Source organism: Paroedura picta, chromosome 5 (genome assembly GCF_049243985.1).
Source record: "Paroedura picta isolate Pp20150507F chromosome 5, Ppicta_v3.0, whole genome shotgun sequence".
Classification (NCBI taxonomy): domain Eukaryota; kingdom Metazoa; phylum Chordata; class Lepidosauria; order Squamata; family Gekkonidae; genus Paroedura; species Paroedura picta.
Genome location: NC_135373.1, coordinates 17444668 through 17515123, shown reverse-complemented (window position 1 = coordinate 17515123; position 70456 = coordinate 17444668). Strand labels below are relative to the sequence as shown.

General features: G+C 50.4%; 2 protein-coding genes across 3 annotated transcripts in view; one reads left to right on the top strand and one right to left on the bottom strand.

Annotated features, from left to right (window-relative positions):
- Positions 1 to 16540: 16540 nt before the first annotated feature.
- ATP1A3 (ATPase Na+/K+ transporting subunit alpha 3) lies at positions 16541 to 65039 on the top strand. The gene is made up of 23 exons (XM_077336708.1): positions 16541 to 16810; positions 23706 to 23831; positions 25130 to 25189; positions 26862 to 27065; positions 27190 to 27303; positions 29439 to 29573; positions 31001 to 31118; positions 33525 to 33793; positions 34938 to 35136; positions 35328 to 35437; positions 37243 to 37377; positions 46446 to 46638; positions 49235 to 49410; positions 50561 to 50697; positions 51745 to 51895; positions 52068 to 52236; positions 53951 to 54105; positions 56247 to 56370; positions 57610 to 57755; positions 60426 to 60556; positions 61012 to 61113; positions 61845 to 61936; positions 63570 to 65039. Exons 1-23 carry the CDS (start codon positions 16805 to 16807, stop codon positions 63596 to 63598), a joined length of 3081 nt encoding a protein of 1026 aa, XP_077192823.1. The 5' UTR covers positions 16541 to 16804; the 3' UTR covers positions 63599 to 65039.
- A 4931-nt stretch (positions 65040 to 69970) lies between these two features.
- RABAC1 (Rab acceptor 1) overlaps positions 69971 to 70456 on the bottom strand; it is a 10476-nt gene continuing 9990 nt past the window's right edge. For both annotated transcript variants that reach the window (XM_077336740.1, XM_077336741.1), the window contains exon 6: positions 69971 to 70456. This exon is cut by the window's right edge and continues 190 nt beyond it. The gene's annotated coding sequence lies outside the window, so the exon portion shown is untranslated.

Here is a 70456-nt window from a genome sequence, read left to right as displayed (position 1 = left end):
TTTTTCTCTCCTTCACAACAACCCCACAAGGTAGGACAGCCCGGGGGTGTATCTCTGGCTCAAGGTCACCCAGCAAGCTCCTGTGGCGGCCCCATTTGGCCCCACCCACTTTCTGAAAGCATTTGGAGGGTGCCAGGTTGGGGACCCCTGCTCTGAACATTACCCAGCTTATAAACAGTCTCTGAAAGGGGGGGGGGGTATTTTGGAGGTTGCTGCCCAAGCCCTCCCCTGTCCTGTCCTGAAATGTCCCCGTGTTTTCCCTAACGTCATCTCTGATTTCAGAGCCATGGAGGTCAGACTCAGTTTAACCCTCTCTTTCCCCAAGCCTCTTAACGAGGGCTTAATTTGCGATGACTCACACCCAGTCTGTCTCTTTTGAACTACTGGCCCAGTGCCCAGAATGGGGGGGGGGAATCCAAAACGCAAACCTTGACTGTAATAATAATAAAGGCGCTCTTGAGCACGTGCGAAGTCCCCCCCCCTTATACTTAAAAGCCCACATCCCCCAAATCGTGGATAAGGAGGGCGGGATTCCGGGTCAAATGAGCCTCAGTGTGGCTTTCAATCTGCGTCTCTCAGGTCAGTAATCGGCCACTTCAGGTCCTGAGTTGCTGCTGCCAGCCACTAAGAGCTAGGCTCACTCGCTATTTTTAATTATTTTCCCTCGGGGCATTAGCCAAGCCCAAAGCCTCTTGTCTTGTCAGCTAGGGAAAGGCAGGTCTTTCCCACACCACATGTCTTACTGAACTGGGCTGGTTAACAGTTGGGAAGCTGGTGGGGACATAACAGGAGATACAGGCCCGGAATCCCCCCCCCGGGGGGTGGGGAAACACAACCACTCACTGTAGAGGGGAAGTCAAACTGCGGCCCTCCAGATGTCCATGGACTACAATTCCCATGAGCCCCTGCCAGCGTTCGCTGGCAGGGGCTCATGGGAATTGTAGTCCATGGACATCTGGAGGGCCGCAGTTTGACTACCCCTGCTAGACCCAGGAAAATCCTGATCTGTGTAAATTCTGAGTTTGTTCAGAATTTGAAGACCTGGCTTCTTCTTCAAGCCCCTCCCTGACCCAAATGCTGCAGATCTGACTGCCCCCCCCTCCACTCGGGAGGAATGGGCATGGCCACCCACTCATTTTCTCTCTGGGCTCCCGGCAGCCCTTTCTTCATCCTGAGGCAAAAGGAGACCTTGAGGGAAGGGGGGGGCGGGGGGAGGCAGGGTGCTAGGAGGACGTCCGGGGTGGCTGTATGCCTCTCGCTTTCTGTGCCTCCCTCTGGGCAGGGATTCCTGCTGGCCACCTGGTCTGTTTCTTGGCTTTGCAGCCGCAGGAAAAGGAAGGACAAATCAAGGGGAACGCCCAGGCTGAGATAGAAGAATCAAAATCGTTGCCAGGCCCTGAGGGTAGAGGAGCGTGGTCCCGGCTGCTGCGATGGGGTGGCATGGTGGGGGGTGCCCCATGCATAGTAACCCCTCCCCGTAGATCTGGTATCTGACGAAGTGTGCACCCCCATGATAGCTTCTACCTTGAATAAAATTTTGTCGGTCTTAAAGGTGCTGCTGGACTCTTAACCCAGTTCTCCCATCGGTTGTTAACTCTTTTATTCTCTACAAGCTGGTTTGCTGCCCTCCACAGGCCTTTCCGACGACGTTGATCCAATCTTGGCTGTACTTATTGCCTGCTTACTTATGCATCTTGACTCTGACTAGCCCTTCCTGGCAACTCACCCCCTCCGCCCTCTCTCTGCCGACCTGCAAAACTTCAGCAAGTCCTTTCCGGTGTATCTGAAGAAGCATACATGCACAGGAAAGCTTATGCCCGGAGTTAAACTGTTTCGATCAGCGTAGTGCCATGGTGAAGAGCAGTGGCTTCTAATCTGGCAAGCCGGGTTTGATTCCCTGCTCCTCCACCTCATGCAACGGTGTCCAGAAATGCAAAATCCTGCAGCTGCTGAGTCAGCCAATGTTGCCGTTTCAGCAGAAGGGTAATGCGCAGAAAGGCTAAAACCAGGCCGAGGGGCAGGGTGAGGTGGACAGGTGGTTGTTTGCATGCCACTTCTTCCAGAAACCTTTCTTATTAGAATTGGTTCCATTCATGGTGCACAGTGCATCTCACATCTGGGGTCATTCACACCTGTCAGTCTGGACTGTGCTAAAGCCTTCGTTGAATGCAGAAGGATTTTACATGTTCAGGCTGTGATGGATGTTTCATGCCAGTGTGGCCTCGCTTGAAAGATGAGCGTGGGTGAACGCCCAGAGGAGTGGCCCCATGCCTGATACCTGTGGTGTGGGAGAAGGCGAGGGGCTGCCAGAGAAGGCACCAGCATATTTGTTGGGTACTGAGCAGTCGCTGACTTAAACCAAGAGATGAGCAGAGGTGGCTGCCCTTGCCTTCCTCCATGGTCTCCTATCCAAGTCTGAACCAGGGGCAGCTCTGATTGGTTTCCAAGATTCCAGCTCTGATTGGTTTCCCCTGCTGGCAGCAGGGGCCCATGGTCATTGTAGTCCATGGACATCTGGAGAGCCATGGTTTGGCTGCCCCTGCTCTAGACCAACTTGGCTCCCCTCTGCAGCTGTCTTCTAGAGCAGGGGTAGTCAACCTGTGGTCCTCCAGATGTTCATGGACTACAATTCCCATGAACCACTTCCAGAAAACGCTGTCAGGGGCTCATGGGAATTGTAGTCCATGAACATCTGGAGGACCACAAGTTGACTACCCCTGTTCTAGAGACCTCGCTGGGGGAAGAAGCTGGCTTAGGGGACGATTCAGCCATCTCTTTTGCTCGGGGAACTGTCCGTTTCAGCACCGCCAAGAAGGCTGAGGCGCCAGCCACTCCTGGGTTGGGAGCCCTTTAGGCGCAGGGAGAGAAGGAAGTTACTGGCAAAGAGTCTCTTTAAGGCAGTGGTTCTCAGCCTTCCTAATGCCACGACCCTTTAATACAGTTCCTCATGTTATGGCGACCTCCAACCATAAAATTATGCAAGGGATCTTTCGCAGAAATTATTCCAAAACTGACCAGGGGCATGAAGATCATGATAGTATATAAATCCCCCCCCCCCCCGGGTTTCTCAGTTCAGTTCTGCCTCTTGTCCCCACCATGCCGAACTTTCTCTTTTCTGCTTCTCCAGACAGATGAACGCTCTATCTCGGTCTTCCCAACAAGGTTGTTGTGTGGCGCCTGCAGGAGGAACGGCAGCAGTGGCGGCGCCCCCCCCCAGCCAAGCTGCTCGCCCTGCTGCAACCCCTGTGAAAGGGTCATTCAACCCCCAAAGGGGTCCTGACCCCCAGGTTGAGGACTGCTGCTTTAAGGGATGGACTGGGAGAAGGGGGGACATGCATGTGAGGGGTTGGGGGGGTTGGGGGAGGTTTGAGAAGCATGGAGTGGGTGAGCCAAAGGGTTGGGGCCTGTGGGGGGAACTGAGAACCTAGAGCTCTGAAAAGAGGTTTCATTGGGAAGAAGGGGTTCTTGGCCTGATGAGAAGATGGGAGGCTGACAGATGTCCAGGTCTCCTCTGGAACCAGCTCGGGTGACAAATCGGCGGGAGGCACTTGTGCTCAGAAGATCCCAAGACTAGAGGCAGGGACGACACACTTAAGAACGTATGGGCTCATGTCATGTTGTAGGTAGGAGTGGCAAACCCTAAACTGGAGACGTGGCTTTGATTCCCTACTCCTTTTCCACCAGCTGGGTGACCTTGCGGACAGTCACAGTTCTCTCAGAGCTCTCTCAGCCTTCCCTCCCTAACAGGGTGTCTGTTGTGGGGAGAGGAAGGCAAAGGGGTTTGTAACTCACCCTGAGACTCTTTAAGTAGATAAAATCAGGGTATAAAAACCTCCTTTTCTTCTACTTAAATTTAACTTTCTCCCCCAAAGCTATGTATGTCATTCTCCTCTCCTCCTGTTGACCCTCACAACGATCCTGTGAGGTAGATTAGGCCAAGAGTGTGTGGGTGACTCCTGAGGTCTCACTCCGCAAAACTTCCAGAGATGGTTCCATTTTGGAGGAGACAATACCAGAGGGCTGCAGTCACAAATACAGATATGACTGTCTTTTGGACAGCCCACACCAATCAATTTTATCTTCATAAAATTCATAAAAATATTCTCTCTGTACCGGGAAGACCCATCATGTCTGCCTGTGGGTCCATTTTGGAGCCACTGGCTATGTATTTAGATCATTTTTTGAGTCCATTTCTATCCCTGAGTACGTCTTTTCTGAAAGACAGTATGGATTTCCTTAAGTGTGTGGGCTGGGTGCCACTGGAGACAGAGGGGGTTTGTTTTGCCACATGAGATGTGCTTTTGTTGTATACAAATGTGCACTTAGAGATCTGGGAATGTATTCTTCATACAGGCAAGGCTATTCTTTTTTCACCTACATCATTGTTAGGCAGGGTGGCATAAATGGCCTGAAAATAATTTTTCTTCGATAGCTAGATTGGGGATTTGAATCCCGTCTCCAAGATCTTAGTTAGCTAAACCACACTGTCTCTCTGTATATGGGGTAAACTAGCCCTAGCTGAGCTAAGTTCTAAGGTTTCCATAGCAGGATTGAGCACTCGATTAAATGTCTCTCACTACAACCTGTAGGATTCTGAAGTGCTGAATTTTGATAGGATCCTGAACACAGGCCCATTCCACACAAGAATCAATGTGGCCAATTGTTTACAGTAAGCAATTCCGAAATTTAAAATAGTGGAATTTTGCATTATGCATACCTGCCTCTGTAGTGGAATCCAGTAGCGTTGCAATCGTTTCCCACAGGTTTCCGGTCTCGCCAAAAATCGCTAGCCAGGAAGCAATTTTTCCTGTGCTTTGTCCCGCCCCTGGCTGTCACTCAAATGAACAGCCAATGGGCGGCCGTTATCATGCTCCCAAAAAGCCCCTTTCCCTTTAAGACAGGTTTAAAAAAAAACACACACACATACGTTGCAACGAATCTGCGTTGATTCGTTGCAACGGAGAGACCCATCTAGCTGGCAGGTGGTGTATGAGCTGGCGATTCATCATTGCCATGCTCCCCCGAATGGAAAAAAAATCCCCCCCATGCACGGGCGCGATTTTCGGCCGGAAATAAAGGGAACTTGCAAACGGGGCTTTATTGTGCTTGGTGACTAGAGGCAAGCTTTAAAGTAGCTCTGTGGAGGGACTTCAGCTGGAGAAGCCTCACTGGGTGAATGAAGGCTCGCCAGTTCGTTGCTCTCCGCTCGCTCTGAGAAAAAAAAATGGCAATCGCTTCGCCAGAAGATCAGAGGAGAGAGCCAGGAGGAGGGACTTCGCTGAAACTGCAACAATGGTAACGCACAGAACTTTTTCGCTAGTATTGCAGATTGGTTGCAAGAGTGTAGCGCTTTCCAGAGGGTGAATCCACTTTTTGGGATTTCCCTGGAAGCGCTACAACGAAGCGCTTTTTGCTGATCGGTTTCAGGAGTGTGGCAGATTGTGTACGATGTTGTGCATAACTCCATTTTAGTAGCGATTACAATTTGCCACACTCCTGCTACAATAAACCTGTGCGGAATGGGCCTCAGTATTTGCATCTAGAGTTTTGTGACCACCAGACCACTGTGCTCCAAGTAGTCTATCCTTCCCATAAGGAGCATATATGCGCCCCAAAAAGCACTCCACTCATCAAATTCTAGCTTGCTGGTGGTCCCCAGCCTTTGAGAACTGTGCTAAGCCCTGGCTCTAGCATCATGGAATGAGCTGCCAGTAGAGACCTGGACCCTTACAGAACTTCTAGAGTTCTGAAGGCCCTGAAAATTGGTGCTCTTCCACCAAGCATTTGGTTGAGGCCCAAGGCTGCTCTCTTATCAGCTGAACGTGCCTCCCACCCACTCCCCCACTCCTGGTCATCTGAGCCTGATTGAAACTGGAATTCCATCTATATGAGCATGTTGGAGGAGGCATAATGATAGAATATGCTTTTGTTTAAAAAATTGATTGCTTAATTTTAGTATTTTAATGAGATTATATTTTTGGTATGGGGTTCTAATCGTGAAAATGTTGTAAGCCCCCCCCCTCCCAGACCATTTTGGAGAAGGGTGGCCTAGAAGCCCAATAAATAAATGAATGAATAAAAATCTCCAACTTCAGACAGTTTTAAGCTATGCCAGAAGAATCCTTTAAACTGGAAGAAGGGGACTTAGATTGTAGGAACACCTTGAACTTGTTCCCAAAGAAAAGCTAGAGATTTTCAGAAAGGCTTTGCTCTGTGGAGAGGTGGGACAGGATAGGATTATTATTATTGTTGTTGTTGTTGTTGTTGTTGTTATATTATTATCATTATTATTATATTATTATGTTGTTAACCTGGGTGGCAGGTTAACATGGATAGAGAGGTTGTCGAGAGGCATTTAGCTGCACTGGATGAGTTCAAATCCCCTGGTCCAGATGAAATGCACCCAAGAGTACTCAAAGAACTTTCCAGAGAACTTGCACAGCCCTTGTCCATCATCTTCGGAACCTCTTTAAGGACTGGAGATGTCCCGGAGGACTGGAAGAGAGCAAATGTTATTCCGATCTTCAAAAAAGGGAGGAAGGATGACCCGGGAAACTACAGACCAGTGAGTCTGACCTCTGTTGTGGGGAAGATAATGGAGCAGATATTAAAGGGAGCGATCTGCAAACATCTGGAGGACAATTTGGTGATCCAAGGAAGTCAGCATGGATTTGTCTCCAACAGGTCCTGCCAGACCAACCTGGTTTCCTTTTTTGACCAAGTAACAGGTTTGCTGGATCGGGGAAATTCGGTTGATGTCATTTACTTGGATTTTAGTAAAGCTTTTGACAAGGTTCCCCATGATGTTCTGATGGATAAGTTGAAGGACTGCAATCTGGATTTTCAGATAGTTAGGTGGATAGGGAATTGGTTAGAGAACCGCACTCAAAGAGTTGTTGTCAATGGTGTTTCATCAGACTGGAGAGAGGTGAGTAGCAGGGTACCTCAGGGCTCGGTGCTCGGCCCGGTACTTTTAAACATATTTATTAATGATCTAGATGAGGGGATGGAGGGACTACTCATCAAGTTTGCAGATGACGCCAAATTGGGAGGACTGGCAAATACTCCGGAAGATAGAGACAGAGTTCAACGAGATCTGAACACAATGGAAAAATGGGCAAATGAGAACAAGATGCAATTTAATAAAGATAAGTGTAAAGTTCTGCATCTGGATCAGAAAAATGAAAAGCATGCCTACTGGATGGGGGATACGCTTCTAGGTAGCACTGTGTGTGAATGAGACCTTGGGGTACTTGTGGACTGTAAACTAAACATGAGCAGGCAGTGTGATGCAGCGGTAAAAAAGGCAAATGCCATTTTGGGCTGTATCAACAGGGGCATCACATCAAAATCACAAGATGTCATAGTCCCATTGTATACGGCACTGGTCAAACCACACCTGGAGTACTGTGTGCAGTTCTGGAGGCCTCACTTCAAGAAGGACATTGATAAAATTGAAAGGGTACAGAGGAGAGCGACGAAGATGATCTGGGGCCAAGGGACCAAGCCCTATGAAGATAGGTTGAGGGACTTGGGAATGTTCAGCCTGGAGAAAAGGAGGTTGAGAGGGGACATGATAGCCCTCTTTAAGTATTTGAAAGGTTGTCACTTGGAGGAGGGCAGGATGCTGTTTCTGCTGGCTGCAGAGGAGAGGACACGCAGTAATGGGTTTAAACTTCAAGTACAACGATATAGGCTAGATATCAGGAAAAAGTTTCTCACAGTCAGAGTAGTTCAGCAGTGGAATAGGCTGCCTAAGGAGGTGGTGAGCTTCCCCTCACTGGAAGTCTTCAAGCAAAGGTTGGATACACACTTTTCTTGGATGCTTTAGGATGCTTAGGGCTAGTCCTGCATTGAGCAGGGGGTTGGACTAGATGGCCTGTGTGGCCCCTTCCAACTCTATGATTCTATGATTCTATGATTCTATGATTCTATGATTATTATTATTATTCTAAATATAAATATAATAATAATAATAATAAAGGATAGGATAACTCCATTATCCATATATTGATGATTGGAGGAGGAGGCCACAGCTGAGAGGTGGGATCCTGCTATAGGCGGTTGGAATATGCAAGATCTATAGGGTGAGTGATTCAACAGCATAAGAAGAATATACTGCAGGGGGCATCAGAGGAGATGTGTAGTTAGCATATTCCAATTAGGAACTTTGGGGTATTTTCAGATAATCTCCTCCTGTGTCCTGATTAACTCAGTTGACGTCATCCTGCTCCTTTGAGCACACTTTCTGTTTTCTCCAGAATAATTAGTCAGTTAGACTGTTAGGTCTCTCTCTCTTCCTTAACAATTTTTTTTCTCGTTTCAAAACTATTTTATTCTTTGAGCAGCTGTCACTCCTCCTTTGCATATTTAAACTCTTCCATCAAAGGCTGGTCTGGATATGGTTGCCGAGTGCCCCCCTGTCCCATCACTGCTGTCCTATTCTCTTCAAGGAGATTCTGCTCCTAGATGGGAACGGGAAGCGGGTGTTTCCTTTCCGTCCCTTTCCCTCCATGGCAATTCCCTTCCCTGGAGCAGCAAATGTCATTTATTCACCTTTATTTTTTATTTAGCAAAATGTATATCCCATCTTTCTGCCCTCACCATGGCCACCAAAGCAGCTCCCAGCAAGTTGTCCTACAAGGAGCAGAGAACAGCGACTGCGATTTAGATACACCTCCATTAGCATCAGGGGTAGTCAAACATTTGCTGGCAGGGGCTCCTGGGAATTGTAGTCCACGGACATCTGGAGGGCCGCAGTTTGACTACCCCTGGTTTACAGTGTTATGGAAAGTCTCTGCCCTGAGTAACTTGCATGATGGACTATGACCAAGAGAGGTTCTGTGAGGATGTTGGCTGGAGGTCTCTTGGGATTACAACTTATCTCCTGGTGATAGACAGCAGTTCAGCTGAAGAAAGTGGCTACTTGGGACAGTGTTGGACCCCGACTGAAGTCATATCCCTTCCCAAAACCCACCCTCCTCAGGTTCTGCCTCCAAAATCTGCACGTAATTCCCAACTCAGGGGGGAAAAGATAGACGTTTATTTATTTTTAAAAAATTTATATTTGCTGTTATTGACCGCCACTCCCGGACCTTGCTGGCTTGTGGCAGTTTACAGTGAAAATGTAAAAAACATGAACACAAGGTGGCTAAGTTCACTGGGATTCAGACAAGGCCTTGGCCTCGATGCTCTCCACTTGTCCCTTCAGTGGACCTGGTTGGCCATTGTGTGAGATGAGATGCTGGACTGGATGGGTTTAGGCCTCTCTGCCCTGTTGTTGGCCCTCCAGAGGGACTGGCTGGCCCCTTTGTGAGACAGGATACTGGATAGGCCGCTGGTCTGACCCAGCAGGGCTCTTCTGAGGTTTTTATGAAGGCCTCGGCCTCTCTGCCCTGTTGTTGGCCCTCCAGAGGGACTGGCTGGCCCCTGTGTGAGACGAGGTTCTTATGAAGGCCTTTGGCCCTCTTGTCAGCCCTCTTATGTTCTTATGGCTGACGTCAGGAATGGATTCCCTTTTCCAAAGTATTTCTTTCTTGGTGCCCCTAATAAATTTTTTGCCAATTTACTGTATTGATAGATAAGAGCAGCCTCAATTCTCAAAGGAGTTGAGGAGAAACAAAGGATTTTAAAAGCCCCCCCAAATGGCTCCTCTGTTATTTCACAAATGAGGGGGGAGGGTAGATCCTAAGGATCCCCCGCCCATTGCTACCTCCCTCCCACACACACCGGGAGGCAGGGCTGATCATCTCTTTCCTTGCCCAGTGATCCTCCGTCCCTTGCTGCCGTGGAAACCCCTTCCATCGGTTGCCACAGTGACTCTGGGTCACATGGCCTGCCCCCCTTGCCCAGTTGCCATGGTGACTGGATGAAGGATGGGAGAGGCTAGAACATGATGCTGAGGCCCACCTGGCCCCAATCCTGGCCCGTCTTGGAGAGATCAGGAGCGTGGAGCCGGCAATAAGCCGAGCAAAGCCCACTGGAAATAATTAACACAGGGCTGCGGAACGGCTAACGTTGTGATTTCTGCCGGGGTCCGCTATGGGAGGGTGTTCCCACTGGAAGCGATTGAGTGGAGAGGGGATTGTGGTCTGGCTTGTAGACTTCAGAATAAAAGATAGTTTAAAACTCTCCAGCCTTGTTGGCAACGCCTCCCTCCCACACTCTGTCAGCATCCGAGGGTGCCAAATGCTATAGCTAAGCAATTATAGGGAGGGGCTTAGATCTGAGACAAAGACCTACATGGCTTGGGACCAAGGCATCTGAAGGACTGTCTCCTCCCCACATCTCCAGGAATTTTCCAACCTGGATATGGCAGCTCTGCCCCCCAACTCCTGCTGGTGGCCCAGGAGGTGGGGCCGTTTCCTAGCAGCCCCACTTGGAGTTCCGTAAGGAAGAAAGAGGGCTAATAAATGTGTTTTGCAAAGAGCCAAAATGATCTAAGGATGGAAAAGTCACATATTTATTCTGAAACTTATATCCTGCATGTTAACCCATTTTTTAAAAAAAAACACACACATGCACACACACAGGAAAGCAATTAAATTGGAGGTGCGGACAGCCTCTTTTGAAAAAGAAAAACCAGGAAAATTAAACCAGGTAAGAACAAACCACATGCTGGGAGAAATTCTTACAAGCCTCCAGATATCTCCGAGGCAGTGATTCACCAAACCTGCCTTCCTGGCTGCTTACAAAGGCCGAAGAGAAGAGGGAGAGAGAGAACACTCCTTCAGATTTAGAAGGATCATCAATTAAAAATGTGAATCATAAATAAAGGAACAGTATGATGCAGCCATTAAGTCAAAGGGATGAGCTAGAGGCGATCTGTCAGCTTTGTGCTGAACAGACTCCGGTGTTGCTGTGTAGGCCTCTCGCATTCTGGGGCACGTTTTGTTTTGTTTGGTGTGCTTCATTGAGATGTCCACCTTTTTTTTTTTTTTTGGTCTTCTTCTACTGTTTTATCCTCCCAACACCCCTGTGAGGTAGGTCAGGTGGGGAGTGTGTGACTGGCAGAGTGGGGATTGGGACTCATGTCTCCCAGAACCTTGTTTGACACTTTGTGTGTGGGAGTGTTGTGAGGTTCCCCAGAGCACAATCTTAAACTGAGCTGTAGTTGCCAGCTCTGGGCTTGAAAATATCTGGAGATTCGAGGGGGGAGGGCGTAATGTGCAGAGGGGAGGGTGTAAAGCTTATCCTCCAGAGCAGCCATTTTTTCCAGAGGAGCTAATATCTCTCATCCAACAGTAATATGAGGCGATCCCCAGCATCCACCTGGAGGTTGGCAACATTAGGCATACCCTTCTAGCTGCATTGACCCCAATGGCTCTGGAAGGGAGTAACTCAGCTTCAAATGACCCTGGTGAAGAGGCCAGTGTGGTGTCGAGGTTAAGTGTGGCGGCCTCTAATCTGGAGAATGGGGCTCAATTTCCCACTCCTCCGTATGCAGCCGGTTGGGTGACCTTGGGCCAATCACAGTTCTCCTAAAGTTGTTCTCACAGAACAGCTCTCTTTGAGGTCTCTCAGCCCCACCTACCTCACAGGGTGTTCGCACTGAGCGCGATGTTGCAGAAATTTAACATTTAACATGCTGGGGGGGGTGGTGGTGGTGGTGGTTTCTTCTTAAAACTGGGGGGCTCTGAGTGATCAAGAGCTCCTTTGAGACCAAAAAGAGTTTCAGGGACTCAGAAAACCTTTATTGGCATACATAATTTTAGGGCAGAGCCAGCATGGTGTTGTGCTTAAGAGTAACTAACTCTTACCTGGCGTACCAGGTTCGATTCCCCACTTCTCCTCTACATGCAGCCAGCTGGATAACCTTGGGCCAGTCACAGTTCTCTTAGAACTGTTCTTGCTGAGCAGTTCTCTCAGAGCTCTCTCAGCCTCACCTACCTCGTAGGGTGTCTGATGTGGGGAGAGGAAGGAAAAGGTGTTCGTAAGTCACTCTGGGCCTTCTTTGGGCAGTGAAAAGCAGGGTACAAAAACAGCTCTTCTTTCATAATTCCCAGAGAATCACCTCGTTAGGCGAGATCCCAAGGCAACTGTGGGGATCCACTCACACATGCATCTTCCTCCCACACTTGATTCCTTGCTGCTGGCTGTGTGAAGGGGTGCCACTGAATGGGCACTCAGCGCAAACAGACGGCGTGGTGCAGGATCTAGTGCTGCAATGGTTTAACCTGCCACAGCTCATTCTCACATGCGCAATATCCCTTGGTGAACATGCATGTCTGACCCGGCCCTTTCTGAAATGATTCAGCACTCAAGGAGGGAGATGCGGCAGCCCTGAGAACACCTTTCTGCGAGCCAGGCTGGCGCTGAATGTTGTTAAAAGTCCATTAAGTTAGCAGGAAGGGAGAAACCGACGGAGAGAAAAACAGTGTTCCGTGTGGGGCTACATACATCAGAATGCACAGAGCCAGCAAGGACACTATAGGAAGGCTTGTGCGTGGGTGGGAAGGATTTTTTTTTTTTGTGCTAACTCGGAGATCTTCAAGTGCTGCAGGGAAACGGTTGCGCAGGTTACAAAGGCGGATCCGCCCTGCCGGTCTGTGTCAGTTTGAAACACGGTTTTATTATTGTGCTTTCCCCCAGAAAAGAACTCTATTGGAGACCCTTGAAGCCCCTTGCCAAAGGCCATTTGGCCAGATGGGTGGAGAGGGTATGGTTGTTGAGCCGGCTTGAGCTTTGTAGTGTAGACATTCACTTAATGGGGACTGGGCTTTTGATGGTTTTCACTAATTTATGTAAGCTGTCCCGAGTCCACTTGGAAGGAGGAGTGGCTTAAGGTAAAGGTAAAGGTATCCCCTGTGCAAGCACTGAGTCATGTCTGACCCTTGGGGTGACGCCCTCTAGCGTTTTCATGGCAGACTCAATTTGGGGTGGTTTGCCAGTGCCTTCCCCAGTCATTACCGTTTACCCCCCAGCAGCAAGCTGGGTACTCATTTTACCGACCTGGGAAGGATGGAAGGCTGAGTCAACCTTGAGCCGGCTGCTGGGATTGAACTCCCAGCCTCATGGGGGAAGCTTTCAGACGGCTGCCTTACCACTCTGCGCCACAAGAGGCTCCTAGGAGTGGCTTAGAAATCAAATTATAATTTAAAAAATAATAATAAACGCATTAAATCTGCAGTCACCATACAGCTGCATATGGAATGTGAAGTGCAGGGGGGTCAAACTGCGGCCCTCCAGATGTCCATGGACTACAATTCCCATGAGCCCCTGCCAGCGAATGACATCACACTCCGTCGTTGTCGTCCCAGTCCCCCAATGCCAGAAACAGCCCAATGGCCTACTCTGCTGGGCTGGGAGCAGGGCTGGGGCAGGCATCTGCTTCTCAGTCACCCCTGCCATCCCCCAGCACAGTTAGGTGAAAATGAGAGTACTTACCTCTCTGGACTCCAGTCGCTACAGCAAGGAATTTTACAACCAGGCCCCTCCCCTTTCCACCCCCTCCAGGCCCATCATTGGCAATTTTGGGAGGAGGGGCAGGTTGACATGACCATATATGATCATATCACCTGATAATTTTTAAAATATATAAATTAAAAATTAATTAACTCTCACCCAATTGGAGAAACCCCAGGTCCAACTAGGATCAAAGACAATAAAATCAAATAATAATAAAAACTGAATTAAAAAAAATAAAAAAATAAAATAAAATCAGAGACCAGTAGCACCTTTAAGACCAACAGAGATTTATTCAGGGCGTAAATGCTAATTCAGACCAATACGGCTACCCATTTGAATCTAGGATCAAGGAGAACCGGATTCTAATCCCCCCTCTGCCGCAGAAGCTTGTTGGGTAACCTTGGGTAACCATTCACACCAGCCTACCTCACAGGGTTGTTACAAAGAGCTAAAACAAAAGAAAGGAGAATCTCCTACGCCACTTTGGTTCCCCATTGGGGAAATGGTGGGATAGAAATGAAATTCATAAAATGTAAATAAATAGCTAGTTGCTTTCCATACCCCCTCGAAGCTGATGCTTTAAGAATTTATGAAAATATTGGTGGGCCGAGGGACCCTCCTCTGCTGCAGGCAAATCTCTTAATGACAGAGTCATTTCCCTCCACGCCCCACTCTTTGACTCTTGATGGGCAGTTGCAGGAGCTGGATTTGACCCTAGCTGCTGCAGTTGCCAAATCCTGGTTGAGAAATTCCTGGAGATTTTTTTTTGGGGGGGAGGACCCTGAGGAAGGCTTGGGGCAGTGAGACCCTTTGGCGGGGCAGAATGTCACAGAAACCAACTTCCAAAGTGGCCTTTCTCTCCAGGGGAACTGATCTCTGTCGCATGTAGATCAGTTGTAATCCCAGGAGATTTTAGACAATCTACTAGTCTCCACTCCTGGCCCAAGTTAGGCATAAGGATCTAGGGTTGCCAGCTCCGGGTTGGGAATGCCTGGAGACTTTGGGGGTGGAGCTGGGAGTCAGCAGGATTTAAGATGGGGATGGTGGCGTAGAGCCCACCCTCCAAAGCAGCCATTTTCTCCAGGGGAACTGCCCTCTGTTGCCTGGAGATGAGCTATAATTCCAGGGGATCCCCAGGTGTAGCCTGGGAATTGGCATCCCTATAAGTTACAGCACTGCTGTGACAATTTCCTCTATCTCATAAATTGTCTTGGGAATGAATCAGTGACCCTGGGAATCGTTTGGGAGTGGTGCGTCCAATGAGTTAGGAGGCCTGGCTGTTCTTGGGGTACAGGGCTTGGTGTGTGTGTGTGTCCAGATGCTGAATTGTTGCTGTGGGGAATGGGGTGGGCAGGGTAGCCAGAGGCATGTGTAGGGTTGCCTGGAGGCCTTCTGCCATTACAATTGCTCAACAGACTACACCGATCAGATTAGAGACCGCCGGTCTTATCAGGTCCCCTGGAGAAAATGGCTGCTTCAGAGGGCAGACTCTCTGGCCCTGTACCCTGCTGAGTCCACTACCTTCCCCTCCTTCCCCACACCCCATCCCTCAATTCTTCCATCCCAGGGGTGCCACTAGGGCTGTGGGTTTTGGCCGCGGACTGGAACGGCTGCTTTGGTGGCCAAAGCCCACAACCCTGGTGGCAAGCCGATTACACATTGTAGGTGTGTCATACATACAATATGGGTCTGGTGCTATTTGTGGGTCAGGGAGGCCTGGATGTAGGGGGCTGGAGGCCCTATGTGAGACAATGCCAGATACAAAATTTCAGACCAAGGGGGTTTATAGCTCTCATAGCTAACATGAAATGTTCAGAGAGGATTTGCTATTGTCAGCCTCTGTGTAGCCAGTCTGGGCGGTCCCCCGTCCAAGTCCTCACCAGGCCCCACCCTGCTTAGCTTCTGAGATGAGACAGGGCTAGTATGAATCATCCAGCTCACAGCAGCAGGACCCATTGCAGGTAAATAATCATACAGGTGGGCCACCTGTCCAGCTGTGGCCAAGAGCCAGGTTTATGAGAGTGGGATGAGTTTGGGCCGAAAGCCAAGGCTGGAAGATGACCTAGGATGGCAGCGAGTCAGGAAAACATCCAGAAGGTCTGTGAGGCTAGATCAGCCTGCCAGATCTCCAGGCCATAAATCCAGGCCATCACGGCAAGATCCCAAAATCAGAAATTGCGGGTGCAGAGATGACCAACAAGGGCACAGTTTCCTGGACTGGAGGAAGAGAGAAGGAAGGAAGGAAGGAAGGGTATAAAATCCGGAAACACCCAAGGCGGCAGAGAATGGTCCCCAAAGATGTCCTCTCCTCTCTGGACCGGAGCTGTGGGGGTGCAGGCACATCCTTTATGAAGTGCAAGGGCCACTCAGGGGGTCAGGCAGAAATCTTCCAGGAGAGCTTTCTCTTGAGTGGCTCTGTTATTTTTGCAATTAATAAAAACTGCTGCTTGATTCAAGAACTCTGGCTCTTCTCTCTCTCTCTCTCTCTCTCTCTCTCTCTCTCTCTCTCTCTCTCTCTCTCTCTCTCTCTCTCTCTCTCTCTCTCTCTCTCTCTGAAACCCGAAACTTGACCAGAAGAACCCTGGTCTAAAACGGGTGAGGTTTCGGGAAGAAATCCCGATCGATCCCCTTCCCTCTGATCCCTGACACTCTTAGCATTTATTTTTGACAACAAATGGTGTCTCCATTTGTGAAGGCTCTGCGAGAGAGGAGGAGATGCGCCATAGTTGTGGGGTGCCCTGTAGGGTGCCCTGTAGGGTGACATTTTGTGCTTAGGGGCTGGGTGATCCCAGGGATTGGAGCGGGTGCATATTGAGGCCTGCACTTGGCTCCTAACTTGGGGCTCTCTTGATTCCCGGGTGCTCAGGCCCCCTGACTCTTTGGCCCAGCTGCGTTTGTGTGTGTGTATCAGTGTGTGTGCACTCAAAAGCGAGGCCCTGCCTCTTTGAGGGTGTGATTTGGGGGCAGTGTGGCAGAGGTGTCTTGGCGAGGTCCAGGGATCCCCTGCCCCCCTTCTCCCCCACCTTGGGGAAGGTGAATTCTGCAGTAAAAGGGGTGGGGCTTACTGGTGGGTTGGCGTGTGGGGGGAGTCGCTGCTGATTGGCTGTTGCGCCCTCCCCGGATCAGACAGCAGAGCCGGGAGTCTGGCGTGCTCCGTCCTTCGGCGCCTCACAGCCGTGGGCAGAGTATCCCTGGCTGGGGCACAGGCGGCTCCCTCCTCTCCCCTCTGTCTTGTTCTCTCTCTTTCTCTCTCTTTCTCTCTTTCCCCATCTATCTATCTATCCATCCACCCACCCACCCATCCACTTGTTTGCTCACCAGCCAGCCAGCCAGCCAGCCAGCTAGAAGACCCCTGGAGAGTCTGGATCACCCAGGTTGAGACGGAAAAACCACCAAGATGGGGGTAGGTACCACCCCGACTCTCCCTCTCTGGGCGCGCATGTCCATGTCCGGACTGGTTCTGTTGCCCTCCCCACATCCCTTGCCCCTGGGGTGTCTGTCCATTCCAGCTGGCCCCTGGCCCCTTGACATCCCTGCATCCTTGTGCCACATATGCGTGTCGAGCAATGCCGCCATGTCTGCCCCATATGCGTGTCTAGAGTTGCATGTGCAGGAGAGAGAGAGCTAGATGTATGTGCTTTTTTCAGAGGGGAGGGCGTTCCTGTGTGTCAGCACATCTTTCTCTCTCGCTCTGCCCCCCTGCAGTCGGAAATTTTGCCTGCCTATACACCCCCCCTCCTCCAGATGATGGGAACTGAAACGGAGAGATGCATGTCAGCATTTCCCATGCGTCACATACTGCCCATGTGAATCCTTCCTCACCCTGCGTGTTGGGGGAGAGGGGGGTCAGCTAGCGGATCTCCTGGCTGCCTGTGTGACACGGATCTATAGATGCCTGTGCATGGCATGCAACCGAGGCAGTGGTACCCGTATGTGGCGCCCCCTCCCCCCTTCCAGTAACCTTCTCTTCTCCTCTGCCTCTTCCTTGTGGCCAGGCAATATAACCTCTTCCCCTTGGGCGTAGAGTGGGGGGGACTTCCTCAACCTACCCCAGTTTGTCCAAGTTGCCCCCTCCCCCTCCTTTCTTGATGCTCAGGAAATATTTTTCTCTAGGCAACAGATAAAACCTCATCACTCTTTCTACCGTTCTGGGAACCACAGTCTTGATTTGGGGCGGATAACGTTGCGGACGGCATTTGTCATAGGGTGCGGATGTGAAATGTGGATTGAAGGGCTGAGACGCGCCCCCCCCCGCCCCCCTTTGAGGTTGTGTTGAGGATGGTGTTCTTGGGGAGGGGGTGCCTAGAAGGGATTGGTGATGGTGTGTAGGAGGGGGTGTCTTTGCAAATGGAACATGCTTTTAAGGAAGGGGGGGGAGGACCAAAATTGCAAGGGGGAAACACGAATTAGCAGGGCAATGGTTGAAAAATCCCCCCCCCCAAACAAAAATGTCAGCCAGGATGGCCGGATGGATGGAGAGGCAGGGAAAGAAGATGAGTCATCGGCCACAGAGAAGCCAGAGAGAGAGAGAGAGAGAGAGAGATGGAAACGGGCTGTCCAGAAAAGACCTGGTGTTCAGAAGGGGGGGGGGGGGGATGGCGCTGTGACGGCCCCTCATTGATATTCAAGGGCAGCCCTGTCCTCTGGGGGGCTGCGGCAGCCCAAGGCGGCAGCCCAACCAAGCCTGGGACAACCACGGGGGTTGTGGGGGGGGGATCATCACCAACCCCAAGGTCATCACTCCCCCCAAGACTCTAATTGGAGAAGCGGGGTGGGGGGATCACAGACACCCCCATTGGATCTCTGGCGTCTCTGCTTTGCTAAACTCTGGGCATATATATGTGTTTGGGTGCGTGTGTGTGGGGGGGGTGAACATCTCGTTTGAGAAATCCTATTGAGACGACACCCACCCACCCCCCGTCCAAGAACAGGGAGGGGAGGGATGCGGATCCTCGACGGAAGCGTCATTTTCTGCTCTTGAGGGAGCTGCAGGAATAAATGGGGCGCCCGGAGATGGGGAGGGGGGGCGTTAAGAGAGGCGAGCGGCGGCCGGCCAAAAAGGCCAGCCCCGGGCGTGCTCGGAGGAGGAGGGTGGGACGCGGGCGGCGGGGGGGGGGGGGGAGCATATGGCTCGGGCGAGAGCCGCTAATCCGCCTTCCTTTGCGCGGGGGGGGGGGGGGAGGGGGAGACCCACATCAAAGCGAGGGCGCCTTTGCAGCCGCAGCAGCTGTAACCTTGCGAGGCGCAGGAAGGAGAGAGGGGGGTGGGGGAGGCAATGTGAAAGGGGTCTGCAAGGCAAGCGAAAGGGTGGGATTCCCCCGGGGAGGGGAGAGCTGATGATCTCCCAAAAGTGAAAGCGGCGGGGGGGGGGAAGGCTTCCGTGCCCTCCCCCTCCTCCCTTCCCCCTTAGAATGCCCCCCCTTCCGTTTGCAGACGATTCCTCCCTGCAGTGTTGAAGCCAGGCCTGCTGCCGTCTGCAACGATCAGCCTCCCCCCCTTAAGTCGCCCCCTCCCCTCCATTCCTGCAGGGTCCCCCCTCGCCTTTGCCGCCCCCCTCTTGGTCTTGGGTCCGGGAGGGCGTGGGGGGGGCGCCTATGCACCCTGTCCCCTGCCCTCCTTTCAGGGACCCTCCAAGAGTGAGGAAGGGGTGCGTGGGGGGGCAGCCCTCTTTGCCCTCCATCCCGGCCCCCCCCACCCGTCCTCTATGGGCCGCTGCGGCTGGGGATCGTACTGCAGCACTGGCACGGCGCCAGGTGGCTCTGCCTGCCTTTCGGCGCAACGCTGCAGACGAGGGGGGTGGCGGCTGGTCGGACACTGCTGGGGAGCCCCCCAGCCCAGCCCACCGCATCCCCCGACGTGCGCTTGGTGGGGGATGGCTCCTTGGCGCTGCCCGGGGCTGGAGGCGCTGCGCCATCCTTGTCCCATAGCCGTGCCTATGCGCCACCAGCCTAGCCATGCGTCTCCGGATGCTATCGGTCGGCTAGGTCCGCAGTAGGGAAGTGAGGGGAATCCCCCTTTCTGGACCACCCACCCCCCTTTTGCAGATGGGCCGAGGGATAAAGCACTGCAGCCCCCTCCAGCCAGCCTTATCGGTTGGGATTTCCTCTCCAGCCCTGGAGGGCAGCTGCCGGTGAGGGAGAAGTGGAGGGAGGGGGAAAGTGGCCACTTTGCAGTTTTTTCCCCCAACCAACTTGAAATTTGGGGCAGGTGATGATTGAGCACTTAAGCCAACAGCCTGTGATTGTGATGGCTGGTAGATGTGGGCATAGGAGGAAAAGGATGTATTGGCACGTGGGCACATTAGGAGACCTTGGTGGCCCAGGGAGTGCATGAGGGGAGAGCGCAGCGGTACATAGGGTCTGTGTGCGTGTGGTGGCGCGTTTGCATGCAGAAGTGTGGACAGCACTCTGCCTTTGCTACGCATAGCTTTATATGTGATGATCAGTATATTCAGTAAATAAGTAGACACCTGTGTCTTTGTGTGCCTTAGAGTGTGTGTTTACTGTGCTTAGGGCTGCGTACCTGACTTTTCAAGTGTCCCTAGTTCTGGGCAAAGGTTTGCCCTATAACAAGGCCTTGCTTGTGAATAGGGCTGGTTGCAGGGCGTTTTCTCAACGCTTCCTTCCACAATGATCCAGAAGAGGAGGACCTCCACTTTTGGACACTTGTCAGGGCCAGAGATTCCCATCTAGCAGGCCCTCTAGCCTCCAGATAAGGCAAAACCGGGAAGGACACCTCAAGGTCAGTCAAGGTCACAGAAATAGTCGTTGGGCCTTAAGGCCAAGATTTATTTGTTGCTTTTATATACCATCTTTCCTTCCATTCAAGGAACGGGCAAGGCCAAATCTGGGTCCCCTCAAAAATGGACCAACATCAGCCGTCTCCAGGCTGCAAATAATTGCTAGGAAGACAAGGTAGTTTGTATATAGACAGTTGTTTTCAGAGACGTGAAGGGTGTATGATGGAATGATTGGTTTTTGGTCAGCATAGTCTTTTTAAAATTGCTGTGCCTAGTCAAATAGGTTTTGCAGGTTTTGCATTACTCCAAGAACCTGCAATGCCTGTTTGACTTGGAGACCACAGCAAGCCAGAGTAGGAGAAAATCCTGCAGCTGGGAATGACAGTGTGACCTTCACATTTCTGAACATTTTTTGTATACACACAACTGCAGACTACCTTTTTCCCCTGATCAGATAGGGATGGATCAAGGTCATGGACAAGAAAAACCCAGAGTGAGCCGCCTCTGCGCTTGGCCCCATTTTCCTAGCCAAGGGAATCACATGTAATTTCAGTCGCCAGCTCAAGGATTCAATATTTCTAGTCATTTCCCTTTGCTTGGCATGTTCCAAAGATCTAGCTAAAGACCACCTGGTGCATTCTTCCCAGTCACTGCCTTGTTATCCTCCAAGGGTAGTAAGTGAGTGGATGCTGGCTATCCTCACCAACTGGTCAGAAAATCATGTACACCACAGGTCCCAAAAGGTGGATTGTGGCCCCCAGAACCAAGCCGGTTCTGGAACCTGGAGAGGAAAACACATCCGCAGTGCAGAAAAATTTGTACTCCAAGGAATATAGATGCGCTTGTATGCTTCTGCATAGATCTGGAATGGCGAAACTGCGGCTTTCCAGATGTCCATGATCTACAATTCCCATGAGCCCGTGCCACTGGTAGTGGCTCATGGGAATTGTAGTCCATGGACATCTGGAGAGCCACAGTTCGGCCACCCCTGGATAAACAGAGATGCCTATGGACAGCGGGGATTAAGAGGAGTTCATATTTGCCAACAATTGCTTGCCAGGCCTGGGCTGGTGATGGATGGATGGATGGATGAACTTTTACTTGGCCAGACAATTGATACATCTCACCTAGCATCGTCTCGGGCCAAAGTCTTCCCCCTGGAATGGAAAAAATGCCAAAGATCAAACCTGGCAGGCCCTGTCCAACTGGAGTGTGTGTGGGACCTATGGTCTACTTGGCTGCTGGGCAGACGGCCATCTTTCCTGCACCTCCTTCTGATCCCCAAGGATTTGGCAGGGATTCTCTTTCAAAGGACAGAACTGGAAAGTGCGAAGTTGTACCTCTGTGCCAGTGGCCGAAGGGTGATCCACAAAGCGCCCAAGGAAATAAACTTTGGTTCGTTCTCTGATTCCTTAATCATGACCACAGTCTAGTAAACCAGTAAGCAAGATGAGTGAAACTCAAAGAAAAGACATATTTATTCAGTTTAGGCACATACGAATCGCCATGATGGGCCAGACCAGGGGTAGTCAAACTGCGGCCCTGCAGATGTCCATGGACTACAATTCCCAGGAGCCCCTGCCAGCATTCGCTGGCAGGGGCTCCTGGGAATTGTAGTCCACGGACATCTGGAGGGCCGCAGTTTGACTACCCCTGGGCCAGACCAAGATCCCTCCTGGGTTGTTTGTAGCCCACAAAATGCTTCTGGATATTCACAAGCAAGGCATGAACTGGTGTCCTGTCATATTTTTTTTCTCTCAGTATCTGGTACACTGTCTTTGAACATGGGGGTTCCATTCAGTCCCCAAGGTCAAGTGAGGGACCTCCTCTGTGCATTTTACAGTGCCCTTTAAACAGACAGCTGGTGGCTATCACCGCGTTTGGTAGAGTGGGATTTGGTCACAAATTTCAGCAGTCAGGACTCAAGGCCTAGTCAAACCCGAGGCCCGATTACCAGAAGGTAGTTTAGAGGCCTTATTAGTCAGGAAGGGAAAAACTGTTCATAGGGCGATTCCAGAGGGTAGTCGGGTTGATCCAGAGTAAAACAGCTAGATTTGTAGGACAGGAAAAAAATGGGGGTTTGGGGCAAGATGTCTAAGTCTTTTAAAAATAGAGATAGGATTGAAAGGTATGGGCTAGCAGGGGTAGTCAAACTGCGGCCCTCCAGATGTCTATGGACTACAATTCCCATGAACCCCTGCCAGCATTCACTGGAAGGGGCTCATGGGGATTGTAGTCAATGGACATCTGGAGTGCCGCATTTTGACTACCCCTGATTTAAGTGGGGTCCCCCCAATCCTTCTGTGTTTGAAATTCTAACTTGCCCTTCATTTTAAGAAAAAGAAAAGAAAACGAGGCCTTGGATCTGGGAAGTTCACTCTTTTTGTCCAAGGAATGGAAAACAACACACAGGTCTAGGGTTCTTGACCTCGAGGTGGTCCCTGGGCTCATGGGAATTGTAATCCATGGACATTGGAAGAGCCACCATTTGGCTACCCCTGGTATTATACTCCATTGAATTCCCTCCCCCTAAAGCCGTCCTTCCTCAGGCTCCACCCCCAAAATCTCCAGATATTTCCCAACAGGGAGCTGGCAAACCTTTCTAGGCCAGATAATCTGACCTTGACCTGTTCTTCTGTTCCCCAACACTTGTGCAGTGTAGATTTTTACCAGCTGAGAGAATGCCGATCTCTTGGCTTCTTCCCAAAGATGAGAAATGCCATCGCAACCCTTAAAAGTATCAAATAGGAGCAAACCTGACCGATGGCTACCCATCACAATGTTCCACCCGGGAATTATGCCCTGGGGGAGTGAAGGGGTCTGCTGACACCCTGAAAAATGTTCCGCCATGTGAAAAGAGCACCACAAATCACCTTTGTGTACATGGATTCAGCGCACCAAATCGGAAAGCCAAGAGGTTCTTGGTTGAGCATCCTGAATGTGATGGAACTTATGTTTCTGGATAGGAGTTTACTGCCCATGGGCACTGTGGTGCCTGATGCCTTTCCTGGCACCTGCCAAGTGTTTTTTAAAGGGGGGCAGAACTAGGAGAGGCTGTTGGAGGCTGGATTGGCTGTGCAGGGTTTTTTTTTATGCTGTTTTCATAGGCTGCCACTACCATACAAGGATCATCATGGTAGGATTGAACGTGTGCTGCGGCGTACATATTGTAGCTGGCTCCACCTCCTGTGGCAGCCATTTTGTGGCAGACATTTTGTGGTTGCGGTCACTGCACTCTGCCAGAATTCTAAAGGCGCCCACAGGCATAGGGACCCCAGCCATAAGTCTTAAGAGAGCTTCTTATATTCTTTGGTTGCTGGGGGATATACCGGGGATACTCTCCATCAGAGCTGTGATCCAAAAAATTGTTTCCTCAAACAAATTCTGAGAAATGAGAGTTTCATATTTGGGTGGGATCAGGTCTATTCTCCAGAAGATCTTGCTAAATGGAGCGTTCGCCCCATGGATACAGGCATTTGGGAATTGCTCGAAGAATACAGTTCCGAGACCCTCTTTGATACAGGGATTTGTGTTTTCCCCCTCCTCTCTTCCTGTGCAGTACGGCCGCTCAGACAGCTACCGTGTGGCGACCACACAAGACAAAAATGACGAGAAGGAGTCGCCCCAAAAGGGCAAAGCACAGAAAGCCCGGGACTTGGACGATCTGAAGAAGGAAGTTGCGATGGTGAGCACCAGAGGAGCACTGACATTGAGTGCCCGCTCAGCAAGGGGCTATTTGGCTTCACACCCAGTTCATTTTTGGGGCCAATCTGAAAGAGGTTAGGGGCAGGCTTTATAGCCTGGAGAAACAGCAATTGAGGAAATTTTTAAACAGAGGCTGGATAGCCATCTGATGGAGAGGCTGATTCTCTGAAGGTTCAAGGGGGTGGCAGGTTAAAGGGGATGAGTGATAGGGTTAGAATCATAGAACCATAGATTTGGGACTTCCTGGGTCATCTAGTCCAACCCCCTGCACTATGTGTCCTGCATAGTGCAGTGGGTTGGACTAGATGACCCATGAGGTCCCTTCCAACTCTATGATTCTATGATTCTATGAGGAATGATGTGGCAGAAGTTTACAAAATTAAACATGGGATAGAGAAGGTCGAGAAAGAAATCCTGAATGAGCAGTAGGCTGAGAACAGATCAAACAAAGTCCTTTATCACCCAAAAAGTCATTAAAATGTGTAATTCACTGCCGCAAGAAGTTGTGGTTCCGACAAGCCTAGGCAACTTGTATAGGAGAGGTCCATCTGTGGCTTTTAGCCGCAAGGTTTAGATGGAATACTCTGTCTGGGGCAGGGGTGCTCTGTCTCCTTGGTGCTTGGGGGGCAAGAGCGGGAAAGCTTCTAGAGTTCTGGCCCCACTGGTGGACCTCCTGCAGGCCCTGGGTTTTGGCTACTGTGTGACATGGAGTGCTGGACTGAACGGGTCATTGGCCTGATCCAATATGGCTTCTTGGGTGAAGTGGTTAGGAGTGCGGACTTCTAATCTGGCATGCCGGGTTCGATTCTGCACTCCCCCACATGCAGCCAGCTGGGTGACCTTGGGCTTGCCACTGATAAAACTGTTCTGACCGAGCAGTGATATCAGGGCTCTCTCAACCTCACCCACCTCACAGGGTGTCTGTTGTGGAGAGAGGAAAGGGGAGGCGACTGTAAGCTGCTTTGAGCCTTCTTCAGATAGAGAAAAGCAGCATCTAAGAACCAACTTTTCTTCTTCTTCTTCTTCTTCTTCTTCTTCTTCTTCTTCTTCTTCTTCTTCTTCTTCTTCTTCTTCTTCTTCTTCTTCTTCTTCTTCACTCTTATGATCTGATGCAGACCTACTCCAGGTTATAGAAAGTGAAATCAATGAATTTAGATTGGAGTAATTCTGCTTCAAATGAATCCAGCAGCAGTGGATGAGGAACAGGAGGGAGGGAGGAACGGAAGGAGAGAGTGGAGTGACCTTCTAATTCTCATTCTGTTTTGCTTCCCCCTTCAGACCGAGCACAAAATGTCCATCGAGGAGGTGTGCCGAAAATACAATACGGATTGCGTGCAGGTAAGGAAACCCAGGTTGCAGGGTTGTTCTTCCCCCACCTATATTGTGGCACTACTGTCTCCCTCTTGAAGTACGAGGGATGCTTTGGTGAGAATTACAGGACTGCATGATGGGGATAGTTGGGTTTTATTTTCTGGAGAGAATCGGGGTGAGGGGAAAGAAAAGGAAATAGCTCCTTACACAGTGAGTGATTACAGTGTGGAATCCACTGCCAGAGGACGTTGTAATGGCCACAGGAATAGACAGCTTGAAAAGGGGGTTGGATAGTTTCGTGGAGGATAAGCCTATCAGTGTCTACTAGCCATGGTGACTGATGGGAACCTCCACATTCAGAGGTGCTAAGCCCCTGAATCCCAGAGACAGTAGGCAACATCAGGGGAAGGCCTCAGCCTCTGTGCCTGGTTGTTATCCATCCAGAGTATCTGGCTGGTCACTGAATGAGACAGGATGCTGGACTGAATGGTCCACTGGTCTGATCCGGCAGGGCTCTTCTGAGGTTCTTATGGTGGTCTTGGCCTTTCTGCCCTGTTGTTGGCTTTCCAGAGGAACTGGCTGGCCACTGTGTGGGGCAGGATGCTGGACAAGATGAACCACTAGTCTGATCCAGCAGGACTCTTCTTAGATTCTTAGGAAGGCCTCAGCCTCTTTGCCTTCTAGCTGGCTCTCCAGAGGAACTGTCTGGGCACTGTGTGAGACAGGATGCTGGACTGGATGGACCACTGGTCTGATCCAGGAGGGCTATTCTGAGGTTCTTATGAATGAATTGGCCAGTCCTTGAACCTTGACAGTTGACTATAAAATCAACCACAGGGAGCTTGATCCTCTGAAGTGAAATTTGACAAATGAGTTGGGGGAACTTATTTATACAGGATGAGGATCCAAGGCAGGAGATGGGTTGTCTGGGCCAGCATTCCCCAGGACAGGGGTAGTCAACCTGTGGTCCTCCAGATGTCCATGGACTACAATTCCCATAAGCCCCGGTCAGGTTCATGGGTATTGTAGCCCATGGACATCTGGAGGATCACAGGATGACTACACCTGCCCCAGGACGCTTTGTATGTCATTGGGGTTTGGAATATGTTCTCTATAAACAAGCAAGTTAGTTCAGGAAAACTGGATTGCAGATTCCTAAGGTAGGGCAGCTGGAGATCTCATGGAACTGCAACTGATCTCCAGGCAGGAGAAAATAGCTGCTGCAGAAGGTGGATTCTATGGCATTGTACTTCATCGAAGACCCTCTGCTCCCGAAACCTGCCCCCATTAGGCTCCAGTTACAAAACCTCCAGGAATTTCCCAACTCCAAACTGGGAACCTTATCCTAAGAGGATGCTGTGATTCCACCACCATCTCTGTGCAACATTTGGAAGTACAAATTTATGCCTCAGGTTCTTGGAAAGCAGTATGGTGCACCTGTCAGGAGGGGGTGATTTTTAATAGTCTGAGGTGAGCAGCTGGATGGATAGCCCTTGGTGGTCTCTTCCTGCTCTGTGTGATTCTGCATATCCTGATGGGAACTTCAAAGGGTCTTTTTCGGGTTGAAGCATTAGTCCCTGGAGAGAAATCATTGGAGGGAGCGAAGGAACAGAAATGCCGGCAAGATAAGGTTGCCGGCCGACAGGCGGATCCATCATGGGCTCAGGAAAGAATCAGTCTCTCTGTTTCCCCCCAACAGGGTCTGACCCACAGCAAAGCCCAAGAGATCCTGGCTCGTGACGGCCCCAACGCACTCACCCCACCACCTACCACTCCTGAATGGGTGAAGTTTTGCCGCCAACTCTTTGGAGGGTTCTCCATCCTCTTGTGGATCGGGGCCATCCTCTGCTTCTTGGCCTATGGCATCCAAGCGGGGACTGAGGACGACCCAGCTGGGGACAACGTGAGTGCCTGCACTAAATTCAGGATGCCTGGGAAGGAGGGAGGAGAGGGAATAGGGTGAAAGGAGGGATACTCCAGGGCTTTTGAGATTCCAACTTCCTGTATCTTTTCCCATCCTTCTACAGCTGTACCTAGGTATAGTCTTGGCCGCTGTGGTCATTATTACCGGCTGTTTCTCCTACTACCAAGAAGCTAAGAGCTCTAAGATTATGGAGTCCTTCAAGAACATGGTGCCACAGGTATGGACTGTGAAAAAGGGGTGTGCTGGTAGAGTTGCTGGATGAGAGCAGTGGGTGGAGCTCAGTAGTTAGAGCAGCATGGTTTTATCTGGAAGCTCTGAAAAGTCAATAGTTTCAAAATTCCGCCTGGCAGTCCACGATACCCCCAAATGGTGCCCAACTTCACATCTAAAGTGCCAGGCTCCTCCCACAATGCCTACATATTCTAGTCAGACTCTTCCCCAGTACCTCTGGATTATAGTTTGGCTTCTCCCCTAATTTCTCTGGATCTCAATGTAGCTCCGCCTCAATGCTTCTAGATTCTAGTGTGGCTTCACTGCCATGCCTTCAGTTTATAGTCTGGCTCCACCCACAGTCCTTCCAGAATCTAGTGTGGCTCCACCCCCAATGCCTCTGGATTCTAGTATGGCTTCATCCCCTTGGCCTCCAGATTCTAGTCTGTCTCCTCCCCTTGCATCTCTCCCCATATTTCATTGTTACTCCATCCCTAATGAACCCAGATTGTCCATTGTTTTGTCCTTGGTTGCCCCAAAATGGCTGCCACAGGAGGCGGAGCCAGCCACAAAATGACTGCGGCAGCTTGTCTCTACTTACAGAATGAAGATCCATGTGCTGTGGTGGCAGTTGCTGCCAAAACAACCTTTTACAAAATCTGTCCAGCCAGTCAGTTTTCCAGTAGCCAATCTGAAGCCATGGAGGGCAGAAGCCCCACTTGGCCCTGCCCATTTCCTATAAACACTGGTTGGGCACCAGGAATAGTATTGTCAGTCAGCGTGGTGCAAAAAATGCACGTAGAAATTGGGGATAAACCAAAGCAACATGGAGCCGGAATCAAGATAAAAAACCGAGGTGGAAAAGCCCTTTGTTTCTATGCCAAAAACAACAGAGCAACATACAAACGGTTTCCCAAAACATGCAGGGGAAATGAAACCAAAATAAAAGTCAAGAGGGTTTGGGAATGAGTGTTGTTAGAGGGTAAATTTATCCACTGTCTGGGTGTGCTTCCCTTTCCTGTCATGCCTCTGGTTCAAACATACTGGAGCTAAAAAGGAAGTGAATTTTAATTTGGAAGCCTTTCAAACCACCTCTTGTACAGCAGTCACGAAACAGGAAAGCATATCCTGAACAATGCTGGAAGCTTGGCCAAATCTAAGTGTCGCTAGTGGGTGGCTTTGCTTTTCGATCCGTGCTGCCATAGAAATAGATGGCGTCGGTGGATCTCTGCTTTGGAATGCCTGCATTTCCAAACTGGGAACAGAAATGCATGTTTCAAAAGGATCATTTTAAAGGAAGGATGAATGGATAAACAGAGGCTTGCTGGCTGCTACTGGAACGATGCAAAAGACAATAGAAGTGACAGCTCAGTGGCTTTTGCCCCGCCCAGAGATTAGGGGAGGTGGCCTGTGCCTCTCTAGGTGCCCATGGGAATTGTAGTCCATGGACACCTGGGCAGAGTCTGCACTTACTTTCTTTATTCCATTGTCAATCCTGTTGAATTCAGATTGCTTTGAACTCGATTCTTCTTCTCCCCCCCCCCTCCCCATTGAAACAGGAAAGTCTTCTGCACGTGGTTAGGGTAGTTCAGAAGGGGGGAGGGAGCCAAGCCTCTTTCTTTCTTTTCTTGAAAGGGGGGGGGGGAGAAGTCAAGCAGGGAGCCTCTTTCTTTTCTTGGAGGGGAGGGGGAGAGGATCGAAAAAGGCAGAGGAGGGAGGAAAAATCCAGGACCGACAGAAGTTGAGAGAAATTAGGGGCTTTTCCTTTAAGGCAAGCGTGTCACATGACCAAGTGTAGCCTATCAGAGGTTCTCTACCACGGAGCTTTCTTTCCCAATGGATATTGAGGATTAAAAGCACTCTAAGATATCGCACACTAAAGATATCGCACACTCCGGATCAATCCTTCTTGCTGGAGAAGGAAAATTAAAATCGCCCAAAATCCAAACGGAAATCGCATTCTGTGTAGAGGGCAGGGACTGAATCGATCTGGGGTTGGAATAAAAGCTCCGTGCAGTTTACACCCTGGAGAGCCACAGTTTGGCCATTGCTGTGCTAGGGCAATGCATTTTCAGTTAGTGATAGTTGAGAATCCGCAGAATTTGTATATACCTCACCAAGACTGCTCTCCTCATCCTGTAGCAAGCCCTGGTAATCCGGGAAGGTGAGAAGATGCAACTCAACGCCGAAGATGTGGTGGTCGGGGACCTAGTGGAAGTGAAAGGGGGAGACAGAGTCCCGGCCGACCTGAGGATCATCTCCGCCCATGGCTGCAAGGTGAGGCCCTGGAATGTGCATTCCCCACCCCCTGCCCCAAATTTCCTGAACCATGGAACACCGGTGTCCAGTGCTGTGGGATTTGCAAAGGGTTTTGTCCCTTCTTTAAGAGTCAGTGTGCTGTAGTGGTTCAGAGCAGCATCCTCTAATCTGGAGAACTTTGTTCGGTTCCCCACTCCTCTTCCACGTGCAGCCAGCTGGGTGAACTTGGACCAATCACAATTCTCTTGGAGGTCTCTCAGCCCCATGGACCTCACAGGTTGTCTGTTGTGGGGACAGGAAGGGAAGGGGATTGGAAGCCACTCTGAGACTCCCTTCAGGCAGTAAAAGTGGGGTACAAAAAAACAACTCTTCTTCTTGGTTAAGAGCGATTGGTTAAGAGCGATAACTAATCTAGAGAACTTGGTATGATTCCCCACGCCTTCTGGGTGTCAGCTGGGTGATCTTGGCCCAGTCACAGTTCTCTCAGAGCTCTCTCAGTCCCACCTACCTCACAGGGTGCCTGTTGTGGGGAGAGGAGGGGTAGGCGATTGCAAGCCGTTTTGAGACTCCTTCTGGTGGAAAAAAGCGGCATATAAGAACCAACTCTTTTTCAGTAATATCAGGGCTCTCTCAGCCTCACCGCCCTCACAGGGCGTCTGTTGTGGGGAGAGGAAAGGGAAGGCCACTGTAAGCCGCTCTGAAAGTCCTTCGGGTAGAGAAAAGCGGCATATAAGAACCAACTCTTCTTCAGTAACATCAGGGCTCCCTCTCTTCTTCTTTTTGAGTAATCTCAGGGCTCTCTCAGCCTCACTTCCCTCACAGGGTGTCTATTGTGGGGGAGAAGAGTGTAAGGGGATTGTAAGCTGCTTTGGGATTCCTTCAGGTTGTGAGAAGCAGGGTAAAAAAAAAACCCGACTTCTTATTAACCAGGCCTAGTGGAGAGGGAAGCTAATGCGAGTTTTGAAGGCAGAATGCCCACAGTTTGTTGGCCATGAAGCAAGACAATTAAAATTAGCATCACAATAGCTGCTTCAGACATTCCTGCTCATAGTGTTCTGTTCTAAAGATATTTCTGGCCCTCCTTTGTTAGGAGGGAGGCACAGAGAGAACGTTTTAAGGTATAGGAATCAGATATTTGTTTCAATTGAACAATATACCAGGAATTTTGTCACATGTCAAAGGATGCTAGTTCAGAACCCCAGATTCCAATTTCTTTGTTAGTCATCTATTCATATACAGCTTTTTCCTGGAGAAGTGTTACATTTGAAAGTTGGGGGTCAAAAATCCCTTGGATTTCCTAGTGTTTGCTTGCTGACTTTTAGAATTGGAAGATCTGAAATGTGAATTCATGGCAAAGTTTAAAATAAGGGCATTTGCACGTCAAAGTTCTTGACGCATCTTTTAGAGCCATTTTTAGCTGCATCTGTGGTTTTCCTTCTGTCCAGGTGGATAACTCGTCCTTGACTGGTGAATCGGAACCCCAGACACGATCCCCCGATTGCACCCACGATAACCCCTTGGAAACCAGGAATATCACCTTCTTCTCGACCAACTGTGTAGAGGGTATGGCCAGACCCTAAAAGGGGAAAGGGTATAGATTGATGGGAAAGTGTCTTCGTGGCATCTCAGATGGTCTGCCAGGATGCTGGTGGAAGAACGATATGGATAGATCTAATTCTCAACCTGGCCAGATCTGAGGATACTTAAATCCAGAGATTGGAGCCCTTAATGGACAAGACAGATCTTCCTGCAACATTGAATAATGCCCCCAGGTTTGCAGGAAAATCTAAAATCAAAGCCCCTGCCCCAAACATTGATGTGAAGGAAACAGAGACTTACAGGAAGAGGGGGGAGAAGGAAAGAAGATCTCCCTGAAGTCCTTGTAGGTTCCTGCTTGTATTAGGTCTAAGTCCTTGGGGATTGTTTGCATTACTGACCTAAAAAGGATAGCCATTCTTTTTCCTGGCAGACATTTCTAACAGATGCCTCTAACTCTTCCTGAAATACAATTCCCAGGATTCCTTGGGAGAGGTCATGGTCCATCTTTCCTCTAATCCCCCCCCTCCCACTGCATGGAGCAGTTCATATCTTGAGCAGAATAGAACTTCTGTAATCTTAAAAATGGCAAATTATTACTATTATGTATTAAATTTCTAAACTACCCTTCTGAGACCGGCTCAGGGTGATGTACATGCATAATTTACCAATACAAGCAATTAAAACAACAATAAAACATTAAACGTCAACAATAACATTATAACAAATTTAAAAGCCTATTAATAAGTTAAAAGCATCACGGCAGCCTCTGTTAATCTCATCACCACCCAGAACCTTGGCACTGTCAATAAATCTTCCCAGGCTGAGTGTCTCTAGGACAGCCATTCTCAACCTTTCCACCGTGGAGGAGCCCCTGACATAATTTCTCGGGCTACCCCGGAAGTGGTCAGCTGGCCAAGCCTCTCTGCCATGCCCCCCCCTTCTGCCAGAAGGGACCAAAACCGAAAAGGGAAACCGAAAACCAACCTAACTGGAAAAGTTCGGAACCCAAAGGTTGAGTCGCCAGACTGATTTTTTAACAAATATTTATTGAATAAAGTGCACTAATTCAGCATACTAAAAACATAGTCATCATAATTTAAAAACAACACACTTCTAACTGCACATGGACTAGACCAGGGGTAGTCAAACTGCGGCCCTCCAGATGTCCATGGACTACAATTCCCAGAAGCCCCTGCCAGCGAATCCTGGCAGGGGCTTCTGGGAATTGTAGTCCATGGACATCTGGAGGGCCGCAGTTTGACTACCCCTGGACTAGACCAACACAGAATGGACCAAACGTGTTTTGACCCCGAGGGGTCTTCCTCAGTGGCCAAATTATTGTGAGGAATGCACCCATGTCTAAAATCAACATCAGAAGTAGGGTTGGGTGCTTTGGCGTCCGAAATAGTCGTCACCGCTCAAAGCAGCCAGCTCCACGGCTGCTTCGGATACCAAAGTGCCCAACCCTAATCGGAAGTCTTGCTGGGTGGCAAAGAAAGATCTGCTGGGTGCTGCTCCATCTAGTCTTTCTAAGGTGTCTGATTTGGAGCCCTCCGTCTAAAATTTGTACTTGCTGAAGCCGCCACTCTCAGCTTTTACTCAGCTCTCAGTCAAGAGTGCATTCCCTCGTGGGTCGGAAAAAGACTCGTTGGAGCAACAGATTTTTCTTTTCCACCCAGCAAGCCTTTCGACCCCTCGGGGTCTATTCTGTGTTGGCCTATTCCATGTGTAGTTAGAAGTGTGATGTTTTAAATCATGATGCTTATGTTTTTAATATGTTGAATTAGTGCACTCTAGGTAAGAAATATTTGTAAAATCATTTTTGCAGCTTAACCTTTGCGTTCCTAATGCTACCAGAAGGGATATCACCTCCTGCGTTAACAGGCAGGCTGTAGAAGGACTTCCAGTTCCCAAGCTGGTGGCAGAGTCCATCAAGGCAAGAGGGGTAGGCTGTGGACCCCCTCCAGAGCGGCCACGAACCTCAGGGGCTCCTCAGATCCCTGGTTGGGGATCCCTCCTCTGGGAGGTGTTTTTTGTCAAGGAGGGCCACAGACTGCTGCTGTTATGTTAATAAGTGGCCTCTCACCCATACAGCTGACAGAGCACACTGGTCATGGTATTAGGTATCGGAAATGAGCACAGCACCAACATAAGACAGTCAGTGTGGTGTTGTGGCCAGCGTGTCAGATTAGGATCTGGGAGACCCAGGTTGGAATCACCACATCTGGGGGACCTCAGGTCAGTCACACATTCTCAGCTGAGCCTACCTCACTGGGCTGTTGTGAAGGTAAAATAGAGGAGGCGAGAGTGATGTAAGCTGCTTCAGGCCCCTGTTGGGGAGAAAGTGTCAGAAATGAATGAATGAATTAATTAATTAATTAAAGTTTGTCATGCTGAGATGCCAGTGAAGCTGTCCTTCTGTCCTTCTAGGCACAGCACGGGGTGTCGTCATAGCCACTGGTGATCGCACCGTGATGGGCCGGATTGCCACCCTGGCCTCGGGTCTGGAGGTCGGCAAGACCCCCATCGCAGTGGAAATCGAACACTTCATCCAGCTCATCACCGGCGTGGCTGTCTTCCTGGGGGTCTCCTTCTTCGTCCTCTCCTTAATTCTGGGCTACAGCTGGCTGGAAGCCGTCATCTTCCTCATCGGCATCATTGTGGCCAACGTCCCTGAAGGGCTGCTGGCTACTGTCACTGTAAGTACCACGGAGGAGCCCCTGAAATAATTTCTTCAGGCTTTGAGGAGCCCCGGACGTGATGTCAGCTGGCCACGCCCTCCAGAAGTGACATGGCACCAGAAGTGACATCACCACCCTTGTTCACATGCAGACTCAAGGGGGAGGGAAAAGACAGGAGGCGGTTTCAGCCAGGAGTAGGTGAAACCTACTGGCAGGGACCCAGGTTCTGATCCTGAACATATGAAGCTGCCTCATACCGAATCAGACCCTCGGTCCATTGAGATCAGTATTCTCTTCTCAGACTGGTAGCAGCTCTCCAGGGTCTCAGGAGGAGGGTCTCCTGCCTGGTCCTTTGGGGATTGAACCTGGGACCTTCTGCATGCCAAGCAGATGCTCTACCACTGAGGCACGGCTCCTTAGTAGCAAATGAACACAGGAAGTTGTCTTATCAGACCTTTGGTCCATTAAATTCAGGATTGTTTACTCAGACTGGCAGTGGCTCTCCAGGGTCTCAGGAGGAGGGTCTTGAACCTCCTGCCTGTTCCTATTAACTGAAGATGCCAGGGGTTGAACCAGGGAGCTTTTGCATGCCAAGCAAAGGCTCTGCCACTGAGTCAGGTTTTTTGGTGGAGGTCTTTCCCATCACCTCCTGCCTGGTCCTTTTACCTGGAGGTGCTAGGGATTGAACCGGGGACCTTGTGCAAGCCAAGCAGAGACTCTACCATTGAACTACAACCGCACTTCTCTTTGGTTGACTATCTGAAGACCAGAAGGCTATAGAGAAGTGTTGGGTTTTGTACATTCTGTCTGCTGTTGCAAATCTGATGTGTCCTGATTCAGATGCGTTCTCCTACTGCCTTCTTGCTGACTTCTGCCCTTCCTGAGATCTAGATTGGTGCAGTGGTTTCAGAGTGGTGGCCTTTAATCTGGAGAAGTGGGTTTATCCATTCCTCCTCCTCATGTAGCCGGCTGGGTGACCTTGGGCCAGTCATAGATCTCTCAGAGCTCTCTGAGCTTCACTGACCTCACCCAGTGTCTGTTGTGGGGAGAGAAGGAGCTGACAATGGTAAGCCACTTTGAAACTCCTTCAGGCTGTAAAAAGCGGGGTACAAAAGGCAGCTCTTCTTCTTCTTCTTCTTCTTCTTCTTCTTCTTCCTACCAGGTATGTCTGACCCTGACCGCCAAGCGTATGGCACGCAAGAACTGTTTGGTGAAGAACTTGGAAGCTGTGGAGACCCTGGGCTCCACTTCCACCATCTGCTCAGACAAGACGGGGACCCTGACCCAGAACCGTATGACTGTTGCGCACATGTGGTTTGACAACCAGATCCATGAAGCTGATACCACTGAAGACCAGTCTGGTGAGGGCCTTGGGGGGATGAGAACAGGGCAACTTTGTCTGTCTTGGATGGGAAGTGGTTTCTTCTAGGGGAAAAGGAGTGCCCCTTTCACCTGAGTTCTATCTCTTTTGTGGGCGGCCATGCCTCACTCTCTTCCTCTTTTTTTTGAATTTCATGCTGTGACTTTTAATCTCCTTTTCTCTTCCCTGTAGGCACGGCCTTTGACAAGAGCTCTGCTACCTGGGTGGCCCTGTCCAAAATTGCAGGTCTTTGTAACCGAGCGGTGTTCAAAGGGGGTCAGGAAAATATTCCCATCCTCAAGGTGAGAACAGAATAATCCAGACCTCCATGAAAAAGTAGATAGAGAGCTGGAGGGGGGTGGAGAGTGGGGTGGGAGCAGGATGTGGTGCAAAGGGACGGGATCAGTTTTGGAGTATTCTTTGAAGGGCATAAAGGGTGCTCTTTGGGGTGTTCTTTGAAGGGTGTAAGGCAGGCTTTTTCAACCAGTGTTTTGTGAAAACCTAGAGTTTCTTGATCATGATAAAGGCGGGGTTAGATGAGTCACAAATTGGGATCAAGATTGCAGGGAGAAATATCAACAACCTCAGATATGCAGATGATATCACGCTAATGGCAGAAAGTGAAGAGGAACTAAAGAGCCTGTTGATGCGGGTGAAGGAGGAGAGTGCAAAAGTTGGCTTGAAACTCAACATCAAGAAAACGAAGATCATGGCATCCGGCCCTCTCAATTCCTGGCAAATAGATGGGGAAGAAATGGAGGTAGTGACAGATTTTATTTTCCTAGGCTCCAAGATCACTGCAGATGGGGACTGCAGGAATGATATTCAAAGACGCTAGCTCCTGGGGTGGAAAGCTATGGCAAATCTAGACAGCATCCTAAAAAACAGAGACATCACCCTGCCAATGAAAGTGCATCTAGTAAAGGCTATGGTCTTCCCAGTTGCAATGTATGGCTGTGAAAGTTGGACCATAAGGAAGGCTGAGTGTCAAAGAATTGAGGCTTTTGAACTCTGGTGCTGGAGAAAACTCTTGCAAATCCCTTGGACTGCAAGGTGACCAAACTGGTCAGTCATAGAGGAGATCAGCCCTGACTGCTCCTTAGAAGGCCAGATCCTGAAGATGAAACTGAAATATGGCCACCTCATGAGAAGGAAGGACTCCCTGGAGAAGAGCCTAATGCTGGGAGCGATTGAGGGCAAAAGAAGAAGGAGATGACAGAGGTGGCTGGATGGAGTCAATGAAGCAGTTGGTGCAAACTTAAATGGACTCCGGGGAATGGTAGAGGACAGGAAGGACTGGAGGATCATTGTCCATGGGGTCGTGATGGGTCGGACACGACTTCGCACCTAAAACAACACCAAGGGTTTCTTGACGGCCCTGGAAGGGTTTCCCAAATGGATGGGGGTTAATTAATTTTTACTATATTTTAAAAAATTTGTTAAACATTTTTTGGGTGATTGGACCATATACGGTCATGTTGACCTGCCCCTCCCTCCCAAAATGGCCAATGATGGGCCTGGAGGGGGTGAGAAGGGGAGGGGTGGGCATGTACACAGCCCTGCTTCCCAACCATATTCTGCACAATGGCACCATTCTGGGCTGGATTTTCCTATAGGCTAACTAGGCTTCAGCCTAGGGCCTCAAGATCAAAAGGGGCCTATATTCCACATTTTTTATAAAGGTTAGTTCCAATCACAACATGTTTCATTTAACATATTGATATATATCACAGTAATGATGTATTTTATTATCTCTCATGTAATTTACAAACTTAAAAATGGGAGGTGAAAGGGCCACATAAGTGGAATAGCCTTCGGCCTCTTTTCATGTAAATCCGGACCTGGCACCACTTCTGAGCGTTCTTAAGCCAGAAGACTGTTTCAGGGGGTTCTCAAGGGTAAAAAAGTTGAGAATGGCTGGAGTACGGTAACTTGCTTCAATTTCTTGCATCTTCTTTCCAAGCTAAAAATAATATGGAGGTTGGTAATTTGGGGGAGGGGAGGCTGGAAAGGGACCGTGTCTTGCAGCCCAGCCAGGGGGTGCGGCTGGAGAGGGGAATCCTGTGCAAGGCCCATCTTTAAAATGCTCTTCCCCTTCGTCCCACAGCGTGATGTAGCAGGAGATGCTTCTGAGTCGGCCCTTCTGAAATGCATCGAGCTCTCGTCTGGCTCCGTCAAACTCATGAGGGAGAAAAACAAAAAGGTGGCCGAGATTCCCTTCAACTCCACAAACAAATACCAGGTATGGCTTCTCAGTAGGATTGACAACCTCCAGGTGGTTATCCTAAATATAAATTAGCCACATGGTATGGGTTGCTGAACAGGATGACCAGGAGTGGCAAATTAAGACCAGGAGTGGCAGGGTTTGATTCCTTGCTCCCTCACATGCTGCCAGCTGGGTGACCCTGGGCTCGCCACAGCACTGATAAGGCTGTTGTGACAGAGCAGGAATATCAGGGCTCTCTCAGCCTCACCTCCCTCACAGGGTGTCTGCTGTAGGGAGAGGAAAGGGAAGGCAAATGTAAGCCACTTTGAGACTCAGTCAGGTAGAAAAAAGCGGCATATAAGAACCAACTCTTCTTCAGTAACATCAGGGCTCCCTCAGCCTCACCTCCCTCACAGGGTGTCTGCTGTGGGAAGAGGAAAGGGAAAACCACTGTAAGCCGCTCTGAAAGTCCTTCGGGTAGAGAAAAGCGGCATATAAGAACCATCTCTTCTTCAAATATATAACGGAAGCTCCAGGTTTATTAACTTGCTCCTCGAGAACTCCCTTATGACTACCTTATCACAAATTAAACCGTTTCTGTTAACGCTTCACCAGACTTCCAATTATATCTCTAGAAGGCACAGACTCCTGTCGAACTCTCACTGACGTTACCGGAAACTGTTGAATTCTTGATCAGTTAGTTATCAGGGTGTTCTTAGAAACAAGTTAAAATAAGGAAGCCTTGATCGAAGTTCTTACAACCACAAAACAAATTTGGAACTTCATTATATATTTGCCTCTCACGGTCTTTGTGTTTGGCAGCCTCCACATGGTAGCTAGAGGTATTCTGATATGACCACTTATCTCCAGCCGACAGAAGACCAGTTCACTGCTTTGGAGGGTGGGCTCTATGAAATTCCTTCCCAAACCTCTCAGCCCCTCCCCCCAATCTCCAGGTTGTTTTCAATCTGGAGGTGGCAACCCTAAATTCTCAAGCCAGCCCTCAAAATGAGCGTGAGAAGAGCCCTGCTGGATCAAACCCAGGGTCCGTCTCATCCAGCATCCTGTCTCTCACAGGGGCCAGTAATTGCCCTAGAGCAGGGGTAGTCAAACTGCGGCCCTCCAGATGTACATGGACTACAATTCCCATGAACCTCTGCCAGCATTCTCTGGCAGGGGCTCATGGGAATTGTAGTTCATGGACATCTGGAGGACCACAGGTTGCCTACACCTGCCCTAGAGGGCTAACAAGCAGGGCATAGAGGCCGAGGTCTTCCCCTAATGTTGTCTCCTGGATTTCAGATTGAGAGGTTGACTGCTCCTGAATGTGAAGGTTCCCTAGAGGCAACGTGGTTGTAGCTGCCGATAGATCTCTCCTCCATGAACCTGTCTAGGCCAGTTTTAAAGGTGCCAGCAGCCATTTCCACATCCTCAGGCCAGACGCTTCACACTCGCTGTGTAAAGAAATACTTCCTTGTGGTCCAACTCTCTGTCTGCTGCCTGTCACACTGGATGCCCTTGAGTCCTAGTGTTCAGGGAAACTGAGGGAAAAGTTTTCTCTATCCACTCTGTCTGCCTTGTGCATAAATTTGTAAATTCTCTTCATGTTCACATATAAATAACACTACAGCATTCGAGTCCCCCCCCCAAGTCCAGAATCTTCTTTCATGTGACTTTTCCCTGCACTCAAAATGGCTACCAATATGTCCCCTTCAGCTCCCTTGAAGGCCAGTTCACTAGAAGTTTCATCTCTGTGGCTATGTGTAACCCATTCATATGGCAATTGATGTACTCAAGCCTTGTCTAAAAAGAACAGCATTATCTCCTTCACTTCTAGGTTCTTCCTTTATGTAACTTTCCCCTTCATTCAAAATGGCTGCCATCTTTTCCCTTCAGCCTCCTTGAGTTCTCTAGAATTTTCTTCTCTTTGAGAAGGCAGTGGCCACAGGTGACCCATTTGCATGGTGACTGATGTTCTTAGGCCATATCTAGAATAGGGTTGCCAGGTCCTTTGGTTCTGCCTCTGGGGGATGGGGGGTACTTTCTGGGACCGGGGAGGAATGTTGCAATGTGCTGATGTCAGCTAGAAGTGATGTCGGTACATCAGGGGTGGGACCAACTCTATGGTAGAATTAACTTCTAACATTATTGCACCCAGAACAGAGCATCCCACTTCTCTGGCGAACCCGAGGGGGAGAGGTTCAGGGGCGAGGTGTGTCCGGAAAGCGGGGAACTGCATCCAGGCTAAGGAACCTTAGCAACCCTAATCTAGAATCTTCTCTCTAACAGGTCTTAATATTCTCTTTGCATTAACCTATAAATAACACTACGGCATTATTGTCCTCTGTTCCAGAATCTTTTTTCACATAACGTTTCCCTTCGCTCAAAATGGCCACTGTATGTTCCCTTCAGCTCCCTCCAAGGCCCTTTCTCTGGAACTTTCTTCTCTGTGAGAGAGCCGTGGCCACCTCTGAGTCATTTGTGTGGCAACGTGCTCAGGTGCTATCTAGAAATCTCTGTGAGAGGGACATCTGGCCCTTAGGTAAACAAGGACCTGGATAGGAAATATAATTTGGGCCCTGCCTCACTGCCAGGGTCCTGTCAGGTTTCCTTCCCAACTGAGTTCTGGTTGCAATAGCAACTATTCTGAGCCTTCCTCCATTATTCTGTAGGAGGTACCACCTTAGCTCGTTTCAGATACTCAACTGGGTGGATTCGACACACGGAGGAACGGAATTAGGATCACAGCAGCAGGCCCCGCCCTGACTCTCCATGCGCCTGCTTGCTCATTAGGGCACATGGTCTGCATGAGGATGTATATCTTCCATGTGCGTAGGCACAGAGGAGCAATCGATGAGTGGCGCTGAGGGGTGGGCCATCTGGGCCATCTGGCACACTCCTGATTCCCTCCCCCCCCCCCACTGTGCATTGATTTCACACACTTTTCAGCAGACGGAAAGCGCTCTTGTTCTAAGCCTCTCTCTGCAGGGATATGGAGACGGCTCTTAGTTATAATCCAAGAGCTTTGTGCGTTGGTGCATTCGCACCGCAGTGTTCCTCCAGGGAACTCTGAGTGGATTTCGTGGTGCTGTGCTGCCAAGCAGGCAGAGGCGTTCATGAAGTCACTGTGTCTTCCTAAACCCTCAGCCTGTCCCCTGAACAAGACTCAGCAGGACCCCTGGAATCAGAATTGGAAATTTCCTGGTCTCTACTCTCTTCTAGGAATCAACCTGGTCTGCTCTGAGTATCAGAAGTGTGACGTTTTCCTGGAAAACATTCACATCCAAGAAGAAATGCTGCCCATGCAGACATAGCCACAGTTGCCTCCTCACATTCTAGCCCAGAGGTGTCAAATTCATTTTTTATAAGGGTGTGATTTGACTTGTCACTTTGTTGGGCTGGGCCTTGTGTTCCATAAGAACCTCAGAAGAGCCCTGCTGGATCAGACCAGAGAGGTCTAGTCCAGCATCCCGTCTCACACAGTGGCTAGCCAGTTCCTCTGGAGGGCCAACAACAGAGCAAAGAGGTCAAGGCCTTCCCCTGAGGTTGCCTCCTGGCTCTGGGATTCAGAGGGTTAGCGACCTTGGTCACCATGGCTAGTCAACACTGATAGATAAATAGATTCTACATGAATCTATTTATTCCTGTGGCCATAAAATGCAATGCCACGTGTGGGAGATAAAAACTTTACAGAGGACACCAGCAAACTCAATTAGCGATATCGTTTTTACTCAAAATACAAGCATGCTAAAACATTAATAGTCTTACACTATTTCTGCTATGCCCACTCTCCTATTTTCACCACCCGTTATTCGTGAGAACTGGGACTGACTGCAGCAAGGGTGGTCAAACTGCGTTTCTCCAGATGTATGTGGACTACAATTCCCATGAGCCCCTGCCAGTAGCAGGGGCTCGTGGGAATCGTAGTCCATGGATAACTGGTGAGCCACCGTTTGGCCACCCCTGTCTTAGAGGTTCGCTTTGACTGTTGTGCATGTTAGCTGTTGATAGACCACCCCTCCCTGAAGGCATCCGATGCTTTCATCAAAATTTTCATCTAGAGGTTATTCTTTGGGTTGCCATCCTCCAGGTGGTACCTGGATACCGCCTGGAATTACAATTGATCTGATTTCCATTCGAATTCCAGGAGAAAATGGCTGCTTTGGAGGAAGGACGCTATGACCTTATACTCTGCTGAAATCCCTGTCCTCCCCAGGCTCCATCCCCCAAATTGCCAGGTAGATCCCAAGCAGGAGTTGGCAACCCTGCTTGTCCTCACCTCCAGCAGCCTTAGGTTTATGCATAGCGTGAGGACAAATTCCCTAAACCCAGTCTGAACTCACTGCAGAACCGTATTGCTTACATCACATCCTGCCATTCTGAAATTGCCCCCTCATTTAAAATAAAGTGATCTGACTTCCTATCTGTCTACAAAGACCAGCCTCCAGGAGGGACCAGGGGTTTCCCTGGAATTACAGCTCTTCTTCACACGACAAGAAAATGGGTGCTTTTAGAGCAGTGGTTCTCAACCTGGGGGTCAGGACCCCTTTGGGGGTCGAACGACCCTTTCACAAGGGTCACGGTAGAGCGAGGAGCTTGGCCGGGGTAGATCAAGATAGAGCATTCATCTGTCTGGAGCCGTGGAAACGAGTGAGATGGGCATGGTGGGACAAGAAGCAGAGGTGAACTGAGAAACCCCGGGTAAAAACCAGTTTATATGCAATCATGAACAATGGCTCTTCACGCCATTGGTCAGTTTGGGTTTAATTTCAGTGAAAGAACCTTTGCATCATGAGGAACTGTATTGAGGGGTAGCGGCATTAGGAAGGTTGAGAACCTCTGTTTTAGAAGGTGGATAGGGCACTGTACTCTAGTCAGGTGTCTATTCTCCTCAGGTTCCATCTCCAAATCTCCAGCACTTGCCCAGCCTGGATCGGGCAGCCCTTCCTCTTCACCCCCCTGCCGTTGCCCGAGGTACATGGCAATGCTATATCTGCTCTTTCCTTCCCACTAAGCTGGTGGCAGAACATGCACTCCCTTCCTGAATCCCGATCCCAAGATGCAAAACACCTTTCTGATAGGTGGATCCCAGCCTGGTCTGGCTCTGAACTTTGCTGTTCCCATGGCAAGGACAGCATGATCCCGATAGTCCCCCATTCCTGGATTCTCAGGCCCGTCAGCCTTAATCCTGTCCCCATCGAGGACAGCTGGAGAGGATTAGATAGGATTCCTGTTGGGCAGCCGTCTGGAATGATCAGCCGTGATGGACAGTGCCAGAAAGGGGGTGGGGGCGGGTGGGGAGGCTTTTTGCTCTGAAGGGTGTTGAGCACTGCCTCCCCCCCCCCCCGGGTCGATGTTGATGTGACGCTGGCACAGCCATCCACTGGAGTCCGGATTTCCTAGTCCCGTTGACTGCCCGTAAACTGTCACGAGATTCCACTTTTAAAATGGCCAATTAAAACTGAAGCCCTTCAGCGGCTTCCTGGAGCGATAAAAGGGGGAAACAGGAGCCGTTCGATTCACCTCAGACACAAATGACATTTCCCTCCGCCTTTCCAAGTGACATCTTTCCACACGCCTTTGTAATGTACTTGTGTGTGTGTGTACATATATACACACAAACACACAAAATCTAGCTGTAGAAAGAAAGAAAGAAAGAAAGAAAGAAAGAAAGAAAGAAAGAAAGAAAGAAAGAAAGAAAGAAAGAAAGAAAGAAAGAAAGAAAGAAAGAAAAAGAGGCAAGCTGAGTGTATTTTTTATTATTTAGACCAGGGGTAGTCAAACTGCAGCCCTCCAGATGTCCATGGACCACAACTCCCATGAGCCCCGGCCAGCAAATGCTGGCCGGGGCTCATGGGAATTGTAGTCCATGGACATCTGGAGGGCCACAGTTTGACCACCCCTGATTTAGACTATGAAAAGAAACAGCTGGATTGCCAGCTACAGGTTGGGAAATACCTGGAGATTTTGGGGGTGGATCCGGGAGTGGGTAGATTTGGGGGCAGGAAGGGACCTCAGTGGAGTCGGATGCTATGGAGCCCATCCTGACAAGCATCCATTTCCTCCAGGGGAACTGATCTTTGTATTGTGGAGAGGAGCTGTAATTCCAGGGGATCCCCAGGCCCTACCTGGGGACCGGAATCCCTAGGCCAGGGGTAGTCAACCTGTGGTCCTCCAGATGTCCATGTCCAGCATTTGCTGGCAGGGGCTCATGGGAATTGTAGTCCATGGACATCTGGAGGACCACAGGTTGACTACACCTGCCCTAGGCCACGCCAAGCCAAATTGCAGAGAAAGGCGTTGTACTGGTTTTTATTGTTTAAGGGATTTTTAGGGGGTTGTACTGGTGTTTATTGTTTTATTGTGAACCGCCATGAGTTTGAATGGAGAGTGGCGGTATACAAATGCGAAAATAAATAAATAAATAAATAAATAATAAAAAATCTTTAATGATTGAATACCCCCTTTTTACCCATTGTGCATTCAGCTTCATCAGGGGGAATTTACTCAACTAATAACATAAAACATAAAATATATTAAGCGCATCATGTAGGCCAATTAAAGCTTGCTGAAGAAGATTAAATACATCATATTTAAAAATTTATAAAATGCAGGACAATTTCACAGAGCATGTACAGAAGGCAATTTATAATTTGTTGTTGTTACATATAACATTTAAACCAGCATTAACAAATACTACAATTTCACAAGGTGTGTACAGAGTGCAATTCATATTATAGGTTTAGTATGGGGTTATTCAACCATTAAAGATTCTTAATCCTTTTGCACATTTTTTCTCTTTCTTTTTGTTATAATTTGGATCGGAAACGGCCAGTTAACCATCTTGCCATGCAGGCAAGTCTCTCTGACCTCTGGTGGTCAGGCCCATTTTAACTAAGGGCAGAAATGGGGCTCAAGTTTTTATGGGTACAGAACTGACAAATGTCGGAGACTCGAGGTGTCTTTTGCATAAATTACCACCACCACTCTTATTTCTGAGTGGATCTTCCCGCAAGTGTATTTTTTCTCAGTCCGAGCCCTCGGTTATCCCACACAGTCCAAATCATGCCTTGCCTCACAAATGTGATTCTGAGTCTGTAACAGAATCTGGCTACCTGTAAGGGTTTGGCGTGGCTCCAGCCCCCAGGCTAGTGTTTGACAAATACAGATATTTAAAAAGTTATTTTTGATGCTGAATCCCAGTTTGCAGCAAAATGTAGAACTGGCAGAAGGAGGTAATCTGGGCTGTTTGCAGAGACATAGTACAAATAATGAAAGAGATCCTGCAGAAATACTCGCCGTAACCCTATTTCTTACTTACTGTTTCATTGATAGTCTTGCCTTTTCCCCTAATGGGGGACCTGGAGCTCTTTACATCATTCTCCTCTCTTTCCCCACAACATCAGCCCTGTAGTTTAAACAGAGTGTGTGATTTGCCCAAGGTTACCCAGCAAGCAAGAGCCTCTTGTGGTGCAGAGTGGTAAGGCAGCTGTCTGAAAGCTCTGCCCATGAGGCTGGGAGTTCAATCCCAGCAGCCAGCTCAAGGTTGACTCAGCCTTCCATCCTTCCGAGGTCGGTAAAATGAGTACCCAGCTTGCTGGGGGGTAAACGGTAATGACTGGGGAAGGCACTGGCAAACCACCCCGTATTGAATCTCCATGAAAACGCTCGAGGGCGTCAACCCATGACTTGGTGCTTGCACAGGGGATACCTTTACTTTTACCTTTTTACCCAGCAAGCTTCTAGGGCAATGCAAGGATTTGAATCTGGGGCTCCTAGGTCCTGACACATTTCAAACAGCAAAATCCACCTGCCAGGTATATCAAAAGTAGATTATTTCGTGTGTGTGTGAAAGCACCCTATGTCTTCCTCAGTAGTTATCTCCCTGTTTATAACTAAATGCATATCTAGGAAGCGAGCCAGTCTCCTCGTCTTTTCTTAATCTGGCACAAGGCCTTCTGTTCTAACAATAGCCAGCAAAACAGCTCTCTGTAAGTGAAAGTGCCTCTGGGCACATACCGATTGCCTTTGGCTCAGCACCGTGACAGCACAACCAGACCTCCTTCATCTGGGCTTGGGAAGCAGGTTGGAGAGACTTCTGGGCAATTTGGCTCACAGCACTGCTTAAGTTCCATGCAACCTGGGCATGTGCCCATGCAGAGCTGTTAGGCATCTGTGTTGCGTTCCCACTGTGCCATTGAGACCCAGACTGAGAGATATGTCATGTCGCGTTCCATGCAGAAAATGTAGTAGTAGTAGAAGAAGAAGAAGAGCTGGTTCTTATATGTTGCTTTTCTCTACCCGAAGGAGGCTCAAAGTGGCTTACAGTCGCCTTCCCATTCCTCTCCCCACAACAGACACCCTGTGAGGTGGGTGAGGCCCAGAGAGCCCTGATATCACTGCTCAGTCAGAACAGCTTTATCAGTGCTGTGGTGAGCCCAAGGTCACCCAGCCGGCTGCATGTGGGGGAATGCAGAATCGAACCCGGCATGCCAAATTAGAAGTCCGCACTCCTAACCGCTACACCAAACTGTAGTCCTTAGGGGAGACTGGTTCAGAACAGCTTGATGCGCTAGTTGACTGCAAACAAGGAATTTTTTTTAACACTGAGAGCCCATTAAAAATATGACACTTCTCCCCACCACCGGCCGTTGGAACTTGAGACACAAGATCTAATTCTGCATATGGCAGGGGTAGTCAAACTGCGGCCCTCCAGATGTCCGTGGACTACAATTCCCAGGAGCCCCTGCCAGCATTCGCTGGCAGGGGCTCCTGGGGATTGTAGTCCACGGACATCTGGAGGGCCGCAGTTTGACTACCCCTGGCATATGGCATCAGCTCTCCTTGTAGAGCTCCATGATTTGTGTGATGTGGAAGTCTTGCTTGACCCAGTACTCCTCATGCAGCCAGATGAGTGACCTTGGGCAAATCACATTTCTCTGAGAGCTCTCTCAGCTTCACCTGCTTCACAGGTTGTCTGTTGGGGGGTGAGGAAGGGGATTGGAAGCCACTTTGAGACTCTTTCCGGTGGAGAAAAGCTGGGTACAAAAATCAGTTGCTGCTATATTATTGTTGTTGTTATTGTTGTTATAATTCTCCCACAGCTCTCCATTCATGAGACGGAGGACCCCAACGATAACCGCTACCTGTTGGTGATGAAGGGTGCCCCGGAGCGTATCTTGGACCGCTGCACCACCATCATTCTCCAGGGCAAAGAGCAGCCTTTGGACGAGGAGATGAAAGAGGCCTTCCAGAATGCCTACCTGGAGCTTGGAGGGCTCGGAGAGCGTGTGCTGGGTAGGGAGACACCCAGGGGAGACCCAGAAGAAGAAGAGTTGGTTTTCCATACCCCAGTTTCACTACTCGAAGGGGTTTCAAAGCGGCTGACAATCACCTTCCCTTCCTTTCCCCACAACAGACCCCCTGTGAGGTGGGTGGGGCTGAGAGAGCTCCAAGAGAACTGTCACTGACCCAAGGTCATGCAGTTGGCCCCATGTAAGAGCCTCCGGATTAGAGGCTGCCACTCTTAACCATGGCACTGAGCTGAAGAGAGTGTGGTGTCCTTAGGAAGGGGTGTGTTATGTTATGGCCAGCAAGATCCTTCTAGGGGATTTTTTTAATGGAAGAGCAGCTGGATTTGAATCCAGGAGCCCCTCAGAGACCAATAAGTTTACAGAGGAGAAGTTTGCAAATGTCAAAGCTCTCATCTTCAAACAGGGGCCCTCAAAGCTCATACTCCCCTAAAAGATTTTGGGGGGAGGATGAGCTTTGAGAGTCTGCATTTGAATATGTGAGCTTTGATTCTCAGAACCTTCTTCCCTGAAAATTCTTGCTGGTCACTCAGGGGCTTCTAGCCTTGAATCTCTCTGTTCTACTACAGCAAGGGGGCAAAACTGTAGTTCTCCAGATGGACATATACTACAATTCCCATGAGCACCTGCCAGCACTGGCCATCTGGAGAGTTACAGTTCAGCCCTCCCTGTACTACAGATAAACATAGCTACCCTGAAACAGGGCTGCTAATTTTGGGTTGGGAAATTCCTGGAGATTTGGGGACCAAGTCTGAGAAAGGCATGATTTGAGAAAGGGAGGGTCTTCCATGGGATATAGTGCCATATAGAATCATAGAGTTGGAAGGGGCCTCCAGGGTCATCTAGTCCAACCCGCTGCATAATGCAGGAACTCACAACTACCTGCCCACCCACTCACAATCTGCCTAAGTTCATAAAGTCAGCCTCTCCATCAGATGGCTCTCCAGCCTATGCTTAAAAACTTCCAAAGAAAACCCACCACCTCCTGAGGAAGCCTGTTCCACTGAGGAACAGCTCTAACTGTCAGGAACTTCTTCCAGATATTTAGCCAACAGTTTTTCTGAATTCATTTCATCCCATTGCCTCTGGTCCGTCCCTCCGGGGCAAGAGAAAACAACTCTGCTCCATCTTCTCTATGACAGCCCTTCAAGTATTTGACGATATCACCTCTAGAGAGGGTTGCCAGCTCCAGGTTCAGAAATAACTGGATATTTTGAGGGGGTGGAGCCTGAGGAGGGGGGATTTCAGGGGAAGGACCTCAGTGGGGTTGAATGCTTTAGAACAGGGGTAGTCAACCTGTGGTCCTCCAGATGTCCATGAACAAGAATGCAAACAGCACAGCAGTCACTGTGTGCACATCTTTAAACAGCCCCGCGGCGGACTGAATAAAAGAGTAAGGGCTGTCTGGGAGAAGTTAGGGTGGGCCCTGTCCGGGATAAAAACTCGGAGGGGCCAATCAGGAGCTGCGAAGCGGCTCCTGATTGGCCCCTCCAAGTGTCCTTCCCAGCCCAAGCAGCCAATGGGGAACCGCGCTTTGCGCGGCTCCCCATTGGCTGCTTCACCCGGCCAGGGAATCACCGCATAGACTGGACTGCCAGCCGACGCGGTGAGTCGTCTGGGGCGCTGCGCCGCCTTCTCCTGATCCCTAGAGCGGCCTTGCCGCATCGCAGACGCGGCAAGGCCGCTCCAGCAGCAGGGAGAAGGCTCCAGAGAGCCGCCAATGGGGAGGGGGCTGCGCCGTCTTCTTTTGTCTTTGGGGAGGGTGGGGGGGGCGGGAGCTGGCCTTCTCTCGGCCCCAGGAGCGGCCAAGCCGTGGCGAGGCCGCTCCCGGGGGTGAGAGAACGCCGTTTTTGGCTTCGGGGAGGGTCAGGGGTGGGAGCCGGCCTTCTCTCACCCCCGGGAACGGCCTCACCATTGTTTCGAATAGTACAAAATGCAGTTGTTTTAGACCAGTAACCAGCAATGGCTAGAAAATACATAAAAGCGAAATAATTTTAAAAAGCCACCAGTTCCAGTGATTTTTCAGCCACAGCCTCCTTCTAAAAAAATTACTCAAAGAACTAAAGCAGGTTGGAGCTCCAAATGGCTGCTGAGGATCTTGACGGGCTCTAAGACGTAATACGGCCACCAAATTCAGCTCCTGATGCATTTTGTTGCCAGTCACATTCTCTCAGGGTTTTTCTCACAAAGCAGTTCTCTTAGAGCCCTCACCTACAACACCTGCTCTCTCACTTAATCTCTCCCACCCCACCTCCCTCACAGGGTGTCTTTTATGGGGAGAGGAAGGGAAAGGCATTTGTAAGCCGCTTTGGAACGCCAGCTAGTGAAAAGCGGGAAATCAAAAAGCAGCTCTTCTTCTTCTTGGAAAGGAAAAGAATCTCCCCCCCCCCCCAAAAAAAGATAAGATGAATTTTGTGACATCTCAGGTGCTAGCCTATGAAAGAGAACTGGCCTGTATTTTGTAGTGGTGGGGATGGGGGTGGTTTCTAAATCCTTAAAGAGGCAAACAGAATGCCCGGATCAGCACCTGGCCATTCCAGTTTTGAAGGGCCACCCAAGACCTCCGTCTCCTCCTTGCACAGGTTTCTGCCACTACTACCTACCCGAAGAGCAGTACCCCAAGGGATTCGCCTTTGACTGTGATGACGTCAACTTCACCATCGACAACCTCTGCTTTGTGGGGCTGATGTCCATGATTGACCCGCCCCGAGCGGCTGTGCCTGATGCTGTCGGAAAATGCCGAAGTGCCGGCATCAAGGTAGGAAGGCAGAGCACGTAGGGAAGCCTAAGGGCCAGAACTCAGATTGAGGGCCCCTTGCCCTGAGCTAAGGTGGCCGAATTCGTTCCAGAGAGGCCCAGGGCTAAGGTGTGTCTGTCCCCCACGGCGCCTGGTGGGTGTCAAGAGAGCTCTTCCTTGGTGCTAAGCTTGCATCTCTGCAGGTGGCAAATGTTTCTGAATTCCAAAACCTGTAGCAATTCAGAACATTTCCATAGTGCTTTTCATCAAATTCCAGGGCAGTCCAGGGTCTTACAGAACTGAATGCCGGAATTCCTTTGCTCCATGGCAGCTGGTTGGCCCAAGCTTCTATGACATCAGAGTAGTTCAGCCAATGGCAACTAAGCAGCTGTGGTATTTTGGGGCTTTTCTTCAGGGCAGACCCTGGGGGGAAAAGAGAGAAACATCAGCTCTCTCCTTAGAATCCACATGTGGTCTTTTTTCAACAACATATGTCTTTATTACAGTACTAGACCAGTAATCAAATTACAATGTACATAAAAGTATTCATTGGTAATTAAAATTGTATAGAATTTAAAACATCCCAATTGTAAGAATCAACAAAATTACATTTTAAAATTTGCATGCGTTATCTCTAGCAATTGAGACTATCTTTACCTAAGTTGCTCTGAATTCACCCAGCTCTTCCTTGTTTCGATTGCCCTTCAAGCAAAATTGACAACAGAAGTTATTTCAGTGTCTTTACCTGACAACATGTCTTTAATTGCCTCCAATTTGTACTTTTTCTGTGGGGACGATTAAAAAAGTTATTTTTTTTCTGAGTCAAAGGTACTTCCCTAGAAATAGTTTTGGCCCCGAAAGCACTTGAATAAATATCAGTTGCATCCGTTTGGAATCCCCACAAAAACTATGGGGCTAGCTGGGAAATGACCCCACTATAAACAACATGACTCTTGCAGAATTTTAAGTTGTGGGGATGCGCCCTGGTTTATAGCTGGAGAAAGAAATCTGTGTTTGGGGGGGGATGTGGAAGGAAATTTTTGTCTTTTGGGCTTCCTCCTGAACTTTCTAGCTCTTGAAAAGGAGCCCAGGCTGGTTTGGGGGCTGGTCCTCCAGGTTTTCTTTCCCCTCACAGCCTTCCTTTGGTTCCCCCATTCTTCTCCTCCACCAGGTGATCATGGTAACCGGTGACCACCCAATCACAGCAAAGGCCATCGCCAAAGGCGTGGGCATCATCTCAGAGGGCAATGAGACGGTGGAAGACATTGCCGCCCGCCTGAACATCCCTGTCAGTCAGGTCAACCCCAGGTGAGAGACAGGAGAGGGAGGAGCCAAAAATGGAATTGCACAGAGGGGAAGGGGGAGCAAAGGATTCTGGGTCTGGGATTCAGAGATTTAGGGCCTAGCCCCTACTGTAGATGGGCTTTGGGGAGGGGATGGATTGTATCAGGGAGCAATGTCATAGAGCAGTAATCCCCAACCTTTTTGAGTCTACAGGCGCCTTTGGAATTCTGTCATAGGATGGCAGGCACAATGACAAAATGGCTGCTGGGGAAGGCGGGGCACAAAATGGCCACTGTGGGAGGTGGAGCTAACTCCACACGCAGAGGAAGCCCAAGTTCAGGGGACAAAAAGAGTAGGGTTTTTTTCCAAAAAATGTGCTGGGGAATAAGAGTGAGAATAAAATGAACACTGTAGTTGACTCCAGGAGATCTATGGTCCCTGTCTGGAGGTTGGCAACTCAAGTCATGCAGAGTATTTTTACTTTAGTAGAAGTGTGGAAACTGTGGCCCTCCAGATGGCCATGGACTACAATTCCCATGAGCCCAGGGGCTCATGGGAATTGTAGTCCATGGCCATCTGGAGAGCCAGTTTGGCTACCCCTGCATGATAGCCTCAAGACTGCCAGGTTCTTTGTGACCAAGTAGGGTGACCAGATCCAGGCTGGGAAACTCCTGGAAACTGTGGAAGGAGCCTGGGGAGGACAAGGACCTCAGTGGAGTAAAATGCCAGAGAACCCACCCTCCAACGCAGCCGTTTTCTCTGGGGGAGCTGAGCTCTCAACGCTGGATCTCCAAGTCCCACCAGGAAGTTGGCCTCCCTACGGAACCTTCATGTTTAGCACCTTCCTATACACCTTCTCCAACTCCTGGGGGCTTTGGATTCCACATCCCCCTATGCTTGCATTGATCAGGAAAGGGGTTTCTATTGTTCTTGAGAAAAAGGAGTACAGAGCAAGCCTGGGAAAGGAAACCTTAATCCGCTACTCTTCCCAAACAACAGTCCTGCCCAGTCGCCTGGGGGTCCTATTCCCAGGTGTGGAGCAGCATTTCTCACCCTCTCTCACCCACCCAGGGATGCCAAAGCCTGCGTCATCCACGGCACGGACCTGAAGGACATGACCGCAGAGCAGATCGACGAGATCCTGCAGAATCATACCGAAATTGTCTTTGCTCGCACCTCCCCCCAGCAGAAACTGATCATTGTGGAGGGTTGCCAGCGGCAGGTAAGGAAAGAAGGCCCACTTCTGTGCCCCCACAATTGGTCCTGAGACTGTGCCTCCCCCTTGGGAGGACATCCTTGTATAAATCACGCTTGTCCAAGCTACGGGATGGTCAGGATCACCGTTCCAGGATTCATTTCTGAACGGTGGTGTGTGTTTCTTCTTCCCCACTCAGGGTGCGATTGTGGCTGTCACAGGAGACGGGGTCAACGACTCCCCGGCCCTGAAAAAAGCGGACATCGGAGTCGCCATGGGCATCGCCGGATCCGACGTTTCCAAGCAGGCAGCTGACATGATCCTTTTGGATGACAATTTTGCGTCCATCGTCACCGGAGTGGAAGAGGGTAAGTGGCAGAAGGGTGGATTTAGGATAGAGGCCATGATGGGATGGCACCCTCAAGGTCTAGTAGACATTTGGTGGTGGAGGCATCTTCAAGCTATGGCCAACTTATGGTTACCCTAGAGGCTTCTCAGAGCTTTAAAAGGGAATTTGCGGATTATGGATCCATCCGTGGCTATGAGCCAGGGCTACTGAAGGCGACCGCCATGTTTAGAGCCAATCACCTTCTGCTTCCCAGTGCCAGGAGGCAATGGCAGAGACCAAAACCTTCCCCTGATGTTGCCTCCTGGCCTTGTTGTTAGCCCCTGTGTGATGCAGGATGCTGGACTAGATGGATCACTGGACTGATCCAGCAGGGTTCTTAGGAAGGCCTAAGCCTCTGTGCCCTGTTGCTAGCCCTCCAGAGGAACTGGCTGGCCCCTGTGTGAGGCAGGATGCTGGACTGGATGGGCCCCTCTTCTGATCCAGCAGGGCTCTTGGAAGGCCTCAGCCTCTCTGCCCTGTTGTTGGCCCTCAAGGCTTCTCCCAAAGGATTCTGGGGGGTGTAGTTTGCTGACCATGCTAAGCAATCTCTCTTCTAGTTTGCCCAACATTACCCCCTTCTCCAAATTACCCTTCCTAGCTTTCCCTGGGAAGAGCAGATGGCTAGGGATCCATTTTCAGACAGCTGCATAGACATGCCCCACTTATGACCTCTTCTAAGCACCTTTCCAAACAATAAAAACCCTTTCTAGAAAGTTCTTTGACAATTCATTTTTTTGTCCTGGCTGCATTAAACTACTCTATGGGTTTTGTATAGAGCCTCTTGTGGCGCAGAGTGGTAAGGCAGCCGTCTGAAAGCTTTGCCCATGAGGCTGGGAGTTCAATCCCAGCAGCCGGCTCAAGGTTGACTCAGCCTTCCATCCTTCTGAGGTCGGTAAAATGAGTACCCAGCTTGCTGGGGGGTAAACGGTAATGACTGGGGAAGGCAATGGCAAACCACCCCGTATTGAGTCTGCCATGAAAACGCTAGAGGGCGTCACCCCAAGGGTCAGACATGACTCGGTGCTTGCACAGGGGATACCTTTACCTTTACCTTATGGGTTTTGTATGCGAGAGGGAGCAGCTGATGTTCAGATATTTATACCCCTATTCCCCAAAAAAGAGGACTGTGGTCAGAGGGAGAACATCTGCTTGGCACGCAGAAGGTTCCAGGTTCAATCCCTGGCATCCCCAATTAAAGGACCAGGCAGTGGGTGATAGGAAGACCTCCGCCTGAGACCTTGGGGAGCCCATGCCCATCTAGTAGACAATACTAGGAGAGATCAATGGTCTGTTTCACTGTAAGGTAGCTTCATGTGTTCATTTGTTAGGGATGGGCTGTGGCTCAGTGGCAAAGCCTCTGCTTGGCATGCAGAAAGTCCTCAATTCAATCCCCGATAGGGCCAGTTAAAAGGATCAGGCAATGCAAAAGATCTGAGACCCGAGGGAGCTGCTGCAAGACTGACCCTGACAGACAGATGTGATGATTCCGTCTTGGGCAGCTTTATGTGTTCATGAGGAGGCAGGGGGCAGATGGGTTAAAGAGCCCAGCATAGAGAGGGGAAGGGGTTCCCGAAACCATGCCAGGGGATCCAGAGATCTGCCTGGCTCTGACTTTTGGGACCCCTGCTTTCCCTGCCCCCCCAGTCGTGCCCCCCGTCTCTCCCCTTTATGCCCATGTGTCTCCCTCCCGCCAGGGCGCCTGATCTTTGACAATCTGAAGAAATCCATCGCCTACACCCTGACTAGCAACATCCCAGAGATCACCCCCTTCTTGCTGTTCATCATGGCTAACATCCCGCTGCCCTTGGGGACCATAACCATCCTCTGCATCGATTTGGGAACTGATATGGTGAGTCTTCCCCCAACCAACCCCGGCATCTCCGGCTCCAATCTCTTCGGAGGCATGGGTTCGAATTCCACCCTGGCTGCCAAATATGATGGATACCTGTACACACTTACCCACTGGAGGTAAATTTCCCCTCCAAAATGAACTGCCCTGATATTCCCAAAACCTTGTTCCTTGGCTTCTAGGTTGCAGCTCATGGCAGTGAGACCTTGGAGTTGTCCCCCACCCCCAAGTTTTATTTAATTATATCCCATTTCATCAAAGTGCTACATATAGCAACTTCAAAAAGAAAAAGAAGAACGATAGGTCATTAAATTATTAAATTACTAGAAATTAAGCCCACTGTAAGAAAAATACAGCGGGCACTAGCAGGCAGTGGGTGGGTGCGGGAGGGCCCCCCCTGGGAGGAAGGGAGGGAGGGAGGGAAGGAAGGAGGGAACGTAGGCAGGCAGGGGTAGAGAAAGGGAGAGCGAGGGAGAGGGAGAGAAAGTGAAAGAGGAGGCAGGAGGGACCACGGTGTGGCTGTGGGGTGGAGGGAGCTGTGAGGGCTCCCTCCCAACACTACCCTCGCTCCAGGCCTTCACAGGTGCCCAGGGAGCACGGCCTGTCTCCTCCCCCCCAGGCTGAATGTGTTCCCAGGGGGGCGGGCAATGCCTAACTCCTTCCCCCCCTCCAGGCTCTTCCCCCCCCCCCCCCAGTTCTTGGCTTCTGGGCGGCGAAAGGAGCAGGCTTGCTCCTTTCGCCGCGCGGAAACCTTCCACACCCCCCCGATGTCCCGGCTTCGCTGCCGGGCGGCAAAGGTTCTTCCCCTGGGCCTGTCACCTCTTGGACTGACAGGAGCAGGGCCGCCACGTCTGCAGCCCTGCTCCTTTCCCCGCAGTGAAGGCTCTTCCCCCGCCCCCTCACCTCCCTGACTGACACTCGGAGGGGCCAATCAGGAGCCGCAAAGCGGCTCCTGATTGGCCCCTCCGAGTTTTTATCCAGGACACGCCCCGCCCCTTTCTCCTCCCACATTGCCCTTAGCATTTTATTCCTATCGCTCCCACGGAGCGGTTTACAGATGTTAGCCCTTCTCCACTTCTTTACCATTGAGAAACCCCTGAAACATTCTTCAGGCATCGTGAAACCTCAGAAGTCACATGATTGTACAGAATGTGGTTGGGAAGCAGAGCTGTGGACATGCCCACCTGGAGCCCCTCCCCTTCCTACCCCCTCCAGGCCCATCAGTGGCCATTTTGGGTGGGGGAGCCAACATGACCATATATGATCATATCAGCATAGACCTGGTGGAAGAGCTCCGTTTTACAGGCCCTGAGGAAAGCTGGCAAATCCCGCAGGGCCCGCAGCTCACCCGGAAGCTCATCTGGGGTTTCTCAAAGCCTGAAGAATGTTTCAGCGGGTTTCTCATTAGTAAAAGAGTTGAGAAAGGCTGGTCTACATAAATAAAAGATTACTATAAAAATAAATTGTTTCAAATTATTTCTAAGGTACCTTATGAATTCTTCCTAAATGGTATATGTTTATAATTCCAACAAATAATATATTTCAACTGAAAATATAAATAAATTATAGTATATCTAATTTAATAGTATATAGAATTCATCACAACAAAACTAGTATTCACCTGTGATTGCCCTGGGGAGCATAAAACTCTTACAAGGGTGGGGGGGACTTTTTTGTTGAAACTCAAAACTAATTCCATAAGTTATTATCTTGAGGAAAAGACAAGGCTGTAAAGCTGGTTGACATGTGTAGGGTAAGCCAGCGGTCAGTGTGAACGTAAATCATGGCCCTGGGACATTCTTTATTCTCCAGGCCTGGAGGCAGAGGCCCAACGCCCCACAGTGCCAGCTTGACAAAATGGCCGCCCCTGAGCATCTGGCTCTCTCAGTGAAGAATGCTGGAGCTTTTGCATGGAAAGGTTTCTGACTATCCACTGGAGTTTTAATTGGCTGTGCTGATCTTCACTGAAGATAAGCTGTGGCAGCTATTTTTGTGGCTGGCTCTGCTTCACAGGGCAGATTTATTTTATTTTATTTTTTGGTCTGCGCCAACCAGGCTATGTGAGAATTCCAAAGATGCCAACAGACTGGAAAAGGGCTAGGGACCCCCTGTTCTAATTCTTCTCTCTTCTCTGCCCACAGGTGCCCGCCATCTCCTTGGCCTACGAAGCGGCTGAGAGCGACATCATGAAGCGTCAGCCCCGAAACCCCAGGACGGACAAGCTGGTGAACGAACGGCTGATCAGCATGGCCTACGGACAGATTGGTGAGGGGGGCAGGCAGGGCGTCTTTGCCACAGGCCTGGGAACAGGAAGGGTGGCAGTTGGGAAAGGTGCAGAAAGCCAGGCTGCTGTTTGAGATCTGATTTTCAGCTCTAGGAAGCCTGGGGTTTAAGTGTGTTCTGTAGGCCAAATGTGGAAAACTCACCTGCCTGGTCACTTGAAACCCTCATCTCATGGTCGTTTCATGGCCTGGTCACCTGGAACCTCCAACTCATGGATTTTTCATGGCGTTGCCTGAAATCCCGAACTCTTGATCTTTTTTTTTCAAAAGTGATTTGAAGAAATGCAAAACTTGTAGAATATGCACAATGAAGCATTGAAACTGCCAGTATATTGTTAATGGAGTCACCAGACTCACTCATCTAAGCGTCCCCTACTTTCCGGATGCATCCACCCCCCAGACTCCCCCACAAACACACCCCGAGCCAGAAGAAGGCCACATTTAAACACGATGTGCCAATATTTCATAGAACTAATGTTTGAACGTTGGCGTCATTGGGAGGTGACACTCTGTTTTTTTTGGGCAGATTTGTATGGGTGGAAGTCAATTCGACCATAGAGTTTTGCCCCAAAGCCAGAGCATTGCCACCTGAGGTCTCCAGCATATGTATGCCACTTCCAGGCATACAATCAGCACATTGCATTACTCCCAAAAAAATGTCCCTCCCATCCCCTGCTGGCTTATGAATCTGGCAGCCCTAATTGTTAAACACAACTATTGGATATTGTTTCGGGGTGGTAGCCATGTTGGTCTGCCATAGAAGAGCTCGATCCAAGTCCAGAAGCACCTTAGAGACAAAAACCAAGGGAGCTCTGACTCTCAAAAGTAGGGGTAATCAAACTGCGGCCCTCCAGATGTCCATGGACTACAATTCCCATGAGCCCCTGGCAGGGGCTCATGGGAATTGTAGTCCATGGATATCTGGAGGGCCGCAGTTTGACTACCCCTGCTCAAAAGCTTCTACCCTGGAAATCTTCCCACCGAACCTCACTCTAGCTTGACAAATGGACATTGTTTCCTGATAGTGACCCTTAACCCTTTTAGATCCTGGAGGGTAATTTAAAATATGAGGACCTGATATTCATAGTTTCAAAACATTACAGAAATATGTACACCAAAATTTATTGCACTGGCCACAGTTTCAGACTTAACACAGCGGCTGCTTCGGCCTTCGAGGAGGCCGAACCGAGCCGAAGCGCCCAACCTTAACCCTATTTTGCAGGAATGATTCAGGCGCTGGGAGGTTTCTTCTCCTACTTTGTGATCCTGGCCGAGAATGGGTTTCTTCCATCAGTGCTGGTTGGCATCCGCCTCAACTGGGACGACCGGACAGTCAATGACCTGGAGGATTCCTATGGGCAGCAGTGGGTAAGCACAGAGGGAGAGCGAGAGAGGGAGGGAGTCCCTGTTGCTTAGCTGCTTTGGGTGAAACTGGCCTATTGTTTGGGTAGCCCTGTGAATCTGTTGCAGCAAAAATTTAAAAACCACTTCTGGACTTCTACAGCGGTACCTTAAAGATTAAGCACATTTCTCCTTCTCTCGGAAGGTGGTGGGTTCTCCTCCTTTGGAAGTTTTTAAGCAGAGGCTAGATAAGCGTTTGATAGAAATGCTGATTCTGTGAACTTAGGCAGATTGTGAGTGGGTGGGCAGAAGGGAAATGCCTATGGACATTTCGGAGTCAGGAGGCAAATTTCCTCCAATCCAGACTGCCCAGAGATTCTGGGTTTTTTTTTTTTTTGGAGGGTGGGGTGGGGGGATCATCTGGGCAGGTAGTTGTGAATTTCCTGCATTCTGCTGCGGATTGGACTAGGCGACCCTGGGGATTCCTTCCAACTCTATGATTGTATGATTTATCACAGCACAAGCTTTTATATAATTTCTGTAACTTTCTGTTTCCATAATGAGGTAGAAGAGTTTCTTTTTTGTCATTGTTATCTGAGGAAGTCAGCTCTTGTTTCCTGCAAGCTTACAACTGGGATAAGCGTTGTTAGTCATTATAGTTAGTCATCCTGTTAAAAGTGACTTGTTCGGAGTTCTTGAGGTAGTTTTGATGAAAATGGGGACTGTGAACAGGTTTGGTCTGATGACAAACATGGATATTAAAACCTTTAACTGTATAGTTCTGACGTTGTGTTTTGGGGCTATTCCCCTCTTCTTCTCTGTTGATTAGCCAAACGCAGATATGCTGCAACAGAAACTTTTAACCATAGTACATTCATAGTACATTCCATTCTGGAATAAGTACATTGGGGTTTTTTTCAGTTTTGCAGGGTTGTTTTGTTGAATTCTGAGATGCAGTACTCAGAAACTGAGGTTTTTGCCCTTGGGACATTCAGACAAGATCTACCACTCGCTGGTTTGGGCTACCAGGTCCCTCCCTCCTAGAAATCAGTGGGGATGGGAGAGGATTCACTGGTGGAAAGAAGACGGCCTAGGCCACAACAGAGGCACTGCACAGGATTGGCATCATCACGCTAGCAATGCTTTGGTGTTTGGGCAAAAATATGACCATACCATAGAGTTTCTGCACAAATACACGGCCATTGCACGGAAATACAGAATGTGATGGCATCACTTCCTGTGTGGTGCCAGCAATGTGGGCTAGGCCTTCTTCTTCCTATTGGTAGCGTCCCCCCCCCCCGCTGGCCAGGTGATTGGTAGCAGGGGGCAGGGCTTGGTGCCTCCACCAGGGGGTCCGGCTACCCTGGCTGTCAGCCAGGGCAAACTGGATCCATGGAATTGTGTCCCCGGTTCCCTCTAGAAGGAAAATGAAGTCTGAGATTGAGGAGATAAGAGGCATTGTGTGTACGGAGATCAGGTGCGGTCCCTGGCCAGCAGATGTGGCTTCCCCTTGTTTATGTGCTCTTGGGACAGTAAGAGATATAGCCCTGTGTCCTCTCCAGGCGGCCCTCCGAGGAATAGAGGCCTGCATGTGACCTTCCCCTGTACCAAAGGCAAAGGACTTATCCCGGGTGAGAGGCTGCTCTATCTAAGCCTTCACTCAGGCCAGAATTTCTAGTGCTGAAAGCAACATTTCAGTGGCAGGTACACAAGATATGTGGAGGGCGTTGCACTGATCCGGCAACTCTGTGGCACAACTCCTGGGTTCTTCTAGGGCAGGGGTCCCCAACACGGTGCCCATGGGCATCATGGCACCCACTAACAGCTTTCCAGGCGCCTGACAGGTGCTTTCAGAAAGTGGGTGGGGCTTTTGCCCAGCAGAGCTTCTGATTGGCTGTGCAGCTTAAGAGCCATCCTATGAAACAGAGCTTCTGCGTGGAATGTTGAAAAGTGGTTGTCCCTTATGTTTTGCAGTTGGCTCCGCCTCTGGAGTCAGCCATTTTGTCATTGTGCCCACTGCCCTGTGTCAGAATCCTAAAGGGGCCTGCAGCCTGAAAAGGGTTGGGGCCCCTCCTCTCTGGGGTCCCGTCCCCCCAGAATTACTGATCGACAGTTTCAGGATTTAACAGAACGGCTTTCCACTAGCCGAGAACATATGAGGCTTGATTGTCATCAGACTGATCACCTGGCCTCTTCCAGCTCTGCCGGTCTTGGTGTTGTTGCAAGATCTGAAACCCCAGCCCTTGTAAAATTGGTCCCCAGGGGAGGGAGGCAGAGGGAGACCTTAACCCTGCTCCCTTAGGGCAGGAGTCCCCAAAGGGGCACCCATCGACACTTTTCCTGGGTGGGTTGTTTGTCCAGCAGGCCTTCTGATTGGCTGTACATAGTAAAAGGCATCCAATCAAACCGAGCCTTTGCCTGAGGGGCTGAAGAGTTAAAGTTCTGCATGATTTCACTCCCAGATGTTTCGTGATTGGCTGAGAGTCCTGTGATGGCTATTTTGCTGTTGTGGCCTCCGCCCTGTTTTAGAATCCCAAAGGAGCACCTATGGGATCTCGGTGGTTGGGGGCAGGCGCCTAAGGCTATCTATCCGTCACTGATGTTGAGTGTGGGGTGGGCATGAGGGTCAGAGAGACGGGCATTTTGGGGTCCTCCCCACCCGGGAGATTGATTCTGTCCTCCTCTTCCTCTCTCCAGACCTACGAGCAGCGCAAAGTGGTGGAGTTCACCTGCCACACAGCCTTCTTCGTCAGCATCGTGGTGGTGCAGTGGGCCGACCTGATCATCTGCAAAACCAGACGGAATTCAGTCTTCCAGCAGGGCATGAGGTCAGACCCTCAAGGATTTAAAAATGCACGCTGACCATTGCGATTCTGCAACCTGAGAGAAGGATTGTGGAGTTACTGGGGGAGGACTAATGCATCTCCAGCTGGAAGGCAGGGGTCCCCAATGTGCTTCCTGTAGGTGCCGCGGCCCCTGCCAACAGCTCTCCTGGTGCCCACCAAATGTTTGAGGAAAATGGGCAGGCCTGAGTGGGCTGCTTTGGAAGATGGCTCCCATGGCATTATGCTCTGCTGAGGTTGCTCCCCTCCCCAAATCCTCCTTCTTCCCAAACTCCACCCCAAAATCTCCAGGGCTGGCAACCCTTTGTGTTCTGACATGTTCCATCAGCGCAGAAATGGCGCATCAGACAAGGGAGGTGATGGGGAGGCGCATGAGGCATGAAGCACACCCACAAGGATATGGGGTCTCACTTCCTTTCTCTTTCTCTCTCCTTCCCCAGGAACAAGATCCTTATTTTTGGTCTCTTTGAGGAGACTGCCCTGGCGGCTTTCCTGTCGTATTGTCCTGGAATGGACGTGGCACTCAGAATGTATCCCCTGAAGTGAGTCGGGCAGCCTTCCCCAACCAGGGTTTCGTGAAATGCTGGGTTTTCTTGATGGCCATAACAGGGTTTCCTGAATGGATGGGAGTTAATTAATTTTTGATAGAAATTTAAAATGTACTAAATATTTATTGGGTGATAGGACCATAGAAGAGCCTCTTGTGGCGCAGAGTGGTAAGCGGCAGAAATGTAATGACTGGGGAAGGCACTGGCAAACCACCCCGTATTGAGTCTGCCATGAAAATGCTAGAGGGCGTCACCCCAAGGGTCAGACATGACCCGGTGCTTGCACAGGGGATACCTTTACCTTTTAAGGACCATAGATGGTCATGTCGACCCAGCCTCCTTCCCCAAATGGCCGGTGATGGGCCTGGAGGGGGTGGGAAGAGGAGGGGCTCCAGGTGGGCGTGTCCACAGATCTGCTTCCCAACTATATTCTGCACAATTGTGCCACTTCTGGGGTTTCTCGAAGCCTGAAGAATGTTTCAGGTAGGGTTGTGCGCTTCGGCCAAAGCCCACAACCAAGCCGAAGCCCACAACCCTAGTTTCAGGGGTTTCTCAACAGCAAAAAAGTTGAGAAAGGCTAGAAAAGGGGGTCAATGCAGTGGAACAGAGTAGGGATGTCCGTCTCCAGCAAGCCATGTTTCCGGAGAGATTTTGGGTTCAGACTCCAGAAGACCCATCTGACCTTCTGCTTCCTCCATGCTGATCTCCTCTCCTTCTCTCCTCAGACCCAGTTGGTGGTTCTGCGCCTTCCCCTACAGCTTCCTCATTTTCGTGTACGACGAAATCCGCAAACTCATACTGCGCCGTAACCCAGGAGGTGAGTGGGTTGTGAAGAGGCATGGGTGTGCATGCGCATGCATGGACAGGAACTGGGCAGGTACGGCACAATCTTTAGGCTGGGGGGGGGCTTAATGGAGAGAGTCAGTAGCTGTCCCAGGCTCTACCCGTGCAGTGTGTTGGCTCTTGCGCTGTTGTCTCCTTAGAGCGGTCGTTCAGATATGTATTCTTCCAGATGGGCGAGGCGCCACCTGTCTGCAAACTATTGCTATTGCACATCTGGTTGTGTCCCATTCCAGTCGCCCACCCCCAGTATGCAGACTCTTAGTAGCAGCAATCTCTTTATGAAAGGGCTAAACAACAAACTCGTGAAAACTCTTGGCCAAAACTGAGGGCTGCACGCAAACATTCAGATGCTTCCACCCCCTAGCCCTCTGAACCTCTTGGCCCCAAAACCCAGGTGCATTCCCACAGAACCTCACAAGATATCGAAAGGGAATCAGCACGGTCTGCTCCTCAAGGACAGGAAGATAACTGGAGAGGCTCCGGGGAGCCCTGTGGAATGTAACTGCTGGCCTCCCTGGGATTACAAACAACAACGTTTATAATACCGGGCCACCCCTGAAACTCTGTTCAAGCTAAGCTAGCAGAAACCAGAATAAGAATCATAGAATCATAGAGTTGGAAGGGACCTCCTGGGTCATCTAGTCCAACCCCCTGCACTATGCAGGGGGTTGGACTAGATGACCCAGGATGTTATGAGTATCCTTAGGGCTGTGAGTATCCTGCATAGTGCAAGGGGTTGGACTAGATTACCCAGGAGGTCCCTTCCAACTATGTGATTCTATGATTCTATCGCTCATCCACTGTAACCTGCCACCCCCTTGAACCTTCACAGAATCAGCCATTAGATGGCTATCCAGCCTCTGTTTAAAAATCTCCAAAGATGGAGAATCCACCACCTCCCGGGGAAGCCTGTTCCACTGAGGAACTGCTCTAACTGTCAGGAACTTCTTCCAGATGTTTAGATGGAATTTCTTTTGCATTAATGTCATCCCATTGGTTCCGGTCCCCCTTCGGGGCAAGAGAGAACAACTCTGCTCCATCCTCTACATCAGGGGTAGTCAACCTGTGGTCCTCCAGATGTCCATGGACTACAATTCCCATGAGCCCCTGCCAGCAAATGCAGAATACCTAATTACTCTAATATCAGCATGGCAAGGTTCACGACAGTTTGCACATGACTGTCATTGCACAATTTGCCTGCAAATGATCGCTAATGCACAGCCAGGATGCAGTAGCCAAGACTGTGCGTTGGACTCTGACCCAAGAAGAAAGGAAATCCCCCTGCTCCCCACAATCCAGACTGGCACAAAACTAGAAATCTGGACAGAGCCAACCGATCCGAGGATAGGGATCCCCACCCCTTCCCGTCCAGACAAAAATCCTTTCCTGCTAGCGCCAGCGTCACCGGAAAATCGGGAACAGGCCGGAAGCTGCGATGGGAAAGAAGATGCATGTTTTGGTTTGCATCCGAGGCGTTGGGGAACTATTTGAGCGGCGGCATGAAGGGGCGGAGGGGAAGATGGCGGGATGAGCGATTGGAAAAACGGGGGAGGGAGGAAATGGGCTCAGCCCTAATCCCCTCCCCCCGGTTGATTTTTGTCTTGCAGGATGGGTCGAAAAGGAAACCTACTATTGAGCTTCTTCCTTGGTCCGTCGCTGGTGTCTCCCCTGCAAGGGGCTGGGCACCCCCCCCTCCACAAGTCCACCTGCCCCTCTGACGACGAGAGTTTGGCCGGGACCGTCCTCTCAGAAGCAGAAGCCACCAACTGATTCCCCATTCCCAACCCCCCCTGCCCCTCCAACAGTGGGTGGCTGAGATGGGGAATTAGCTCTGTCTCGTCCCACCTGCATGTCCCAAACCTGAGGCGAGGGGGAGGGTTGCCCCTCCAGATCCTGCCCCCTGCCCTCTTCGTCATTTTCTTTGGGGGATGAATCTGAGGAGAGGGTCTTGTGTGCCACAGCAAAATTGGAGGGGGGGGAGCTACACCAAATGGATTTATCTCTGCAAAATACTCCTTTGGGAGCGTCCCCTCCCTCTTTAAACCCCCTTTCCCCAGCTGGAATCGAACCTGGGACCAGCGGCAACCCAGAGGGGAAAAAAAATTAATGCCTCGGATAAGTGAGCCGACCGTGACAGGGTTACTGTTATCCGCTTAGCAGAAGTAGAGACTTTTGAACCCCCACCCCCCCCACCTTGGAGAGGTGACCCTTCCCCTCCTCCTTGTGCTGCACAACGGAGGGCTGTGTGTCTTTGCGTGTGTGTGCATGTGTGAGTGCGTGTGTGAGAGGGAGAATGGCGGCCACACGTGGGCGAGCCCCCCCACTGCCCGACAAAGCTTCCGCAGTCTCCCCCCCCCCCTTGCAGTTTTCTGGACCCCGTGTCGTGCTGGGTGCTGAGCACAAGGCACTCTGTGTGTGTTTGTGGGAGCGAGGAAAAAAGCACCAGGATTCCACAACCCTTCCCTCTCCTGTCTTCCCTGCCTGACTCTGACTCCTGCGAGATAAGTAAATAAAACCCAGGAGCTTGGAGCCCTCTGTGCATGTACAAAGTTGCTCTTTTAGGACCAAGGCAGCTGCTTTTTGCCCCTTTCCCTCCCCTGTGTGTCTGCATAGGGGGAAGTTATCCTCCTCCTCCTCCTATTCCAAAATAACCCCTGGAGGGGAAGGGGAACACCTCCCTGGTGCTCAACACCATCGCCCCCCTTCCCCGTGGCCATTTTCCCAGTGCTCCTGTCTTGCCAACCCGCCCAGGGCAGAGGGGTCCACAGCCATAGCCCCCTCCCCAGTGGCGTCTGCTCTTCCTCTTCTGCCTTGGGGCAGGATGGGGTGAGGTGGCTGCATCACCTTGTTACCGCCTTCCTCCCCCCAACATACCCTCTTATTTTGTGTTTTAGGGGTGGGGAGGGGGGACAGGAGGAGCCTGTGCTTGGAGGGGGGGATGTATACCGTCCTGTCCCACCTTCCCTTTCCTGTTTCGGGGTAGTGTTGTCATGTGAATCAACCAAAACAAGGAATACAAAACAACAACAACAACAAAAACAATTTAACAAAATAAAAACCAGAAGTGGAATATTTAATAGGAGAGCCGTGGCTGTCTCATTGCCTGCGGTCTGTGAGTGTCCGAGGAGGGAAAGACGGCTTCCAAATGAAAACCGGGGTGCAAACAGGCCCACGTACCTGTTATGCAGGACAAAGTGAACAGCTCAGTCTGTGGATTCTGGACTCTGTCTATTTTGATGGGTGGGATCGTAATCGTCACCTTGAATGTTCTCCCATAGGAAAAAAAGAATTACCCTGTATCTATTATAGTAACACATAGGAGGGTTTAACGCAGATGTACTATTTCACGACATGTAGATAGTCTGGGTTACAAAAAAAATGAGGCAATAAAAATATGTTTCCCTCCCCCCAGCTGCAGTTTGAAGTGGTACAGCCTGGAATCTTCCAGACATTCCCCCGTGGGGGTGGAGAAACAACTGCGGCATAGAAGAGCTGTTTTTTATACCCCACTTTTTACTACCCGAAGGAGTCTCAAAGCAGCTTACAATTGCCTTCCCTCCCTCTCCCCACAACAGACACCCTGCAAGGTAGGTGGAGCGGAGAGAGCTCTGAGAGAACTGTGACTGGCCCAAGGTCACCCAGCTGGCTGCATGTGGAGGAGGAGTGGGGAATCGAACCCGGTTCCCCAGAGGAGAGACTGCTGCTGCTAACCACAACCACCACCCGGAGTAAAGAGCATGGGCGCCGAACCACTGTGTATCTCACGTTAGCGATCATTTTTAGAATTCAGAAGGGTCGGATGTGAAAGTCTCTGAGTCCCCCAGCCCCCAAAGAACTTCCCTGTGTCTCCTGGGTGAGCAAAATCTGAAGCCAGGCCTCCAGGCTAAGGGACCTCCTGCCCACCTAAGTGACTCAGGGCTGAAGAGGTAGGAAGGCTCCGAACTTTGCAGAGTTCCCTCAGCCTCCAAGAGCCAATGGACGGGGAACCATGCTGTCTTAAAGGGAACAGTGGCCTGTGTCCTCTGCAGCAAAGCCTGGTGTGTGTGCATGGGTGTTACCTGTGCCAACAAGAGCCGGTGGCGAGAACGACTGGAATGTGGCCGCAGGGGCCCTAGCCCCGTCTCCAAGGGAAGCAGGCTCAGCCCAGATCAGCACTAGAATGGGGACCCCCTAAAGGAGTCCAGAGTTGATGGGCGGAGGGCAGGCCACCTTGGAATGTCTCTTGCCTCAAAAACCCCTTCAGGGCTGTCATTGGCTGGCCATTTTATTTATTTATTTATTTATTTGATTTGTAGACTGCCACTCTCAGATTGGTCGGCTCGTGGAAGGTATAAAATCGACATTAAAACCCAGTACAATTTATGCAATTAGAACAATACACTTGAAACAATCCAATGGATGGCGGCAGCAGTCAACTCCCCTGTGGGCCCTTGACTCTTCCGCTCACAGTCGTTGTGTCCCGCCGGATGACCCCAGCGATGTTAGCCTGAGGGGGGTACAGATCACAAAAGGAAGGGAGGGACCCGATCTTACTCCGTGGTCTCTCCATCCCAGCCTCAACCAAATGTCTGGCTATAGAACACCATCTTGCAGGCCCTGTGGAACCCAGAGAGCTCCATCAGGGCCTCAGCTCTCCCGGGAGCTCATTCCACCAAGTAGGAGCCAGGACCGAAAAGGCCCTGGCCCTTGTTGAGGCCAGGCTCACTTCCTGGGGGCCTGGGACAACCAGCAGATTTGTAACTGCAGAGCGGAGAGCCCTGCAGGGGGCATAAGGAGATAAGTGGCCCTGCAGATAAGTAGGACCCAGGCCACGTATAGCCTTAAAGGTCAAAACCTTGAACTTGATCCGGAAGCTAACCAGCAACCATTGCAGCTGCTGCTACATTGGCTGAATATGGGCCCTCCACAATGATCTGTGAGGACCCATGCAGCCGCATTTTGTATCAATTCCAATTTCCAGGTCAGGGACAAGGGTAGGCCCGCATAGAGCGTATTACAGAAGTCTAGTCTGGAAGTGACCGTTGCATGGATCACCCTGGCCAGGTATTCTGGGGACAGGTAGGGCACTAGTAGTCGGCTTGGCGCAGGTGGAAAAAATGCTATTTGGTCTACCTTCATGTTCTGAGCCTCCATAGACGGGGAGGCATCAAAGATCACCCCCAAGCAGGGTTGCCTCACTTCCTGCTTCTGCCTCCTCCTTCCCCGCCACAGGACCTCCGTCTTGGGGGAGGTGGAGTTTCAGATGACTCTGTCTGAGCCATCCAGCCACAGCTTCAAAAAAACGGCAAATATTTCCAGGGGGAAGCCCGTCCATCAGATTTATTAATTTTCTTACATTTCTATACCGCCCTCTCATAAGGCTCAGGGCGGTTTACCGAAAACGTCACAAGTATACATCATAATCGAGTGACCACAAACATAACAGTGGTTCCAAAATCAAACACAACAAATTGTAGCAAAATACTACAACAGATTCACTGTGCATTAACCACTCTCAATTAGGGTTGTGTGCTTCAGCTGCCAGCGGCTGCTTCGAGCTGGAAAGGCCACTTTGGTGGCCGAAGCCCAAAACACTAATCTCAACTTTTATGAACTCCGTGGGAGTTCAGCATGGCTCAGATCATGGAGGGTGGTGTGTGGGGGACTAAGAGATGTTGCTGAGTTGGGCGGCATTGGCCAACCACTATTATTGTCGGGCAGGGGTACGCAGAGGAAACAGGTATACTGCTATAAAATATGAAGCCAAGGAGGCACAACAATTACGCCGTCCGATTGGGCCATCTCATTAAAGGCTATTATTTTCCTACCCACTCACTCGCCTCGTCCCGGTGCACTCTGGATCACGCCAGAAAGTTGGAACTTTCGGCTGCTGGACCAGGGATGACCAAACTCCAGATGTCCACGAACTACAATTCCTAGAAGCCCCTGCCAGCATGCAGTTTGGCCTCCCGTGTTGCCAGACCAGCGTAGGATCTTCTGACAGTTTTCTGCCACTGCCTCTGTGTGCTCTTGTACTTCTGCATTAGAGCGCAAGGGAGGGCGCATCAGTGGCAACCATGGAGGGATTCAAAGGTTCGTCCCCCCCCCCCTTTCCCAGGTCCCTCTCTTGACGTTTCAGCTTCTAGGCTCGTTTCTGCCATCCATGGAGCCCCCAGTCTGGCACTGCTGTCTGCTGCCCAAGATGCCACCTGATGTGGCTAATTTGACCAGCTCCCCCCCCCCATCCTGCTCCTATGGGGGGGGGGAGAGGGCATTGCCGCAGCAACGGAAGACTTCAGAGAGAGAGAGAGAAGACCCAATTGCTGTGGTAACCGAAACCGAGGAAACAGTGGGAAATTGGGGTGGGCCACGACACTGTGTGCGAATTGGGAGAGGGGTCAAGGTGGTCGTCTCCCTTCTTGTCCGGGTCCCGCATCAGGAAGGATGTTCAGAATATGGCTGCCTTTTGTACGACCCGACATGAATCAATGCAGGGACAACTTTTTGGCATGCAGCAGTTAAAAGAAGCACTAGAGCAGAGTCCCCAATAAAACATGGGTTTCCCTTGGCCACATGAGCCACTGGGTGGGTGTGGGTGGATAGGGGACACCCATGCCGGGGTGTAGCTGGAAGACCTCAGTTCCTGGTACCAGAAAGCTGCCGTGTACCCCCTTCCCCCCCCCGGTCTCGCAGGTCAAGGGCACCTGGCAGCCTGTGCCAAGGCTAATCAAAACTCATCTCTTGTTTTGGGACTGGCTGGCCAAGTGAGCCATCCGCAAAGAAATGGAGGCACTACAGGGAATCCTAAAATTAGTCCAGTAGTGCCGTAAAGGCTAACAAGCTCCCTTCTTCAGATACAGAAACTACAATTCTCATGAGGCCCTGCCAGCACATGGCCATCTGGACAGCCATAGTTTGGCCACCCATGTTCTAGAGCAGCGGTCCCCAACCTTAACGCGCATATGTGGCAGCTCTGCGCATGCATGTTTGCGTCCGCTGGCATGCCAGAGGCCACGCCTGCCTCTTCTCCCCCCCCACAGCAAGAAGCTAGCCGGGCTGCAAGTGAAGCAGCCACTTTGGTGGCCACTTCGCTCGAGGCCTGGCAAGCTTCTCGCTGCGGAGGGGTAAGGCAGGCGCGGCTGCAGGCGGCCCAGTACCGAGGCCTTTGCAGCCCGGTATCGGTCCGCAGACCGGGGGTTGACGACCCCTGGTCTAGAGCAGTGGTCCCCAACCCCTGGGCCCCGGCCCAATGCTGGGCCACGAAGGCCTCAGCAATGGGCCTCGACTCCCTCTCCCTGCCCCCCCCTTAGCGAGTAGCTCACCAGGCTGCGAACAAATCGGCCGCCGAAGCAGCCAATTAGCTTGTGGCCCCGCAAGTTTCTTGCTTCGGGGGGGGGGAGTGAAGTGCAGCCGCTGGCACGCTGGCAGTGCAAACGCACGTGCGTGGACTTGCTGCGCATGCACATTTGTGTCCAGCAGGGGCCGCATGCACGGCAGTTTTGTGTCTGCGTGCACAGCAGTTTTGCGCATGTGCAGCGCTGCTGTGCACGAAGGTTTGCGCTCCCAACGGGGCGCAAACGCACATGCACGGTGGCACTGTGCACGCGAAAAACCGCTGCACGTGTGCGTGTGGCCCCGCCGGTTGCAAACGCGCACGCGCAGCAGGTCCACGCATGCGTGTTTGCGCCGGGGCTGCCATGCATGCGCGGGGCCCGGGTCGCTCTCTCCCTCCACCCCATGGCAACAGTCCGCAGCAACAAAAAGGCCGCTGTTCTAGAGGATAAGTTTTTGAGTGTCATAGCTCCCTCTGCATCCGGAAAGCTTATCTCCCTATAAAACTTCTTGTTTTCCGTGGTGTCCCGAACTCGAACTCTGCTCTCCATAGAGATCGTGGCCAGCCCTGCAGAGTTGGCCATAAGGAACTGGGGCAGCAGCTTGGCTTGTGTGCTAAAGCCGGACGTATCCTAGTGGGTGGAGACAAACCCCCGTTGTGGCATGGATTACGATATCTGAAAGACAATCTGGAAACTGCTTTCTTTCTTTCTTTAATGTTACTGGCAAGAAGGGGAGAAATGGGATTGGACTCTGGGTGCCGCTCGGAAACCTCCAGGGCGTGATTGCTATGGAACGAATTAATGTGGTGCTCAGCTCACAGCAGAGGGAAAGGACAGGTGGGCTGCGTTGAAGCCTGCCCCAGACAGGGGGGAAAAAACAATAGAGGGTTTAGTCCAGGGGTGGCCAAACTGTGGCTTTCCAGATGTCCATGGACCATAATTCCCAGGAGCCCCTGCCAGTCAGGGGCTCCTGGGAATTGTAGTCCATGGACATCCAGAGAGACACAGTTTGGCCACCCCTGGGCTAGCAGGTTCTGGAAGGGAAGGGTGCTAGGGACGCGGGGTGGAATAGCCCTGAGAGGGCCACAATAAGGGGGAACGGTGGAGCTTCTCAAGACCCGAAGGAAAGCTGCAAAACAGGCTCTTGCAGAGAGCGAGAGAGAAAGAGAAAGAAAACAATG

Bases quoted from the DNA above. Each gene is read 5' to 3' on its own strand.
- ATP1A3 (XM_077336708.1), top strand. The intron at 51,896-52,067 runs GTAAGGAAAGAA...TTCCCCACTCAG, and splicing joins TGGAGGGTTGCCAGCGGCAG to GGTGCGATTGTGGCTGTCAC. The intron at 56,371-57,609 runs GTGAGGGGGGCA...CCTATTTTGCAG, and splicing joins CATGGCCTACGGACAGATTG to GAATGATTCAGGCGCTGGGA.